This window comes from Mus musculus, chromosome 5 (assembly GCF_000001635.26).
Source record: "Mus musculus strain C57BL/6J chromosome 5, GRCm38.p6 C57BL/6J".
NCBI lineage: Eukaryota > Metazoa > Chordata > Mammalia > Rodentia > Muridae > Mus > Mus musculus.
In genome coordinates this window covers 148,598,575-148,670,663 of record NC_000071.6, presented here as the reverse complement: position 1 = coordinate 148,670,663, position 72,089 = coordinate 148,598,575, and the positions used below count along the sequence as shown (strand labels likewise).

General features: G+C 47.1%; 1 long non-coding RNA gene and 1 pseudogene across 4 annotated transcripts; one reads left to right on the top strand and one right to left on the bottom strand.

Moving 5' to 3' along the window:
- Window positions 1–29,798: 29,798 nt before the first annotated feature.
- On the bottom strand, window positions 29,799–36,756 carry Gm36140. 4 transcript variants are annotated; one of them, XR_868715.2, is made up of 5 exons: window positions 35,280–36,756; window positions 34,113–34,336; window positions 32,718–32,888; window positions 32,454–32,625; window positions 29,799–29,899 (listed from the first exon to the last, which is right to left on the bottom strand). It is a non-coding gene; the product is annotated as a predicted gene, 36140 (long non-coding RNA). The 4 variants fall into 4 exon arrangements; XR_868714.2 differs by having other exon boundaries at window positions 32,817–32,888; XR_377229.3 differs by having other exon boundaries at window positions 32,454–32,888.
- Gm29815 (predicted gene, 29815) lies at window positions 56,955–57,419 on the top strand (annotated as a pseudogene).

The following is a 72,089-nucleotide window of genomic DNA, read 5'->3' as shown; positions in this document are numbered from 1 at the left end:
CAATAGATCATTGTGTTATATTAGATTATTAATAATCACCTGCTACTTAAAGAATAAGCCTGGGCCACAGCTGCTCTGGGGAAATGGGAAAGAAAGAGAAGCAAGGAAAATGACACCCTGGACCCCAGACACATTGGACCCCAGACACCCTGGACCCTAGAAGCCCCCAGATACTCTGGACCCTAGATACCCTGGACCCCAGACACCCTGGACCTGAGACACTCTGAGCCTCAGACACCCTGAGACCCAGGCACCCTGAATTCCAGACACCCTGGACCCCACATTTCTCTCGAACCTGCACAAACCACTCTGCTCCTGGTGATAGATCCAATAGGGTGAATGTATGTGCAGGTGAGCTGTCAACTTCTTCTCTACTTCCTGTATCAGGTATGGAGGCCCTGGGGTAGGGGTGGGGGACTCGTATGTGCTCAGTGGCTGCAACTGGACTCATCTGGAGAGTTCAAAGCATCCCGACTGTAAAAATGCTAAGTGTGCTAAGGTTGTACATCACCGTGGTGGTATAGCAAAACCCTTATGTTTTGAGGGATTGCACACGGAAATACTTGGAGGTAGAAGATCATGGTGTAATTAACCTTCAAATGGTTCAGAATTTATCTTAAAATATTGTCTATGTTGGGGTATGCCCATAAAGAACAGAAATAACAAATCAAACAGATTAAAGTCATTTATTGGTTCACAGTGTTAAGGGTATGTGGGTATTCTTTGCATTTTTATTAAGTTTGAGATTATTTCCAAATACATTTTAATGTCAATCTAATTCTTGAGCAAAACTCTTTGCAGTTCTGTTTTAATGGGTCTGGGGTGTTTCAAGTGCAGATGATGCCAAAGGTTGGGACACCCCAGAGGCAAGGCTGAGAGATCTGGGCTCCCCTCTTAAGGGCACGGGCACCTTTGCTGGGAAGGTTGGTGTCTTAGTCAGGGTTTCTATTCCTGCACAAAACATCATGACCAAGAAGCAAGTTGGGAAGGAAAGGGTTTATTCAGCTTACACTTCCATGTTGCTGTTTATCACGAAAGGAAGTCAGGACTGGAACTCAAGCAGGTCAGGAAGCAGGAGCTGATGCAGAGGCCATGGAGGGATGTTACTTACTGGCTTATTACCCTGGCTTGCTCAGCTTGCTCTCTTATAGAACCCAAGACTACCAGTCCAGGGATGGCACCACTCACCATGGGTCCTCCCCCCTTGATCACTAATTGAGAAAATGCCTTACAGCTGGATCTCATGGAGGCATTTCCTCAGCTGAAGCTCCTTTCTCTGTGATAACTCCAGTTTGTGTCAAGTTGATACACAAAACCAGCCAATACAATTGACCCCTTGTCAACTTGACACACAAACACATCACTATTAAGCCTCAACCCTTACTTTCTTATTCATCTCCAAGATCCAAATAACTTTAAAAGTCCCACAGTCTTTACATATTAAAAGTTCCTTTAGTGATGAGCAGCAATGTGGAAGTGTAAGCTGAATAAACCCTTTCCTCCCCAACTTGCTTCTTGGTCATGATGCTTGTGCAGGAATAGAAACCCTGACTAAGACACCAACCTTCCCAGCAAAGGTGCCTGAGCTCTTAAGAGGGGAGTCCTTTAAAATATCCAATATCTTTTAAAATTCAAAGTCTTTTAAAAATTCAGTCTCTTAACTGTGGACTCCACTAAAATACCTTCTTACTTCAAGAGAGGAAAATATCAGGGCACAGTCACAATCAAAAGCAAAATCAAACTCCCACCATCCAGTTTATGGGATCCACTCACGATCTTCTGGATTCCTCCAAGGGCTTGGATCACTTCTCCAGCCCTGCCCCCTTGTAGAACACACCTTGTCTTCTAGGCTTCAGTTGCCTGTACTCCACTGCTGCTGCTGTTCTTGGTGGTCATCTCATGGTACTGGCATCTCCAAAACACTGCTGTCTTCCACTGCAACTAGGCTTCATCAATAGTCTCTCATAGGCTCTCTTCATGGTGACAAGCCTTAACTTCTTTGCATGACCCCTTCAGTCCTGTGCCATCAATTGCAACCGAGGCTGCACCTTCACCAATGGACTTCCATGGCCTCTCACAGTGCCGAGCCTCAGCTGCTCTGCGTGACCCCTTCATGCCTTCAAAACCAGTACCACCTGGGTGACTCTTGCACATTACCAAGCCCAGCCAGAGCACAAAGTACAACCTTGGCTCTCTCTGGAACACAACCTCTGTGCTCTCAGAAAACACTTCCCAGAAGATATCACCTCAATGATGCTGGTCTCTTCTTAATCACCGCTAATTTCTTAGCTCTAGCTAACCAGCATCAATAGTCCCAGTAATGCAAAAATTTCCCTTTCGTAGTTTTGGTATCTTGTTAATCACAGCTGATTCTTCAGCCCCAGCTAACCAAAACCACAGACTCTTCACAACCAAAATAGCAACGGCCCTGATAAGAGTCTTTAATCTTCTCTCTAAAATTTCACAAGCCAGGCCTCCATCTTCTGCACTGTTCTCAACATTATCTTCCAAGCTCTTACACAACATCCCACAGAGCTCTTAACACTGAATGGACTTCTAGCCCAAAGTTCCACAGTCATCCCTAAAACATGGTCAGGTTATCTCAGGAATACCCCACTATGCTGGTACCATCTTCTGTATTAGTCAGGGTTCTCTAGAGTCACAGAACTTATGAGTAGTCTCTATATAGTAAGGGAATTTGTTGATGATTTACAGTCTGTAGTCCAACTCCCCAACAATGGTCAGCAGCAGCTGTGAACAGAAGTCCAAGGATCTAGCAGTTGCTCAGTCCCACAAGGTAAGCAGGTGAATTAGAGAGAGAGCGAGAATCTTCCTTCTTCCAAAGTCCTTATGTAGGTCTCCAGCAGAAGGTGTGGCCCAGATTAAAGGTGTATGCCACCATGCCTGGATCTGGGACTTGGTTTGTCTCAGATGGCCTTGAACTCAGAGATCTCCCTGCCTTAATCTTCTGGGATTCATAGCCACTATGCCTCAAGATCTCCATGCCAAGATCCCTGTCAGAGACTTGTATCTCCCAGTTTGATCAGGATCACAGGTGAGCCTTCCAATCCTAGATTGTAGTTCATTCCAGATATAGGCAAGCTGACAACCAGGAGTAGCCACTACAGTTGGCATCTCTGCCTCCAGGTCTGGGGCAGTCTCCGTGCTCCTGAGGCAAGAGCTGCTGGGGAGTAACCTCCCCAGCAGAGACTGTCCTGTACAGAGAGTTCCCGGCATCTGCTGCACATCTATCACCCTTTCATGCATATAGAGGTCACCATGATGCTTACATAACCCATGAGCACCCTTTCCTGCCAGCTGGGGATGACCAGTGAGTAGGGATGGGCTTTCTGCCTTTCTCTTCCTGGAAGGCAACGATGTGGGAGCAGGAGTGGGTACGGGTGGTGACTTGAGAAAGAACCCCAGGGAGACCCCTGCTTCAATCACCAGCCTTAGCTGAGAACTGATGTGGCCGTTCACTCTGTTAACGGAAATGCAGCCTTGCCTATCCATCACTTCTCTCCTGTCTTCTGGGACCTGCGGTGAGCATTTGCGAGGTAGCAAGGTCAGGGGTCAGGGGCTTGATGGCAACATGCAGCCTTCCCCGTGGATGCTGTTGGGAACCCTTAGCTCACTCACATCTGGAGTTCACTCACACCTTTTAAAGCCTGTAAGCAGAGGTTGGGGCTTCTTGCATGTGGTCCACTGAGAGCTTTGTCTGCCTCATCATCTTAGTGCTATTTGTGTCATGTGACTCCTCTCCCTAAGCACATCCTATGGCTCCTTCCTCCCTCCCTCCTTTCCTTCCTTTCTTCTCCCTCCCCCCTTCCCTTGCCTTCCCTTCCCTTGCCTTCCCTTCCCTTGCCTTCCCTTGCCTTGCCTTGCCTTCCCTTCCCTTCCCTTCCCTTCCCTTCCCTTCCCTTCCCTTCCCTTCCCTTCCCTTCCCTTCCCTTCCCTTCCCCTTCCTTCCTTCCTTCCTTCCTTCCTTCCTTCCTTCCTTTTCCTGTAAGATGGAATTTCTCTGCTCAGTAACTTGAAACTGCTTTCTGGACCCAGGTGGTCTCAGTGTGGTCCGGTCCTATTTCCTAAAGAGCAGATACCAGGTATTAGTAATCTATTAGCCAGACAGACTTGGACACAAGAGGAAGGGTGGCAGAGGGAGAGCCAGGGGAGCAGGACAGCAATGTACCTGTATGGGGGACAGAGAAGTGGGAAGAATAGGGGAAGTCACCCCTAGGGGACAGGCTTTGGGAAGCGCAGTGGCAGGCATCGAGGAATGCTTGAAGTGCTCTGGTTAAGGGATGCTCCTGGAAGCACAGGAAATCTACTGGGCAAGGGCAGGAAGAGTGGGTGAGAGGAACTGGGAGGAGGGGCTGGACGGCTGGGTCTTTGCTGGCTCTCAGAGCTCTCAGCCCGACCTTTAGATTAGAGTGTAATCTGTGAGTGGGATTTTTTTTTTTTCAGTTCCAGGAGAAATCTCAGACTTGACCAAGGAAACAGAACCTGTTGGTGGCCCTGTTAGGGGAATATGCACCCATTTAAGGACCTTTTGTTTCTGCCTATAAAATGACTCTCACTGGGGATAGAATTAGGGGTGGGGGTGGCGTCTTTGCTAACCAAACATTTTTTAAAGATTTATTTATTTTATATATGCTACTATACTGTCACTGTCTTCAGACACACCAGAAGAGGGCATTGGATCCCATTAAAGATGGTTGTGAGCCACTATGTGGTTGCTGGAAATTGAACTCAGAACCTCTGGAAGAGCCATTACCATTAGTGCTCTTAACCACTGAGCCATCTCTCTAGCCCAACAAAAATTTTTGAAAAACATTCTCCTCCAGGGTCCATTCCCTAGAGGCAACCTGGGGACTACGGACAAGTGGGGCCCCTGACACACTGCAGGGGTACCCAGTGGGAGAGGTGGGCATAGAAGATGCTCACAACCTGGCTCTGGAAAGTGTGCTGGATCGGGCTTTCAGCCAAAGACAGCTTCTGAGCTGGATTGAAGGTGTGCATGCATCTTGGCCAGTGTCTGGGGAAGGAACTGGGCTAATCCTGAAGCCAATCTTTGAAGGCCCTACCCTCCTTTTCTTTGACCTAGTGTCTTAGTCACTGTTCTAGTGTTGTGAGGAGACACTGTGACCAAGGTGACTTTAAAAGGGAGACATTTACCTGGGGTTTACTTATAGCTTCAGATCCTCAGGTCAAGACATATGGAAGCAGGCAGATGCAGGAGCAGTAGGTGAGAGCTTACATGTTGATCTCAAGGCAGTAGACACACATACACACACACACACACACACACACACACACACAGAGAGAGAGAGAGAGAGAGAGAGAGAGACAGAGACAGAGAGAGAGAGAGATAGACAGACAGAGAGAGAGAGACAGAGAGAGAGAGAGAGAGAGAGAGAGAGAGAGAGAGAGAGAGAGAGAGAGAGAGAGACTGGGTCTACTATGAGCTTTTAAAACCTCAAAGCTCATCTCCAGTGAGACACCTCCTCCAACAAGGCCATACCTCCTAATCCTTCCCAAACAGTTCTGCCAACTGGAACCAGGATATGTAAATATATGAGCCAGTAGAGGCCATTCTCACTGGAGATGCCTCTCAATCCTCTCCTAGCTCTGGATATTGTATCCTGATGTCCTATTTAGACTTTGTATCTTGTGCTCCTTGTTTGAACTTCTCGGGGAGCTTGTAACCTGAGCTGATGTTCATACCCTGCTGTGTCACTGTATCCATTCTGTTAGGAACTTCAGGTGTCCTGGGAAGGAAATGGAAACCATGAGTCTAGCTCCTGGCCTTGGAGGAGAGGAAGCAGGAGAACCCAGGTCTGCCTCACCTGCAGAACAAGGAAGTGGGGCAGATTCTGGGTGCCTGAAAATGCTCCAGGTGCCTTCCCCTTTCTTACTATTTATTCCCTAAGCAGCTCAGCCCAGTAGCCACGTACACAGCATTCACAGTGGACTAAGCTTCCCAAGTCAACTACAGATGTCTTCGAGGACCAGAGGGCTTAAGTTGGTTCAATTCAAACATCATATTGGGTCCTGATCCTCAGAAAACTCCTGTGGACACCAAGAGATGGTTGTACTGCAAATCTCAAGCCCAAGCTGTTTGTCTCTTTACAAAGACCAGGAATTGAACCTGAGACATTAGGCACGCTAAGTAGAGCTCGGGCATGGAGCTGCCTCCCTATCCTCTCAAGGTCAGCTGCTTAGAATCAAGGGGGAGCTTTCCTGTAAGTGGGTGGGTACCAGGCTCAGTGAGCCTCCTGGGGTCATTATCTGGCATTTACATCCATAAACGTGCACCTCAGTTTCCTGATATTCCAAAGAAAGAGAAATTTATATTAAAAAGAAAAGAAAATGGACTTATTTGCAGTTTGGCCAAATTAGAGAAAGAAAGACGACCCCATCCATGCTACCCCAGTTTCTCTCCACCTTTCCTGTAGCAGTGTCAGAATCTTCTAGAAAAGGTGGAAACATGCCAAGAAACAGGTGTTCTTGTGTGAGGAGCTAGGGTATTGCTGAGCAGTAGGGCACTTGCCTACCATACAGGAGGCCCTAGATGTAACGTTAGCCTCTCAAAACTAACAATAATAACTGTGACATAAACCATCAACACACTGTGAAAGCTCTTCCTCTGAGGTGAGTTCCTCTCTAGAGCCAAGGCTTTCTCTTACCCCAGGATGGGACTCTCCCGGCTCTTTCGTTTTAGGGTGCCTGTTGCAATGGGTCTGATGGCTTCAGCATGGGCTCGGTTAAAGTGTGATGATGGGAGGTTGGGGGGAGGACTCCATGGGAGCTTCATCCATCTCGGGCTTTCCCCGAGAAGCCATTTCTGCCCTCTGCATCTCTCTGTGCATGGGATCCCAGTTCCTCAGGACAGCAGCTCCAATCTTTCCACGTAGTCTAGCAAGTCGGCAAGCTCCTTCCCAACCTGCACAAACATTTCAGCTTCCTGGGATCCTCCGGGTAAAATATGTTGCTACAAATTGTGCTGATTTAAATATGAAGCACTGAGAGGAAAGGACCAGATGGAGGGAAGCGAGCGCTCCTGCTGACCAGCATCTGCCTGAGGAGGGAGACTACACATCTTTCTTTCTCACCCTGGGGTCACTATTCAACAGTTGCCATGACAATAAGCTAAGGACCCTACACAGGGAAACTCCCCACCTTGCACCATATCTCCAAGTGCCTATCCTTCCTTTCTTCTGGTGTGAGCCTCTATCCTCTGGGCAATGTTCTAGCTTCTTCCAGTGCCCCAAACCCAACCATGCGTCTTCCACTTGTCCTCTGGTTTGAGTTGGAGGGGCTTCCCTCTTCTGTGAATCCCAGGACGCCTGTCTCCTATCCCCCACTAACAGTTAGTACAGCATCAGGCTGCCCATGACTGCCTCTGTGCTCCAAACAAGAGTGAATTATTCAAAGGAAAGGCCTCCGAGAGGAACAGGATATGTGGACAAGAAGCAGTTTTAATAAACCTTCCTTCACTTTTATTTCCCTAAGGTGTTAAGACCAAGGTATGGTTTGATTTTCTTTCTCCAGCTATTGTGATGCCCCTCGACGCCCCCAGCTCCCACCCCACCCCCACCCCCACCCCAAATCAGCACACAGGACTCCAACTCTGAGGGCTCAGACTTCCTTGCTCAGGTTCCTCTTTACTGTCCTGCTCCGACAAGTCTCACTGGGGCAGTCAGGTTGCCTTTCTGGAACTTTCTCTGCTCCTTCCTTCTCCTCCGAAGTATCTGAGCCAGTGGTGGTGAAGAAACATATTTTTCACACACAGAAACCTAAGCTGCTGGTGCCCAGCACAGAAGGAACACGAGTGTGAAATTACAGCCCTCAGGCTGTCTGTATTCCCGCCCCCCCCCCAACAGTAAGCGCACACCGTGTTATGAATAATAAAGCCGTATCCTTGTAGCTCTCTTTCTCTGCGGAATATGGAGCAGTTTGCCAACACAATTATATCAATGCTTACAATATTTATATAAGGCAGGCATGAGGCGCCACATCTCTCCGGGACTCCGCCAGCCCTCGCGTGCGGGAGGGATACAGGCGTTTCCCCAGCTCAGCAGCTCTTGCCTTGGTAAATCCTCGCCTCATCCCTGCTTTAAAAAAAAATACACCACGTGGATGGAGAGAATGGAGAATATTGAGATGTTTTGCTTTGCCAGCTGAGAAAGAGGAAACTAGTGTGTCTCCGAGATACATCTGAGAAGGGTCGAATGTGTTCCAGACACTCGGAGCACCCAAGCCATCTGCTCCTGGCTCTGTCTCCTCTGGCTATTCAAGATCCTTGTGCTGGGCAGATTCCAGCTGGTCTCAACGCCAGGGGCTCATCCCCCTGTCTCAACGCCAGAGGCTCATCCTCAGCAACTCGGAAGGGAGCTAGACAGCAGGGACTCTAGGCAGATCTGCAACAAAGTCACAGGATTTTTCAAGTGTTGGTGCCAGAGCTGCGGACCTACTGAGTGAGGTCTGTAGTCCTTTCTAGGCTCCCTCCCACCCTCTCTCCCTTCCTTTGTGAGTCTCAGAGCCTTTCTTCAGCTTCTTCAAAAGCCACACTGCTGACTAAGACCCTCTTATTCACATTTTTTTTCTCACCAGTGTGTGTGTGTGTGTGTGTGTGTGTGTGTTTTCAGTCCAAGGCATAGAAAGTCCTTTAGTAAAAGGTGGTTCAGCTTTTCAATACTGAGACTGCGCAGAGCCTCATAAACCTTCTTGGTTTGTCAACCCATAGAAAATCAAGGATGAGTGGGCAAAGGCATGGTCTCTATAGTGATGTTTACTGTGCTCATGCAGTCCATGTAAGGTATGGTCTCTATAGTGACGTTTATTGCAATAATGTTGGTCGAGCCAGGTAAAAGTGGTGCTTCGTTTCACACTTTTAAGTGTGTAGCAGAGGCAGGGGGTGAGCGTATTGGGCAGATGGGTGTGATGGTGTGCATGTGGAGGATAGAAGACATCCTTGGGCATCCTCTTCACCTTCTATATGTTGTTCAATGCTGCATACTCCAGGTTTTGCTGGCCTATGAGCTTCTGGGAACTCTCCTGTATCCAACTTCCATCTCGTCTTAGGAGCACTGGAATTATAGCATGGTCACATCTGGCTTTGCTTGGGTTCTGGGATTCCGACTTTACTCACTGAGTCCATCTCCCAGGCCTCATTTTACTGTCTTGGAAAAAGTTGCTAAAACTTGGATTAAATCCTATGTTTGCTCATTACTCTTAGATGCAGTGTTTGTGTTTTTTCTTGTTTGTTTTGTTATTTCATGGACATGAGCACTTTGCATGTATGCATGTGCACCATGTGCATGCAATTCCCAAGGAGACCAGAAGAGGGCGGCAGATTCCCCGGAACTGGATTCACAGATGCTTGTGAGCTGCCACGTGTGTGCTGGGAACTGAAGCCAGGTCTCCTGCAAGGGCAGCCAGCGTTCTTCACCACTGAATGAATCACTTCTCCAGCCCCACTGGTTTGAACCCTTGTTCAAAGGGTTTAAGAAACTGGTGGGAGGCATACAGACCTTGTTTGTTTAATTTTCAGTTAAAGTATCACTGGACCTCATCTGGGGGCTTTAAGGGTAGCTTGGCTGTTGTTCTCTTTGGCTGGAGTCCCTGACTCCACTCTCACTCACAGCTGCTGCAGGAGGAGTTCCGGGAGGCTGGGATGGGGGCTGCCCTTTGTGTTACTGTACCCCAGCTCCTACACCCTGCCTAGCGCACAATGGGGACCAGATGAGCTTTTGTTGAATGACAGGGGGTCGGGGGGATGCAGGCCACCTGAGTTGCTATGCCTTAGTTACTGTCCTGTTGCTATGAAGAGACACCATGACCAAGGCAACTTATAAAAAGAAACTTTTTATTTAGTTGGGGGTTTGCTTGCAGTTTCAGAGGGTTAGTCCATGATCAGCATGGTGTGGGGCATGGCAGCCAGCAGGCAAGCAGGCAGGCAGGCAGGGATGGTGTTGGAGCAGTTGCTGAGTGCTTACATCTGGTCTGCAGGATGTAGGCAGAAACCTATCATGGGCTTCTGGAACCTCAGAGGCCACACCCCCAATGACACACCTCCTCCAACGAGGTTAGGTTACATCTCCTAATCCTTCCTAAATAATCCGCCAACTAGGAACCAAATATCCAAATATATGAGCCTACGGGAGTCATTCTTACTTAAGTCACACACATGGAAGATGGCTAAAGACACTGTACTGGGATCAGAGCACAGGAAGGATTGGCTGGGGCAAAAGAAGATGGGAGGAGGAAGCAGACGTCTTTGTGTTCTTGCCCAGGTGCCTCAGTTCATCTGTGACCGAGCATTCAGCACACACACACACACACACACACACACACACACACACACTGTTTCCAGAGATGCTCACTGTGCATCAGACACAACTACATTCCAGGAACACCAGAAGCATGGGTTACACTGTATGTCCCCAAGAGTTCAGTGCATGGCAGCAGCAGCTTTCTGAACTAAAAATGTGTTAAAGATGGAACTGAATCACCTTTTTTTTAAAAAAATTACTTATTATTGTGTGCATGCTGTGGAGTGTGTGTGGAGGTCAGAAGACAATACTGCTGAGTCGGTTACCTCCTTCCACCGTCACACGGGCTCCAGGGTTTTAACTCAAGTCGCCAGGCTTTTGTGCAAGTGCCTTTACCACTGAACCATCTCACTGGCTCCAGTGTTTTATTTTTCAGGTAGTCAGTATGAATTACCATACTCGCTGTCTGTCTGTCTGTCTGTCTGTCTGTCTGTCTGTCTCTGTCTCTCTCTCTAAGTGTGTGTGTGTGTGTGTGTGTGTGTGTGTGTGCACTGCATATGTGTGCTCACTGCATGTGTGTGCACTGTGTGTGTGTGTGTGGTGTGTGTGTGTGTGTGTGTGTGTGTGTGTGTACTGTCTGGCAGGACCCCTCCTTCCTCTGCCTTCCTCTTTCAGCTGTTCTTTCCAGGTTACAGCAAGTCCTTCGCAGATCTACCCTAGTCTATGGTGGGCATGGCCACCAGGAACTGCAGACTTTTTCATTCACTTTGTCACAAAAGAAGCTCAACTTCTCACGAGGTTTGGTTTATGATATTATCACTTTAGGGAAAAGCTTCCTCTTAAACAGTGTCCCCGAGAGAGAGGCACCAGTCTTCGGGAATACACCAGAGGGGACTTTGGTGTAAAAGCACTCAGTCGCAGAACCCGGGAATCATGCTCCATTTCCTGCCCTGCTGCCAGGACTGTGTCTCTCAGCAGGACACAGTCTGGCCAGTGACAGGACATAGAATCTTGGTTGCAAATGAAACCTGAGATACAGATAGCCTTCCACCTAATGGTGGAAAGTTCTGGAGATCTTTACCAATGTTTGTAGAATCTGCTACAGCCAAAGTGCCTCTCCATACTGAACACTCTCTGCAAAGTGCCTCTCCATACTGAACACTCAGTATTTTATAGAAGGTTGTGTTTGCGTATATGCTCAAACCTCTCTGACAGCCACATTCATGCTTGCTCCCTCCTCTCTTCCTCCTTTTCCCTCACTACTCCTCAAACACTCTAAGACTGGGAGATGCTCCTCATCTCTTCACCACCCTCCTTCCAAGCTGAGCGCTCCCACAGCATGTTTTCCGGAGCCTTCGGCATCTGGATCCTTCCTCCCCATTCTCAGGATCGTGAGTTATGAGACATCTTGAGCAGAAAGCCTTGAAATTAGCATCCTTTTCCAGTGTCTTTGAGCATCTGGCACACCTGCTATGATTTGCACATGACAGGCGCCCTCTAAAACTCAAGCCCCAGTGGGGCTGCCTTGTGTGGTTAGGTACTGGGGGAGGGAGGTGAGAGAGAGAGAGAGAGAGAGAGAGAGAGAGAGAGAGAGAGAGAGAGAGAGAGAGAGAGACAGAGAGAGACAGAGACAGAGACAGAGAGAGAGACAGAGAGAGAGGCAGAGAGAGAGACAGAGAGACAGAGAGAGAGAGAGACAGAGACAGAGAGACAGAGAGAGAGAGAGACCCCTTTCCAGTCTGACTGAGGGCTCTCTGGAGGCTGCATTGATTACCAAAAGCGTGGACTGCTATAACCTAAGTCCTCCTCTCAGAGAGTGCCAACTCTACAGCCACTGCTTTCTCTTTGACTGTCCACCACGAGTGGAGCTGGAGGCCCTCAATGGAGGCTTCCTGAATACCAGCAATGCTGCATCACACTGCCCTGCCCAGCACCAGGGGCCCAAATACATGCCCTGCTTTTCTGAATAATCCTGTCTGTGATACTCTCTTGTGGCCACTGAATTTAGTTGCTACTATGGACACAATATTTAATGCAAACTACAATTGTTTGAGGTTTTTAAAGCAACCATATCTCTCTGTTGACTCATGTAAGCTTTGTGTAAAGAAAAAAACCAACAACAAAACAAAACTCCAGATATTTTGAAAAGAAGAGTTCCAATTAAACCAGGTCTCCCTTGTTACAGTCTCTGTGCAGTCAATTTATTGCCTCCAGTGTGTTGGCACAATATCAGCTACCTTGACTCAAGGCCGTGGTTTTCTTCAAATTAGTCCCAACTAGGTTTTGGCTTGTCCTTCCAACCCAAAGGGCTTACCCTGCCAAACAGAGTGTGAGGCCCAGCTTCAGCAGTAGCCCAGCCCGGGCTAAGACAATGCCTTTGCTTCTTGATATCCTTCCTACTCAATAACAAACAAAGATGGTGGGAAACAGCATCCCCTTAATGGTTGTTGTTGAATAACCTTGAAAATATTTTATTGTAATCAACTAAATTAGAATCTAATATGACCATGAGTTTGACTATCTGACTATTAGCTTGCATTACTTAATTCTCTTAAACAGTTTGTAATAGCAGCTATTAAAAAGACTGGGGTGGAATCTTGTATTCTTAAATGAGTTGTATAGGCACAATACCCAACAAAATTAATTTTAAATTTTATATCGGCATATAAAGATTTATACAAATGAAGACCTTAAGCAGGTATCAACAGATGTTGGGGTTTGGTCTTGTTGTCTATTGCAATGCTAGTCCCCTCAGGGCCTGGAGTCTGCATGTAGACCTGTGACCTGGCCCCAAGTTATTTCTGATTGGTAAATAAAGATGCCAACAGCTAATAGCTGGGCAAAAAGAGACATAGGTGGGGTTTAGGTTTCCTGGGCTTGGGGTTGGGGGTGAGGGCATGGAGGAAGGCAAATAGAGGAAGAAGACACCACCGTGGGTTAGGTGAGTTCAAGAGAACATGGGCCTGAGGACTGGCCAATTGGAGTTTAGAGCAGCCGGGATGAAACATAGTAAGAAGTAAGAAATAACTCAGGGTTATCAATAGGGAAATGGATTCTAACAGCATGGAAGGCAGACAGCTGCCCAGCTATTGAGCTGTTTAAGGCTTATGGTAAATATAAAGGTTTTGTGTGTGTGTGTGTGTGTGTGTGTGTGTGTGTGTGTGTGTGTGTGTGTGTCTTTCATCTGGGTACTAAATGGCTTAAGATGGGGTAGAGACCCCGGGTCAGGATTAAATGATTTCTACAGCAGCACTGTGTAGGACTTGACCAGCAACCATGTTTGCCGGAACAATCCAAAGTTGCCATTTAATGATTATCCTAATGGTCCCTTCCCTCAGATCTCTGTCAGACAAAGACCACTAATTCATTTCATCATGCTAAATCCCCATGCTTCCCAGAGAACTTGGAGCAACTGTCTCATTTGAGAAGGAGCCGAGGGCTGGAAAGATAGACTCAGTGTTTAAGAACAGCTTCTATTCTTATAGGAGACAGAATCAGGTTCCTACCTACACACTGGCAGCTCACAACAACCTGAAACTCCAGCATCAGGGGATCTTATGCCCTCTCCTATCCTCTATGGGCACTCCACTCATGTGCACGTGTACCACACACACACACACACACACACACACACACACACACTCACAAATCTTAAAGGAGACACACATACACACACATATAAATCTTAACGGAGCCACAGAGACACACCACACACACACACACACACACATACACACAGACACAAATCTTAAAGGAGCTACAGAGACACACCACACACACACAAATCTTAAAGGAGACACACACACACACATAAATCTTATAGGAGCCACAGAGACACACCACACACACACACACACACACACACACACACACACATACACACAGACACAAATCTTAAAGGAGCCACAGAGACACACCACACACACACACACACACACACACACACACATCTTAAAGGAGACACACACACATAAATCTAAAAGGAGCCACAGAGACACGCACCACATACATACACACACACACACACACACACACACACACACACACACACACACATCTTAAAGGAGACACACACACATAAATCTAAAAGGAGCCACAGAGACACGCACCACATACACACACACACACACACACACACACAAATCTTCAAGGATCTGGGTGACCTGTTTCCTACCCATTCTCACCTAATTGCCAGATCTGCTTTCTGAGGACCTTAGCATTAAAATATTATCTCCTCAGTGACTGCCATAAACAGAAGCTTTTGACAAAACAGACAACATAATCACAGCCTGGAGCAGCAGAAACTGGGGATAAGTATGCTTGCAACCACTTTTGAACATCTTATCCTTCCAACGCTCTGTGCCCAGGCAGGTCTTGGGAAAATCCTGTGTTACAGAAACTACTGAATACTTGCGGGGAGGCGGTAGATTTTAATATCTATCCCCATGTCCATGATTGCTCAAGCTCTTCTTTTTAAGGTCATGTAAATACCTTAGTGCTTGGTGGTGACCTCACACCACTGGTTCCTGGGGACACCGGTGATCCTGACTTTACCGAAACCTATGGTTTGCTAAGCCTCAGGTGACTGAATCTGGCCATGTTTCAAGAAAAGGCTGGTGGGGACCAACGGGGTGACGTCCGTGCACACAGAATCCCTTGTCCGGGTTTGACCAGGTTGCAGCATTGTGTTCACAGATGCCTGGTTCTGGCGCTGTGAGCACCGTGAGCTTTGTAACCATGGATTCTCTCAGAAGAAATCAGAGCGTTGAATCACTTCACTCTTTCTTATTGCCAAACTCTCCCAAGCAGGGAGGATGGTCAACCCTGGGCCACTGGGGCAGACAAGAGAGCCTTGTGTCCTGTTTGATGAAATTCTCCTAAACCTCGAAGCCAAGAGGTGTTTGTAAAATGGAGTGTGCGGCTTCTGCCGGGATGTGGTTCGACTCCCCTAATTGAAAAGAAAGCCATATAGTAGCAGCCATGTCTTCTCTGGCTGCTTAGACACGGTGGGGATGACTGGAGTACAGGAGGGAAGATGTTAGAGTTCAGGCTCAACCCCGCCAGTCCAAACAGCCACCGTGTACACTGCAGCCCCACCCTGAAGACGCTCAAGATCCCGGACTCTGGCGAGATGCATTTATGGTGATTAAAGTACACATTTGGGAATCAGCTAGACGGGGTTGGAACCCCAGCCATGTTACATGCCAGTCACAAGCAAAACACTTAGTTTCCTATTTCAGGAGAATCTTTTGTTTGTTGTTTGTTTGTCTTTGCAATTCCAGGGCCTTGGGAATACTAGGAAAGTGCTCAACCGCTGAGCTACATTCCGAACTCTGAGGTCTCTTATTTTAACACAGCCATAGTGGTGTGTCATAAGTCTATTTGGGGAAATAAACTAATTGATGCCTGAGTCTGGCATACACTAAAAGACCATACTCCCTACCCTTATCTTGAGGGTATACTCCAGGACTCTAGGGGATTCCTGGAACTGCAGGGGGTACCAATGCCTATATTTACTGTCATGTTTAATTTTTTGTATAATGTTAAATTTACAAGTCAGGCACATTAAAGGGTTAATGACTATAATTAATATTAAGACGGGCAATTATAATAAACTCTCAGCAGTGTATCTCTTGCACTTGGGAGCGTTATTCAATAAAATGTAAGTGACTTGAAGCGAGCAGAGTGGTGCTGTTGGAGTTGCTATGGCAACAATGATGGTGACCTGGGATTGACAGGCGGGTAGCATACACACCACAGACCCGCTGCACAATGGAACAGCTCACATCCCGAGCAAGAGTGAGCAGCAGGTTGTGGGTTCATTGTGCTACTTAGCCTTTCCCAAACCATGAATTGCTCGTTTCTAGAACTTTCCTTTTATTATATTCATGCCACAGGTAATTTGTATGGCAGAAAGAAAACCTCTGGACAGGAGGAGAAATGACCATAGTAATATTATTTTTTAAAAAGAATTAACTACTATAGCTAAAGTACATTATATGCATGTATGAAGATGTCACAGGACATCTATTCTTTAAATTAATACTTATAAATTAAAGAATTAACTCTCACTATAAAATAGCTGATTTTAATTATATTTTAAAAGATTTATTCTTATTTCTGTGTGTGTGTGTGTGTGTGTGTGGTGTATGTGCACACCCCTTGTATACACATGCTTGAGGAGAGCAGAAGAGGGTATTGGATCCCTTAGAGCTGTAGTACAGGTGGTTATGAACCAACTGATATGGGTGTTGGGAACTGAACCCAGGTCCTCTGGAAGAGGAGCAAGTGCTCTTAACCACTGAGCCATCCCCTCTGGCCATCTCTCTAGCCCCTCAAATATATATTGTGTGTGTTTGAAATATATTTATATATAAACATATTTATATACAAAAATATATAAACATATATCTTTATATATTAGATATACATATATAAACTTATTTGTGTGTGTGTATATATATATATATATTTTTTTTTTTTTTTTGAGACAGGGACTTATTTTTTTTCCTTGGCTGCCCTCAAACTCACAAAGATCCACTTGCCTCTGCTTCCTCTGTGCTGGGATTGAAGGTGTTAGCCATCGTACCTGGTCTTCAAATATATTTTGGTAAGAAGCTGTGTCCTAATTCCTGAGTATATTTAACGAGTTACTACTATGTGCTTTACCCAGCATCCTCCACTCTCCTCTGGTCTTTCTTTGTAGCGCCCCAGTCACTAGGAAGCTGTACAGAGACCCCCACTTCTGGATCATAAGGACAACTTTCAGGCTGTCAGTGAAATCTGCAGACAAGTCCACAAGGTCATCTATGTTCACTCCCGCTCTGGACATCCTCTACCATGGAAAGGGTCTCTAAGAGAAAGATCAAGAAGGCTGGGGCTCCAGGGTTCCCTTTGAGAGCCTTGGCTACTTTGGGGAGAGATGCTGAGCTGCCCAGACAAACCTTGAGCTGCAGGACCACAGGACTGAAATGGCAAGAGAGAGGCAGAAGCAAACAGTGCAGGCATTCTGCTGCAAGGAGGCCGAGGCAGGAACCCAGGGCAGGAGGCCAAGGCCAGGGCTTTCTTCAGCTACTTAGTGAGAACCTGTTTGTAGCACATAGCAGGAGGAAGAGGGGCTGAGGCTCAGTGGCAGAGCGCCCTCCCCCCCAAAAAAATTCCGCCAAACAAGCAAACAATAAAAGGAGGCCTAAATACTCCACAGTCCAAATGGTTACCTCCCAGATGGGGAGCAGAGGTCAGGAGAAACAGCAGAAGGCAGCCATAGAGTCCTGAGGGCTCTGACGGTTGCTGAGGAGTTCATGAAGTCTGGGGGCTTGCAGAAAGTCCTGGAGGTGGGGTAGGGCTGTGGTGGCTGAGTAAATCCGGAAGAGGAACTGAGGAAAGAGAGATGCTTGAGAAAGGGGTCAGGGGGAGGGTCAACCCTGCAACACAGACAGAGTCAGGAGATGGAAACATGCAGAGGGAGGGAGGGAGGGAGGGAGGGAGGGAGGGGGGAGGGATAGAGGAAAGGGTAGGAACCATGGGAGGGAAGGAGGGACAGAAAGAAGGAGGAGGAGAATGGGAGGGAAGGAAGAAGGGAGGGACAGGGGTGGGAGAGACAGACAGACTGCTTCCTTCAGAAACGGATCTGGCCTCTTTAAGACTACAGACCACAGTGGCCACTGGAAGGAAAGGGGAACCTAGGTGCCAGGTTCCTCTCTTCACAGAAGCCTCTGTCTCTCCCTGGCACAGCAATAGGTGTGTGTCTCCTTAAAAACGCTTGAACCACACAGGACGGGTGAGCTCTCTACCACTGACCCTCAGAGACCAGGCCTTCTTTATCTGGACCTGGTCAGTGGGGCAGCAGGGACGGTCTAAGAGAGACCAAGCAACAGGGCACACCGTTCATTTGTGGGCCACGGAAAACAGCACCCGTAATTTACTCCCGACTCCTGGGCCGCCCTGCTGAAAACAGTCCCCAGGTCTTCTGTGTCCTTGATGGCCTTGTCTGTTAACTCCCCTTTACCCTTCCTGACACTGAATTTCCCAAAAGCCCTTCCTAACTTGCAGGGAGCGTTGCGTCTCCTGCAAAGAATTCTGGGATTGGGAAGAGTGGCCAGGTGGCCAGGAGTACTAGACAGGGTGATGCTTGCTCCTTTCCTGGTAAGCTCCGGAGGGTGCGGGTGGAGCTTCTCCTCCTCTCTTCAAAGCTAGATGTAAGGCCACTGGGTTGCTCCTTCCTGCTGTGGAGATGGAGGCACGCTGCAAGGGGAGGTATCCTGTGGCCCCCTCCCCACTCCAGAAGCTGCCTGCCTGTCGGCAGGAATGGTGGATGGACAGGCGTACTCTGTCTATTCATTTTGCTTTCTACATGGCCAGATGCATTTGGAGTCATTGATTTAAAAGCTGGGTTGGAATTCTGTTGGGGGAAGCCCAAGCCTCTTGAATACGGGAAGGAAATGAGGAATTCCTTCCCAGCTGTTCTCTGCATGGAAATTACCTGCCCCGGGGAAGAAGGCTTAGAAGGCTGGCTTGACAGGAGTGGGTTGTCCCTGAGTACTTGTGTCCTGGACTGCAAGCAATAGGACACTAGAGCTTTGGGGAAGTGAAGAAAGCCCTCTGCCCTCTGTAGCCCTGCTCAGAGCTCCTGGGCAAGCTTACAGACCACTGAGATATCCTCACTATTGTCCCTGGTCCTCTCAAGGGGGTGACCCATCCAGGGTACACCTTGAGTTTCTGCCATTTGGGAATATTATGGCCTGGCTCCTGAGACCATCTTACCTGCTCTGGTCCCCCAGGTATGGAGGTAGATGACTCCACTCTCGGTACAGCCCTCAGGTACAGTAGCTCTCCCTACTACACCCCTGCTCAGAGTTCAGAGAGCAGTGTGTGTGTGAGAGCACAAGCACACATGCACACACATATTAATTTGCACTCAGAAGGAGACGCGCATAGGGTGTAGGCTTCTGAGAATTGACCTTCACAGTGCTCTTTAGAATCCAGAAGGTAGGTGGCTGGCTGACTGTGAGACCTCCCCAACACTTCTCATGCAGACACCTTGTAAAAGCAGATGTGACACTAGATGTGAGAGTTTGCGCAGTGTTCATGCAACACATTCACAAAGCACTGAGCTCTTGAGTCAGCCGGAGGGCTTTGCGAAATTGAGCCACCCTTCATCTTCCTCTCCCAGGGATGCTAAGAAAACGAGTGCATGCGAGGGGAAAAATACTACTGCTTCCTTATCGGTTGCTGGGTACGGCCCCATGGCCCCTTCTCCCTCCGTGGTAGCCAGATCCACTGGGCACAGAGATGGACTGGAAGGAGGAAAGTTTAGCTAGATACACAGTAGTAGTATCTAGTGTAGTGCGGAATCTCAGTCTCTGGCAATGAACACGCCCAGGAACAGCTTAAGTGAACTGGTTCATTTATCGGGAGGGAGAACATGGTATTTATGCCCCTGGGGAGGTGGCCAGGGTCTCTGGAGCAAGGTTATGTGGCTGTGTACCACTGGCCAGGGAATAGGTGTTAGAAGATGCTTCATCTACATACTCAGGAGCTCTAGGGTCTTGGGAGGGGATGGGTGGGGGATGGGAGGGAGGGGGAACCTTGTACGGCCAAACAAGAAGTGAGGCCTGATAACCGTCAGCGTAATACATTCTTACTAGGGTTGATGGTGGGGGAGCCGGCCTTATGGTGCCAGATTAGGAGTAGGGAGGTAGCCAAGTCCTGCCACCCTCATGTTTGAGATACCCAGGGTTGAAGTTCCCTCGATGTGTCCTTCATAAACCTAGGCCACTATGGTCCCGCAGCTAGATGATGACTGAGGTTCTTCTGACAAAAGGCAGATTGACACAGGAAAGCAAACAAGGTGAGCCGTAAAGGACGTGGAAACCCTTAGAAATGAGGACCCGAGGAAACAGAGAAACTTGTGTCTTGGTACTTAGATTTGATGAAGAGTAGACTGTTATATGGAGGGACTCAGCAAGAGCTGTTTACATTCTCTGTATTCCTGTGCCTTCAGGGTGGGGGTAACCCCTTCCTCTCCAGATATTGAGCATCTCTCCCGTGAAAATCTTATGACCGACTTTAGACAAAAGCCAGCGGATTCCTAGATGGTTTGTCTGATCCAGAGAAAAGAAGAAATGTCACAGGCTGCGTCCTGGGTCCTCTCACTGGCTTGCATGGTGCAGATGACCTACCTCAAAATGGCTTGGTAATGACTGCTCTACCAGCCCTTTACAGGCACAATGACCCTGACAGACAGATGTGTCCGTCTGTCTAACATGTGTGTGGCCAAGAATGTAGCCTGGAAAAGCTCAAGAGAGAAGATAGCATTTGAACGGAGCCTTGAAGAAAAAACAAACAGGATTTTTCCAGTCAGAAAAGGGAGGTAATAAAAGCACTCAAAGATGAAACTAAGAACACAGGGATAGCCGGGCGTGGTGGCGCACACCTTTAATCCCAGCACTCCGGAGGCAGAGGCAGGCGGATTTCTGAGTTCGAGGCCAGCCTGGTCTACAAAGTAAGTTCCAGGACAGCCAGGGCTATACAGAGAAACCCTGTCTTGAAAAACCAAAACCAAAACCAAAACCAAAAAAAAAAAAAAAAAAAAAAAAAAACCACAGGGATAGTTTGTCAAGCAGGGGTGGGGTGGCCTTCCTCCATCCCTCAGTGACTCTTCTTGAGTGTGCAATCATCTCTGATGGCACATAACAGGAGGGGTCTGGGAACACACTCAGTCCTGGTGTCTTTTAAAGACAAGCGAGCCAAGCCTGAGGAAGGTGGATGACAGACATTTCTAGACATAAATGGCGGACTGATAAAGGTTGCACAGAGCCCTGTTAGGAAAGCAGATTTCAGCCTCGCAGGCATCTTGCGTAATCCCCACAGGGTTGCGTTGGAAAACTTAAGACCACCATTGAAACAACTGACTGAGGACTGTGCCCTGCGGGCTGGGACATCGCTGTAACAAATGCCTGTGGATAACAAGCAGACAAAGCAGAAAGGTTTATTTGGGCCGCAGTTCTGGAACTTTGGGTTCCAGCCCATGGTTGGGTTGGCCCTGTCACGTGACCAGGCAGCTCATTGCAGCCTTGGCAACAGTGGAGCAAAGCCTCGGGCCTCACATCCAGGAGGCAAAAGAAAGAGACACACCCTCAATGATCTAAGCCCCTCCCCCACGTGCCCCTTTCTAAAGATTCCACCCCTCCGCACAGTGCCATCCTGAGATCAAGCCCTCAACACATGGGCTTTTTGTAGGGGGTGGCGTGGGGGCTTCTAGGCTATAATCAAGACTCCAAGGGCTTCGGGGAGCATGTCTTTTGGGAAAATTTACGCTGATCCAATAGGTGGCAAGGAGAAGATACTGCTGGTAGCTACAGAAATTCATCTCTTGAAGTTTTATGCTTCAGCACCTGTGATTAAAGAAATAAGTCTAAGTCGGGGGGGTGGGGAGGTAGAAAAACATCTGTGCCTACAACTAATTAAAAATACTTGTGATCAGCGAACACCCTCCTCTCCTGCATTCAGGTAACAGCTAATTAATGTTAGCAGGCAGCCTGGAAACCCGCCCCTCTGGGAAACATGTTGAGCATGGATTAGCTGTACCTGTGACGGCGCCTGATATTTGAGATCATTCCAAAGGATTTTGTTTGTTTGTTTGTTTGTTGTCTGTCTGTTTGTTTGCTGGCTTCAGCCCTAATTTTGAGAGTAGAAGCAGAGTCCACACCTCCACCCATTGATTGGGATTTCAGAGGTGTCTATTGGCACAGCTAATGCTATCACTCCGGATGCACGTTCCCTCTTGCCAATGGGACCAGGAGCTTCCTAGCAAACAGGAGCTAACACCAGAGTGCTCTGAAGTGGCTTCCCTGGATTCACATTGTTAGCATATCCCCTAGCCGGTGGCTCCTTCCATTGACGGTATTCAGGGGTGCCGGTTTCTCTGGTAGTTACAGGATTCTTCTGTTGACAATATCCAGTGGCTTTTAGGGGGGGGGGGGGGAAGTAAGTCTGCCAAGGAAATCCTCCATCTTTGATAATTTCTTGGAGGGTTTCAAGACCCAAAGGAAACAGCCAAAGTATAAAGAAAAGGCCAGTTCACCACTTCAGGGGAATTCCAGAATTTGCCACAGGGCTCACCTATGAGGCGATTGGATGAAGGTGTCGAGCAGGCGATGTCCCAGCGAGCTCCCAAACAGAGGGCCCTGTCTCAGACTCACCCTGAGATCACCAACATGAGATCACAACTCTCTTGGGAGCATCTCTACAGAGCACTTAGCAGTCCTTCTGACACCTTAGCCCTCTGCCCTGCTTGTCACTGAGGATGCCCAGTGAAGGGCTCCCCCATTGCAGGTCCCTGCAGACCTTGAGTGCAGGCTCCTCAGGAGATTCATTTTCATATACTCTTGTCCCCAGACAAGAGAGCTGCCTGGACTTTAGACAGCAGGTGATAGGCACTCCCTTCATTTTTTAATTATCCCATGTACTTTGTCAAAGAAATGCAGACCAGCCATGACGTGGTGTTTGTGGTTTTTGTGCTGTGATTCACTGACTCCTTCCACCACATTCTCAAATCCTCATTTCTGTCCCTGAGGTCTAGTTTAGACTTGCTCTTCTCTCTGTCACATGCAAGTTGATTCAGCAACATTCCTGGTCTCTGCCAGGGGTCCGTCTGGACCAGACCATACCTACCTAGCCTTTGAGTAGCATCCCCAGGGATAATCCTCCTGCAAGATGCTCCAAAACTCCCAGCTTTGTTCACCTGTCTCTGCCCTAAATGCTTCTCCGGCTCCCCGACCCCCACACCCAGCATGCTATCTTTCTGTTCCTAAGAAGTGGTTGTTGTTTTTAAAATTGTAAGGAGGAAATATAAAGAAAGAAACAAAGCACACACACACACACACACCATCTTCACATTTTTTACGGGCCATGTGGGCATTTCCATCCTGTTCTGGTTGTCTCCCTCCACAGCTTGCCAGCCCATAATCCTGCCCACCTAAGGGCTCTCCAGTGCATTTTAAGGTCTCTTCATCTTCCGGGACAACTAGCATAAGGGTTAGCATATTACAACCCAATTACTTTTCAATCAAGAACAACCGCGACCAGATCAGGGGTTATTAGTAATTTGCATAATTTGGGCAAAGGAATGAGAGGCTGTACGGAGAGACTGCAGAGTTTTGGTGTAATTTAAACATAACCAATAAATAAAGGGGTAAAACAGATAACAGGACATATATGGAGATACAGCAAAGCAAGAGAAACTTGCAGCTTCCTGTAACTCAAGAGTTCTGCTCTGCCCAGGCCTGGAAACCTGGACTAAATGATTTCCCACAATCCCTCTGGCCTCTGATGACGTAACACAGTTTGAGGACCATGGAGATGCTTATTGAGTGAGTGCTCCCACAGCAGGGAGGGTTGTCAGGACTGTCTTGGAAGGACCCAGTCTCGGTCAAATGGGAAAGGCTGGTGAACTTGGACACACCATTCTCATCTTCCTAGGGAGCTGCAGATTGCATGGCAGACTCTTGCCCTGATGTGTTCTAAACAAACTCCACACTGGTGTGCGTCCTGGGCTAACACTTGCCCGGAATATGCGGCTGAGTCCTGCAATTGCTTTCCTCCCAAGTCGAGTACACTGCTTGATCGCTGTAAGCTTTCCTGAATCTGAATTTATTTTCTACATGGAAAGAGCCAGGCTATGTAGACATGCAGCCCCTTAGCGGGACTTGCACAAAATCAATGTGAACGGAGACCAAGAGGTCTTCCGCTGGGGGATCAGGAGCTACACCGGGGTGACAGAATTTACCAGATTTTACTTCGGAGAAGATGCAGTGGGTTTCCCAGTGTTGTCCAGGTGTTGGACATCCACAGATTTTTCACCCTGTGGGGCAGGATTGAACCTGCTGTGGTTAGAATGTATTATCCTAAATTCACGTGTTAGAAGCTTAATCTCAAAATTCCTATGTTGATGGTATTTGGGGGTTAAAACTTTAAGTAATTAGAACTAGACGAAGCCACAAGGGTGGGGCCCCTTGATGGGATCAATGGCTTTAGGAAGAGGACTGGAGCGGGCATGTTTGCCATGTCTCACCAAGTTACGTCTTCCTTCATAGGGGGGTACAGCAAAATGTTGTCACTCACAAGGAGTGGCCTCTGAGTCTTGGGTTTCCCAACTTCCAGAACTCTAAGAAATGAGTGAGTCTCCATTTGTTTTAAAATTTCCAGTCTGTGGTGATTTATTACAGCAACTGAAGGTGGGCTTCAATCTACTCCTTCATAGAGTTGAAGGGCACTGGAAATGTCATTAAAGGTGACTAAGGACATTGAGAAGAATTCCTAGAGCAAAGCACACAGCTTGAGCTCCACAATTTCTAATCCTCAGCCGTTTCCCGTCTTTGTTCATGGCAAGAAATACTTCCTGCCTGAGCAGAGCAGTGTTGCATGAATCTAATCCCAGCACCGGTGGGGCGTGGGGGTTGCTGGTTTAATCAGGGAGATGAATGGCAAGTTCATGACCTGCCTGGGCTACCTGGTGTCCCACCATGTAACTCCTACCCCTAAGCATTGTGGCCAAGGGGCTTCTGTTTTATTCTCTTTAGTTTACATTTTACTGTAAATGTCCTGGATCCTTCCCCCACGAAAGTGTAATTCTAGAAAATGAAGGTCCTGGGTAATGTGGGGTGCTCACCAGAGAATAATGCTCAGACATGGCTTTAAGCCAATAGAAAGTCTCTATTAGCCGGCTGGCAACTCCCCAGGGTGTTCCGGATCCCAGTGTCGCCCTGAGCCTTTCTCAGGGTGAGAGAGAGCATTGAAGCACAGAAGCCATGTTCTGGGCTGACATACTTCAGTTAACAAGAACAGTCAGCCACAAGCGGAAATCAGGAGCCCAAAGCAAGGGTACAGGCTTTCCTGGAACTGTGGACTTTGATGGCCCCTGTTTTAGTGTCGGCAGGTGGGGCTGTCTACGAGCCAAGTTTTATAGCCTAAGTTGTAGTTCCACCAAGGAGTCAGTTGTGCTAAGGTCTGGGGCCCTGTTACAGGGTTTAAACAACACATGATCTAAAACTCTTGGAAGTGTTTGCCAGACCAGCCCCGGGGGATCAGTTACAGGGCAGCTACCTGTGCCAGCCCGCCGCCTGGTCATGACGTCACTCCCTCTTCAGCCTCCAGTCACTTCCTACCTTCAGGTCTCACTTAGCTCTTAGTCTCCACTAAAGTGTTGCTCTCAGGACTTGGAGAATTATCTGGAAGGCTACTAAAGATGTTTGGCCACTTAGCCTCTTGATTCAGAACCCTGCTCTGTCCCCCTCCCCTGCCCCAGTAGTGTGACGTTAATTTCCTTCTTTCCTGGTGTAAGTTCAGTTTATCTTACCCTTATTGGGAACCGGTGATGGTGTTAATTAAATCAAGTGCTTCCTTCACACTGGTTAGGAATGGCTTCCTGCGGGAGGGTCACCCAGAGATTGCCTGGAGACTGGGGAGCTCACTTGGAAGAAACGGAGAATCAGTGGTAACAGGAAGACAGAAACAGGAAGGCTCGCTTTGAAGATGTAAACAGCCATGAGGTTAGAGAAATTCATTTACCTATGAATTTTTAACAGCAAATTGAGTTTTCTGGGAGGTAAAGTTCAGGAGCCGAGGGACTCAGCTAATCATGCTTCCTTTCTTATTTTTAAATCCTATATTAGCAAAAAGTGACGGCGGAAATAGCATACAGGTTTGGGGGTTTATTTTCTCCCATTATTAAAAGGAGGGGAGGTCCTAGAGAGATGGCTCAGTCGCTAAGAGCCGCACTTGCAGGGAATCCATGTTCAGGTCCCACCTGTTAATTCCAGTTCCAGGGAGCCATCGCCCTCTCTTGGCCACCCTGAGCACTGCATACACATGGTGCACACACATAAATGCAGGCAAACCACTCCTACGCATTAAATAAAAACAAGCAAATGTGTTTGTTTGTTTGTTTGTTTGTTTAAGCACAGAGGAGCTGGCCTAAAAGAGACAAATGAAGCAGGAGAGAGGCTAACTGCCCCTGCGAGGATTCCACTTACCAGTCAGCACTTTAAAATAATGCATTAAACTTTGTAAAGAGAAGTTTCTGTTCTAGTTGGCATGTGGAGTGTTTTCCCCCCAAAGCCCATTGCTAACAGAAGGCCTGGTCCCCTGCACATCCCGCTGTGGGGAGCATTAGGACCGTAAGAGGTAGAGTCTAGTGGTAGTAAGCTATTTCTTTCTTTGCTTTACCCTGCCATGGGTTTGAACAGGCATCCTCTACTGTAGCCCTTTCTGTGATAGTCTGTGCTAGCACAGGCCCAGATCAACAGAGACAAGCCCCCACTCACTGACCCTCTGACAGCCTTTTCCAGGTCTACCTTTCCACCATGTCAGTGTTTTTTTTTCTAAGAGTAATGAAAACCGGTTTGATTTCCTGCAGCTTCTGCTACCAGGTTCTGTGATGAGGTGCCATTCCTGTCATATACTGGAAAGCCTGTGCCCATCTGTCTATCAGGACTCCCTTCACCTAATGCTATTACCCAACCTGGCCCCACACTCCCACCAAACAGCAGCTCATAGGATCCAAGATGGCAACCCAGAGACTCAACAGGATACGGCAATGATGTGACCTGCCACTTACTGGAGAGCTTACAGACACTCTGCAAAGCTGTCAGCTTCTGTCCTAGGCAGCTGATGACACTGAAAACTCTAACAGGCACAGCCCTGATGGGTCCCACCACAAGTGCCAGGATGAACAAGGGTCATGCTGAGAGGCAGACCCGTGCTCTAAGAGAAGAGGGAAGGGCTGTCCACGCACTAAGGAAAGAATGCTGTCAAGACAAGTACGGGTCCCTATGGGAGACGTGTAAGTGTGTGACGGACCTAATTGGAAAGCTCTGTCTCCACACTCATTCACTTATCTGTTAATTTTTCTTTCCAACAAAAGTATAATTGAATGCAAGCTGTGTTCCAGTCCCTAGAGCTAGTGGTCGTGCCGTTCACACCAGGGGCATGGTAGGAGAGTAGGTTTGGGCTGGTGGGAACCCAGCTTTCCCAGATTATCATCTCTGACCCTTTTTTGTTTGCTTTATGTCCTTCAGCATATGGAGTGAGGAGCGGGGGTCATCCTTCCCACCTACCCACCCTGCAGAGAGGGGCCAAAGCCTGAACATTCTGGCTCGTGGCCCTGAGTGACAGCGATAACAAGAACTAGAGCATCATGGGAGAACTAGAGCATCATGGGAGAACTAGAGCATCATGGGAGAGGGCCAAGTCAGAGTCTGTGGATATTAAATCAGTCTCTGCCTGTATTGGCTAGTTTTGTGTCAACTTGACACAGCTGGAGTTATCACAGAGAAAGGAGCTTCAGTTGAGGAAATGCCTCCATGAGATCCAACTGTAAGGCATTTTCTCAATTAGTGATCAAGGGGGCAAGGCCCCTTGTGGGTGGGACCATCTCTGGGCTGGTTGTCTTGGGTTCTATAAGAAAGCAGGCTAAGCAAGCCAGTAAAGAACATCCCTCCATGGCCTCTGCATCAGCTCCTGCTTTCTGACCTGCTTGAGTTCCAGTCCTGCATCCTTTGGTGATCAACAGCAGTATGGAAATGTAAGCCGAATAAACCCTTTCCTCCCCAACTTGCTTCTTGGTCATGATGTTTGTGCAGGAATAGAAACCCTGACTAAGACACTGCCTTTCTGGAGGGACATACTTTGCTCATTTAACCCCCTACCTGAGACACCTGTACTCAGGGCAGGCAATTGCTACCCACAAGAGCAACAACAGAGCACAGGGTGTGGGTTCGACACACTCACCTAAGAGAAAGGCCCAGGACTTGCTTAGGAAGAGTGGGTTAGGGGTCAGCAGAGCAGAAGGTGGGGAGAAAGTTCTCGAATGTGTTCTTGGAAGTAATGAAAAGCTCTTTCACAATGGATGCACCAGGACGCCATCACGCAGTCCAGTGTTAATGAGCTGACACCAAGGAGCCCCTCAGAGTGAAGCCACTCTGCTGGGGAGGGGCCACTGGGTCCTGGTCCATGGACCATAGCCTTCATTTTTTCCTGGGCTGCTTTAATGGGCATCAGAACTCTGGATGCTGCTGAACGCAGGCCTTCCTGCTGCATCTTCTACAGCCACTGGGCCACTTTCTCCTCCCGGGCAAATGCTGAGGAGACATTCTACTGCACTTCTATATTTAGCTGCATTGTGTAATGGTGTGACAGTAATATCTGTACTCAGAGAACACCTTTGGGTAGAGAATGGGGTACTCATTGCCAAAGTCCTCAGCACAACCGTCTTAGGGAGAAAGGATGGTTGCCGATCCCTAGGGTCAGACGTAAGCTGACAGAGAGAGTGATCTCAGGGGGTGGAGCGCCATCAAGGACTCTGAATGAACTGGGGGCTGTGGGGACTGGGGAGAGACCATGAGCTGATCTGGAAAGGTTTTCATCAGACTGGCCCCTTTCATTCACAGACCTGTGGCTTCCAGGGGTGGCATCCTCCCCTCCCTGCTCAGATACACCCCTCCCCTTGCTCACACAGAGGACCTGGGGCTTAGACGAGCTCGTGAACTTGCTTAGCCTACACATACCCATCTCTACAGTGCTCTGGACTGTAGTTTCTCCTCCCCCAGCTTGAAACCTGCTTGCTCGGGGTGGAGCTTTCTGCTCATTCGTTTTGCCACGCTCACTGCTGGAACCTGAGGAGCCACACACGTGCACCTTTTTACTGGACCCGAGATTATTTGGCGGGAATCGGGTCCCCTCTCTCTTTCTTCATAACTAGTGTCGCAACAATAAAATTTGAGCTTTGATCAGTATGAATTTGTCTTGATCACCTCAGTTAAGCGTTGCCTTATTTAACTTAATTAATAGGGGGGAGAGAGATTGGAGACGTACTATTGAAAGGGCAAGCCCTTCACTGCCTCCCACCCAAATAAAAAAGCCAATTGGCCTTGTACTACAAGAGCCGGTCACTCCTTCTCCCTGTTTCCCACCTATCATCCAAAAATGCGGAGATCAACTAAAAAGTTACCTACCAAGTACTAATTAGCATCTTAAAGTCAGAGCCTGCAGCCCCGGGCCTTTCAGTTAGTTGTTTACTAGAAAGGACAGTTTTAAGCCAGATACAGTTTACCATAAAAAAGGTTAAAAAATCCCAGTAAAGCAAGTTTTTTCTTTAGCCCTAGATTCCAGGCAGAACTATTTGAGCATAGATAATTTTTCCCCCTCAGGCCAGCCTTTTCTTTTTTTTTTTTTATTTTGTTAATAATAGGGAGGAGATGTAGTCTCCCCTCCCCCAGCTTGAAACCTGCTTGCTCGGGGTGGAGCTTCCTGCTCATTCGTTCTGCCACGCCCACTGCTGGAACCTGAGGAGCCACACACGTGCACCTTTCTACTGGACCCGAGATTATTCGGCGGGAATCGGGTCCCCTCCCCCTTCCTTCATAACTAGTGTCGCAACAATAAAATTTGAGCTTTGATCAGTATGAATTTGTCTTAGCTCCGTTTCTTCTTTTGCCCCGTCTAGATTCCTCTCTTACAGCTCGAGCGGCCTTCTCAGTCGAACCGTTCACGTTGCGAGCTGCTGGCGGCCACAACACTGGACGATTGCTTCCACGCTCTGCACACCTTGGCTGAACGCAGAAGAGCTGTGAAATGGTGTGCGAAGGATTAATCACGATCCCATCTCTGAGTGACACTGAGTAACAGCCAATCAGATGCTGTACTTCACAGCACTGGCTAGACTCTCAGTCCTGAGATGATAGAGAGAAGGTTATGGGGTGAAGGGGTTCTCAAAGATTCTCTGGGCAGAAGTAAGATGTGATCAAAGCCAATTACCTCCTTTTCAATAGAGTACTAGGGAATATTAACACTTGCTGATAGCTGAGGCAATGGGTGTGGCATCCATGTCACCTCTTAGTAACGGCACATGTAGCAGACAGGAATACTAGACAGAGTGGACTCTGGGTGTTGAGTTACCCACCAAGGGTGTGATGGTTTGTATATGCTTGGCCCAGTGAATGGCACTATTAGAAAGTATGGCCCTGTTGGAGTAGGTGTGTCACTGTGGACGTGGGTTTTAAGACCCTCATCCTAGCTGCCTGGAAGCCAGTACTCTGCTAGCAGCCTTCAGATGAAGATGTAGAACTCTCAGTTCCTCCTGCGCCATGCCTGCCTGGATGCTGCCATGCTCCCGTCTTGATAATGGACTGAACCTCTGAACCTGTAAGCCAGTCCCAACTAAATGTTGTCCTTTATAAGACTTGCCTTGGTCATGGTGTCTGTTCATAGTAGTAAAACCCTAACCAAGACAAGGGGTATTTAGTCAATTGGTCAAGGCCATGGGCTCAGTTTCCCCCTATTTACATGAAGAATATGTATTCCAGCCCATAGTCAATATCCCACACTGTTCCACAGAAACACAACTCCCATGTCCGTGCACACCCCGTGCGGGGGAGATATTTGCAATTTCCTCCACCACTGGAACGTGCTGGAAGAGAAGAACTGTGGTTTCTGAGGTGAGGATATAGAAGGCAAATCTAATTCCATCTAACCCTTGGCTTGCTCCCTCTGAGGGAAGCTGGGCTCTGGGCCCTACACTCAGCGGCCCGGCTGGAGAAAAACGAAGGCCTCCAGCACCCTGGAGGCACTGACTCCCTGGACATGTGGAAAGACTGCCTCAGGACCAGAGTGTGCAGCTCCTCAAAGCACAAGGTGGTAATTGGCTGTATTAGCCATGTTTCTAGCCCTGTGATAAAGCACCATGGCTGAGACAACTTGAGGGAGAGGGAGATGATTTTGACTTTCAGATCCAGGGGGGTAAAAATGTGTGGTGGTGGTGGTGGTGGTGGTGATGGTGGTGGTGGTGAAGAGGCCTGGCTACAAGCATCAGGAACAGGGAACTGAGAGCTCGCATCTTGAACTGTGGTCATGAAGCAGAGAGAGCAAACGGCAAACAGCATGAAGCCTTAAGCTCTCTGATGGCGTACTTCTCCCAGGAAGACTGCACACCTCCCGCCGCCCCCCTCAAAACAGCGCCTCTGACTGGGGAGTATGTGTTCAAATGCTTGTGACTATGAGGGACACCTCACACTGGCCCTCGCCGGCAGCAAGAGAGGCCTCAGAGTGAGAACTACCTGCCTGCATTCTCCATCACCACAGGTAGAAATTATCAGAGTTTTACCCACTATCAGGGTGATGGGATCACACAACAAAAATGCCATAGACAGGTTCTGTGAAGCAGAGGGCTCCTGCCACAAGACTTACCCTGAAGAATCAATCAGGCCACCACACAGAGAACGGCTTCCAGAGCATAAAGAACAAGGGCTGTGTAGTTAACTGTGGGAAAGGCCATTACGCCACTAACTATTGTCCACAGTGCAGACGCGGGCGTTCCATGAGAAGCCCAGTGTGAAGTGCCCCACTGTGCCTTCTGCAGAGCTGAGGCTCTATGGTATAGATTCTATACCCTAAGGGGAGGCAGTCAAGGCAGTGAGGATATGGGGACATGGGCAGCAAGAGCCAATGATGACGACAGCATGTCTTCGGTGGCCATATCCTTCCTGCGTTGGAGGCTATGGCTTTTAGAATGGCGTTTAGTCAAAGGGAGAGAAGACCCTGAATGCAAATGGCTTAAGGTGGCAGGCAAGGTTTCTTCATTACAGTGAAAATGTCCACAAGGATCAAGGACAGTTTGGTAGCTCTTTGATAAGAAGAACCGGGTTGGGGGCTGGAGACATGGTTCAGTGTTCAGAGCACTGGCTTCTCTTGCAGCAGTCTTGGTTCTATTCCCAGAACCCTTACTAGGTGGCTCACAACCACATGCAACTCCAGTACCAGGCGGTCCAACACTTGCTTCTGGCTCTCTCTCCCTCCCCCCCCTCTCTCTCTCTCACACACACACACACACACACACAAACATACACATGCACTCTCACACAAATGCTCTGCCACATACATACTCACACACACATACACACTCATATACTCTCACATGCACACACACATATACACACAAACACTGTCACATGTACACACACACAAACATACACATGCACTCTCACACAAACACTCATACATACACACAAACACTGTCACATGCACACACACACACACACACACATACACATGCACACAATTTCCCACAGGCAGCTCCATTCCCAAGGTCCTCTCATGGTCTGAAACGGTGGCTTAGGTACCAACCTTGTGGTGATCAGTCTTCTGTCGCTGTGGAAATGCCTGAGAGAAAGTTTGGAGGAGGAAAGATGCATTCAGCCTACGGTACCAGAAGCTGTAGCACATGGCTGACTCCATTGCTTTAGGCCTGAGGTGAAAGCGTCATGGCAGAGAGGGTGAGGACAAGGCAGAGACACTCCTGGAGGGAAGCAGCAGGCAGAGAAGAGGATCCATTCACCGCTAGAGAGCACTTGCTCCAAGCCGGCCCCGCCTTTTTACAGTTTCTCCCACCTCCCAGTAATGTATCCAACTATGACTCCATTAGTGGATTGATCCACAGAGGGGCGTCAGAGTTCTCATGATTGAATCATCTCTCCATGATGGGCTCACCAGCGGGGATCCAAGCCTTCTCCACTAGAGCCTTTTGGGGGACACCTCATACACAGCCATTGCATCTGGATCCTGGCCATTTTGAAAACAGAAGGGACAAAGGAGAGAGAACTTTTATGTCTCTGTGAGGACCACAGATGCACACACACCAGGAAGAGGAAAAAGAGGAGGGAAGGAGGAAAGGAAGGGAAAGAGGAGGAGGCATGGAAGAGGGATGAAGGAAGGGAAGGAGAAGGGATGGAGGAGGAGGAATGGAGGGGAAGGAGAAGGGATGGAGGAGAAGGGATGGAGGAGGGCAAGGAAGAGGAGACATGAATAAAGAAGAAGGGATGGAGGTGGAGGGATGGAGGGTAAGGAGAAGGGATGGAGGAGGAGACATGGAGGAGGGATGAAGGAGGGAAAGGAGAAGGGATGGGGGAGGAGGGATGGAGGGGAAGGAGAAGGGATGGAGGAGGAGGGATGGAGGAGGGCAAGGAAGAGGAGACATGAATAAAGAAGAAGGGGTGGAGGAGAAGGGATGGAGGAAGGGGAGGAAGAGGAAGCGACGGGGAGGGAGAGGGAAAGCTAGCTACCTCCCATCGACCTTTGTGAAGGAGGCTGACTTGTAGAGCCCTCCTTTACAGACTTGATTTGAGCACACAGAGAACCGTAATGATGGACACTTCATCCCGATCTCCTTACCAGGCCTGAGCAGCCAAGCACCTTGTGGTCCTGCCTTTTGCTGTTTCTCAGGTGGCCCCTGGCTGTGTCCATAATGCCTGTGAAATGGCCATCCTAAAGTGACACTTAGCTTTCTGCTGTGGGCTAACCCCCAAAGCCACTCTCGCTCACAGACAGGCAGGTAAGGCTCTCACTTCTTGTAAAAAGCCCTTAAATTTATTTTTAGAACGATTTAATGCCCAGTTTCCTCTCCCCCACCACCCCCACCAGCCAGCTTGTGATTTGAAAGCCATCGCAAGACATTTGTCTAAAAGAAAATGAGTTTCATACATAAATGGTTTCATCTAATAGGATTCGTACTAAGCGAGATTGTTTTCTAAAAAGAGTAGCCCAGGCAAAGGCAACTGAGGACCAGATACCTGTAATGTCTGTGACCCTGTGGAAGAGGCCCCAAGCTACCACAGTATCTGGAATACCCCTCAAAGGCCTGTGTTAGAGGCATGGTCCCCAGCCTGCTGCACCATTTAGAGGTAGAGGAACCTTTAGATAAACATTTGCTCTCTATGGCTTGGTTATTTGTGTGCTTTATTAGGAACAGAAAACTGACTAAGGCAACGAGAGAAAACAAATCCATACCTGTCTGGAGCTGGTTTGAGACCAGTGTGTGCTTCTAGGACTTCAAACAGCTGACCGGATGTTGCAGTGGACATTTCTCTCTTCCCAGAAGGGTCACAGTGGCATCTCATAGGAGAGTTTAAAGGGTTTAGTGTTGTTTTCAAAAGTTTTTGGAGGACAAACATGATGGATTGATGTGTAAAGATGTGCTGTAACCCTGGCAACCTGAGTTTGACCCTTGGAGCCTATATGGTGGAAGGAGAGAGCTGAGTTCTGCGAGTTGTCCTCTGGTCACACATATCTCGCATGCACACACACATTTACACACATTCCACATATATACCCACATATCACACACACACATATATACAGATGCATATCATACACACATATCACATACACACACATCATACACATAACACATACATATCACGTACACACACAAACTCACACAGAGGCACACTACACACACACATAAACAAACAACATACACATACATACACATAAACATACATGCACACATATCACATACACATATATCACACACACACCCCACATACATACACTCATCACATACACATGCATCACACATACAACACACAACACATACATATCACATACACACATAGAGGCACACCACACACACATAGACATACATGCACACATCACACACATACTCACACATACATAAACACAGACACCACACACAGAAGCACACATGCACAAAAAATATAAACAAAAAAATTTGTGTTTAATAATTTGACAAAACTGAAATAAACTGAATGGTCAATCCAAGACGTTTGCTTTTCAAAAGCACCGTTTTTTGCCTCAATCTTTTTTCACAAATCACAGTTAAGCAAATCTAATTTTTCGGTAATTCTTCATTGTTCTTCTTTTCAAGTTTGTTTCCTTGTGGCAGAATAATCAAATCTAACTCCCATCTGCTCTATGTACTGTATCATTCTGTGTGCATGGGTCACTCTCCTGTCCATTTGGCGTGCTATTCAGCATAGCGACCATATCCTTGGCTATGCTTTGGGGGATTTAAGCTGTATTAAAAGCTGAGGACATCCTGAGTTGCTGAGGGGAGGTTTCTGGTTCCCTCTTCCTTCTAGGATTCGAGGATTCCCATTCATGCCTGAATCACACCCACCACCCAAAGCCGCACTCACTCTAAGAGGGTCTGACCTGCCCTAACTTGTGACTCCTCCGTGTATGTTGAAATTAAGATTGCTCTCGGGTTGCCGATTTGTCCTGTCTACCACGGGTGTGTTCAGAACATGTTGTCAACAAAAGATTACATCACAGAGGAGGGTGTGCCCAGCAGGTTGGCACCCACCGGGTTCATCAGAGGCTCTGTGGGCTGAGAAACACAACATCGTCGGGGTTAATAGGTGAAATGCTGTTCCAATTTTGGAAGTTATTCTTCTGGGGAGTGAAGACAAAGAACCCCCGCCCACCCCAGCACGTGCCCTTGGCTTCCCTCCACCTGTGTTTTCCTGAACCTGAGATGTATTTGCACACGGCAACGCCCACCTTCCAAACAGAAGCTTGCAACTCAGCCAGATTTTCTGCTGAGCCAGCCAGTCACTGGGAACAAACACTGGGGACTATGACAACCGCAAATGTGTGTGTGTGTGTCTGTGAGCAAGAGAGAGAGAAAGACAGAGTGACAGAGACAGAAAGAGAAGATAGAAACAGAGAGAGATTGCCACTTTAAGTGTGGCATGTGTGTACATGTGCCTTTGGGTGTGCACTTATGCACAAATGTTTGTGACTACACGTGTGTGTGACTGTGTGTTTGTGTGTGTGTGTGTGCTTAAATTTGTGTGGCATGTTTGTGTATCTTCCCATCTTTCCATATGAACACAGGTGTGGTATGTAGTATGATCATTTACAGATGACAGACGTATGTGCATGCTGTGTCTGGGTCACTTTCCTTGTGGCCTTCTCCAGAGCCCTTGGCCTGGAAGACCTGAGTTTCCTGAGTCCACCTCCCACTCAGTACAAAGAAGCAAACCAAAGAACCAAGCAAGCTCCAACTGACTTCAGAGCCCAAAGGGAGGAGAGAAGTCTAGATTGAAACCCAGCCCCTGGATCTTCATTCCTCCCGTGTGGAGAAGGTAACCTTTATGAAATACCATGCTCCGGCCTTCAGCGAGACTCCTCTGTGTTATTCTCTTCATTACTGGAAGAAAATGCTCCTGCGTGTCTAATTAATGCCAGTGAGTCTGCAGTTCTAGAGAGGTGGGTCCTAATTAGTTCAGTGGGGTGTCTGCTACACTGAAGCCTTGGGGGTGGGGTGGGAGGGCTTTGGTTCTTCCTGAACCACAAGATTGAGCCTGCGCCAGACCAGCATGGGTCGGCACTGTGCTGTTTAGTCATAGAACCACAGGAGAAAAAAAAAGGTTTTGAAACCAGGGCCAGTCCCTAGACGCTGGCTTCCTTATCTGTGCAGTGAGGGTGAGGACTCAGGGTCTGGAGTATCGCCAGCTCACAGATTAGAAGACTCTATGAAGTGTGTTAATATTTGGTCAGTGTTAGGATGTCCCCCACTGGAAAGCTGGGTTAATGGACACTTTGGACTATGGGTCTTGTGATGTGGCTGAGAAAGATGACAGAGAACCCTAAAGGGGAAATCTACCTACTTCAGTAAGTTTGGGGTTTCACTTGATTTGAATGGGAGGTGAGCCAGAGAGACAAGACTGTGGTAGATATTTTTTTTCCTGACTCCTGTGTAATCCTTCATTTTCATCCATGTCAGTAAAAGATTTATCATCCGTGACTTTCAATTTGTAGGTGTTTGAGGGTACCTGGTTTTCAACAGCATGATACAGGAAATTTTTTTTAAATGGAAAACTGCAGGAGTTGCAAGTTAAGTGGGATTTAAACCAGCAGTCTAGATGTCCCCAACTCCCATGGCACCTAGAAGGCCCTTTCCAAAAGAACCCTTCCCACCGGAAGGACGCTGCCACAGGCCCTGCCAGGTTGGGAGGATGCTCGGTGTGAACCCTAGACCCAGCACTGACCGCAGCATGGCTACAGGCCCACGGCTGCCTGCCTCTGGCTGTGTTTGCATTCCATTTGATGAGAAACCTGGCAAGCTCCCCCCACATCAGCCCTCTGGCCTGGCCACCAGCCTGTGTGTGTCCAGAGGGAATGACATGGGACTCAGGAATCCTACCTGTCCAAGTGGCATCCACCCAGGACACGGGGGATGATGGCCTAATCTATGCCAGGACTCTTCCTGTGACGTCCCTTCTCTCCTCAGAGGAACAGGGAGGGGACAGGAAGGACCTGGCATCACCAGGCACAAGGCTATGTTCGCAGACAGCACCTGACAAGAAACTGGGAACAAGGAAGCCTTAAGTCTTGGTTGGGTGGTCAGTCAAAGATGGCAAACTTAGCCACTGAGGACTAGGGGAGTATTCAACAGGGGTGAAGGACTGACAGACATTGGCATAAGGGACTAAAGAGGACAATGGGAGAGTTGGATGCCTGGCCAGGGGAAAGGCTCCAGATGGGTTCTGACTCTGATGCCATTGTTCAGAGGTGTGGATTAGAGGAGGGGTTCTCGCCCAGGAGAAATCCTGACTCACTCTGGGCACTTAGCTGGCCACGTGGCCTCATAATCTTGCACTTAGCGAGATGGTTCCATGCCCTGAGCCGTTTCCTGATGCACAAAACAAATATTTGAACCTGAAATGCTGAGTGAAGCCGCAGGATGTTTGGTAGATTTTTTTTTTTTTTACTAACGTTCTCTCTGCTGCATCTAGAAGCCTTTGGGGGAGTTTGCTCTGTGGCCGTCAACACGGCAACCTTGTTCTGCAAGTAGAATGATCTGGAAGCCAATGACTTCATACATTAAGAATGTCCTCCCTGTCTGGCTCTTTGGCACTGGCTGTGTAATCGGTACCTAGACAACATTTTCAAAAGCACCCCTCCTCCCCTGCAAGCTGACATACAGCCAAGAGGGTGTGTGACCGAGGAACAGTTTCCTTCGCCAGCTCTGGGTGGTCCTGATGCCAGCTCTGTCTTCTCTAGCCCATGGATAGAAACCAGCAAGCAGAAAGCTGTTGGCAGAAATTGGAGGCAGCTCCATCTCGGCTGCAGGTGATATGTGATCGAGGTAACTCACTCAGCTTTCCGGAGGCTTCAGTTTCTCGACCTGAAAAGTTATTCTCAAGGGCAGGTCTCACTAAGCTGCGAGGCTTAACTGTGTCCTGAATAAGCGGAGGACATTTGGAGCCCTGTGGGACAACTCCCACCTGGGATTGAGTCTCTGTGGATGTGAGGAGAGTAGAGGGCTGTGTCCTTTATGTCAGCCAGGGCTCAGGGTCTGCAGTAAAGGGGGCCAGTTCTCAGCATCTCCTTGACAGTTCACGCATCCTTCCTGTAGAATTTAAAATCACATTCCAGGGTTGATTGGCAAGATGACACAAGAAGCCATTCCTGAGCTAAAAAGAATGTAAGGGAACACAAGCAGAGGGGACATCTAAGGTGAACCAAGAAAAAAAGGCGCTGTCTGAGAATATAAAACCCACAGTGGCTTTCTTACAATGGGACATTTTATGCAGTATTCACATCTCCAAAACACCCCTTTGCCCTCCACCCTCAGATACTATTTCTTTTGCCTTGGACGTTATCTGTCCTGTCTCAAATGTAAAGTACCCCCCCCCACTCCCAGCCCCCAATCCTGGCAGTAGAACTTCTGGGTTCAACTTCTGGAATTACATAAGCCCAAAGAGACAACCGAATCAGCAGAAAGGCCCTGACTCAGCACTCCGAACTGGCCACCATGGGGCCGGATTCTCCAGTCTTGACTTTGGCCAAATTCCCATTGAAATTCAATGCCTGGTAAGTATCAGCAGCTTCATACCTATGGTTCCAGAAGGATTTTAAAGGAATAGAGAGCAAAAGATGGGGACCTCAATTGCCTTGTTGGCGCTCACTACATTTACCAGGGTACCAGCCAGGTGCCACTGCCAGAGCAGACCACCCACCCAGAGCATCAAGTCCACCTTCATCAAGGGCTAGAAGGAGACACACGACAGAGAGGTGGAGGGGTGTGCGTATCCATTGATCCCTACCACACACTGTTACCTGGGATTTTTATCATTTAGCGTTTTACGTGCTGAGTTATTTCCAACCAACACTTTACTGCTATGAGGCTACAGAGGGGAAGCCAGGAAGCATTTCAGATGCTGAGTCACAAAGAGACCTTAGAAGGGGGGGGGGTGGTTGAGGAGCAAGAAGGAGGGAGTGAGGAGAATTGCCCACTTCTGGGAATGAACCCGTGAGATAACCTGGAAATTGGTCCCTTCGAAATTACAGCTCCAAAGATAAAGAGACAAAGGAGCTGCTGGCAGAACGTCAACTCACTCATGATTTAGAAGGACTCTGCAACCTGGCTTGGCTTGATAGACACGTGGGGATCAAATGATCAATGAGGGCTCTCCCACTGGAGGATGTTGGGACGGTAGGATCCGGCAGTGATCATTTTTAGGGCTCCAGATTTTTCTGATACACAAGGAGTGCTAAGAACACCAAAAGACAGGAGACTCTGTTTTCTGCCAGCCAATGAAGTTGGGAGGGAAATACTTCAAAAGCAGAGAACTGTTAAAGATTTAAATAAGAGGTGGGGTTTTGTATGATAATTGTAGGAGGGGCTAACACCGTATGTTTCGAGTTGTGCACTTGGCATTGCGTGAATTTGACTATGATGCCCGGGAAGGACTATTATCAGCCATAATTTACACATAAGGATTCAAGAAATAACAGTCTCAGTCACTCCCTCAAAGCCAAAACAAATAAGTTCTAACTTGGTGGGCACCTGACACCAGGGAGACAAGGGAGAGAGCAAGGTAAGCGGGGTGCAGGCTGACCCTCAGTGCCACATTTCGAGAGGAGTGACAAACTAAAAGTCTAAAGTGCAACGTGGCAGCTGTCACTGAGCCACACAGCGTGTCGGAACCACCGGGACAGGTTTTACATAGTGGAGTCAAATCAGCTCTCAAAGAGTGAATTCAGGATTCTGCTAAGACAGTGATGGTGTGAGATAGAGGGAGGAGAGGGAGGAGTCTCAGAAAGACAGCCAAGGGTACAGGGAACACGCTGAGAGCTGAAAAAGGAAAGGGAACAAACAAAAACCCAGATGGTGGAAACCTAGGAGAACTAGGCACTGTGGCTCAGCAGTTAATGATAATGCTGCTCTTACAGAGGACCCAGGTTCGATTCCCAGCACCCACATGGTGACTCACAACCATCTGTAATGGGATCCGATGGCCTCTTCTGATGTGTCTGAAGACAGCGACAGTGTACTCACATACATAAAATAAATAAATAATTCTTTAAATAAAAGAATAATTTTAAAATAAAAAAAATTTTTTTACAAAAGCTAATATGACCAAAAAAGGCCAGTTGCCCTAAATTGTAGGACCATTAAAGGGATCTAAGAAACAAAAAGGCACCTCTGCATGTTCCTGGGTAGTATGTGTATTAGGAGGAACCACAGCATGTCCTTGGGGAGTCCTCTACATAGGAGCAAAGCAGGCCCAGTTCTCTGCGTCCCCAGTGAAACCAGGAGAAAGCCAAGGAATTCTGAGACTTCGGGGAGGCACTTTGCATCCAGCCCTGAGGTGAAGGCTTGCACTGAGCTAGCCGTTTTGCACATAGTCACAAGATCTACCTTACAGAGCACTTCAAGATTCACACTGGGGAACTTCCATCGGAACTCGGAATTCTGGGGCAGTGGCTAATCACTGGCAACTAAAAGTCGTTACTGTGTTTTGCAGTTTTTGTCTTATCTTAAAATTTCCTGGGGCTGGAGAGATGGCTCAGAAGTTAAGAGCACTGGCTGCTCTTCCAGAGGTCTGAGTTCAATTCCAGCAACCACATGGTGGTTCATAACCACCTATAATGAGATCTTGTTCCCTCTTCTGGGCTACAGGCATATATGCAGGCAGAATGCTGTATTCATCATCATCATCATCATCATCATCATAAAATTATTTTTACATAAGTTCTATATTCCCATGAAGCATGTAGCCCTTCCCGTTAGGATGCACCCAGTTTCTCCTGTGGTTTTGGAGGTGTCTTCTGGCTCACGCCATGGATTTGATCTTGACAAGAGACCACTCTGATGGTTTCTGTATAGGGCTGGGTTGTTGGCTTGAACTCAGTGGCTTTAAACACATCTCAGTGCCACCAGTCTTGCTCTGCACTGTCTGTCTTACTGTGCCTAAAGAGAACATCGTAGAAACCTTACTTTCTCCTTCTGTTCTACACGGGGTGGTGAGACAACGATCGTCATTGAAACTCTCTTTGTCTGCAAGGTCCACTGAGGCATTAGGGTTTAGCTGTTAGAAAAGTCCAGTCACCTTCTCCATAGCAAAGAGTCTTTACCAAGAGTTATAGTTTGACTATTAAATGCTGCCCCCCCTCCACACACACACACACACACACACACACACACACACACACACACACCAACATATACACAGGGATTTGTGTTTTACACAATCAGTCCCCAGTGGTAGTTCTGGGAAGTTCAGGAGCTGGGATTTCCCTGGAGGAAGTCACTGGGAGAAGCTTCTCAGGATTATTTTGTCCTTAGCCCCTTCGTGTTGCCCCGTCTCTGCTTTCCATGTACAAAGTAAAGACTGCTTAAGTGCCCAGAGCTGTGCACCTATCAACACACAGATTAGAGACCGTTGTGAGCCACCATGTGGTTGCTGGGATTGAACTCAGGACTTCTGGAAGAGCAACCAGTGCTCTTAACCCCTGAGCCAGCTCTCCAGCCCCAGATCTTTTAAGCTATCTCTGTAAGATATTTGGTCATAGCTATATGAGGGCAACTAATTCGAGGGAAGACTGAGGAAAGAGAATTTGGGACAGGAGAAAAGGAGTCTTGGTCATTTGAACACTACAGGTTGAATGCTGGAAGTAGTCATGTATTTTTTTTTATTATTTTTTTTTCTGTATATACATTTCAAATGCTATCCCTAAAGTTCCCTTTACCCTCCCCCGCCCTGCTCCCCACCCACTCCCACTTCTTGGCCCTGGCACTCCCCCTGTACTGGGGCATATATAAAGTTTGCAATACCAAGGGGCTTCTCTTCCCAGTGATGACCAACTACGCCATCTTCTACCACATATGCAGGTAGAGATACAAGCTCTGGAGGTACTGGTTAGTTCATATTGTTGTTTCACCTATAGGGTTGCAGACCCCTTCAGCTCCTTGGGTGCTTTCTCTAGCTTTCCACTGGGGGCCCTGTGTTCTATCTTATAGATGACTATGAGCATCCACTTCTGTATTTGCCAGGCACTGGCATAGCCTCATACGAGACAGCTATAACAGGGTCCCTTCAGCAAAATCTTTCTGGCATATACAATAGTGGCTGGGTTTAGTGGCTGATTATGGGATGGATCCCTGGGTGGGGTAGTCTCTGGATAGTCCATCCTTTCATCTTAGCTCCAAACTTTGTCTCCGTAACTCCTTTCATGGGTATTTTGTTCCCTATTCTAAGGATGAATGAAGTATCCACCCATTGGTCTTCCCTCTTCTTGATTTTCTTGTGTTTTGCAAATTGTGTCTTGGGTGTTCTATGTTTCTGTGCTAATATCAACTTATCAGTGAGTGCATATCTAATGACTTCTTTTGTGATTGGGTTACCTCACTAAGGATGATATCCTCCAGATACATCCATTTGTCCAAGAATTTCATAAATTCATTGTTTTTAATAGCTGAGTAGTACTCCATTGTGTAAATGTACCACATTTTCTGTACCCATTCTTTTGTTGAGGGACATCTGGGTTCTTTCCAGCTTCTGGCTATTATAAATAAGGCTGCTATGAACATAGTGGAGCATGTGTTCTTATTACCAGTTAGAACTTCTTCTGGGTATATGCCCAGGAGAGGTATTGCTGGATCTTCCGGTAGTACTATGTCCAATTTTCTGAGGAACCTCCAGACTGACTTCCAGAGTGGTTGTACAAGCTTGCAATCTCACCAGCAGTGGAGGAGTGTTCCTCTTTCTCCACATCCTCACCAGCATCTGCTGTCACCTGAATTTTTGATCTTAGCCATTCTGACTGGAGTGAGGTGGAATCTCAAGGTTGTTTTGATTTGCATTTCCCTGATGATTAAGGATGTTGAACATTTTTTCAGGTGCTTCTCAGCCATTCAGTATTCCTCAGTTGAGAATTCTTTGTTTAGCTCTGAACCCCATTTTTAATGGGGTTATTTGAATATCTGGAGTCCAGCTTCTTGAGCTCTTTGTATATATTGGATATTAGTCCCCTATCAGATTTGGGATTGGTAAAAATCCTTTCCCAATCTGTTGGTGGCCTTTTTGTCTTATTGAGTAGTCATGTATATTATCTTCATGGAAAACAGGCACTTCCCACAGGACCCCGTCTCCTCTGAACCCCGCTGCTGCTGACGCAAACCTCTTGCTCTCAAGGCTCAAGACCTCTCAAGTCTACCTGATGTTGCTGCTTGCCTCGCAGCTGACACATTCTCTACAGCTCACCTTTCCTCCTCTCGCACATGGCTCGTTCATCTTCATCCCTTTTTCTTGCTCGTTGGATTTTCCTGATTTATGCCAGGGACTGACCTGAGGTCTCATTCATGCCAGGCAAACACTACCGCTGAACAATCCCCTATCCTGTGATCCAGTCTTGATGAAGGAGTTCTGAGAGCTCCTTCTCCTACACTGTCTCTTGCTTCTCAGACTCCTCCTCAACAGATGTTGGTCAATTGTAGCACAGGCTGAGCTCAAACACTTGACTTACATGCCTCTGCCCCACAACCACTTGGGTTACACATTGTACTAGCATGCTGCACTCAAGATGCTGCCTACTGAATAGAGTATGATGCTAGAGTCCCCCACATCTTGCCTTTCTTTTTTACTTGGGCTAAGTGAGGCCTTCCTCCTCCCTGGCTGTTAATAACAGGTTTGCCCAGCTTGTTCTTGGCAAGGCTCACTTTTCCCAGGGAATAATGAAGTTTTGCACCACCACAGTCTTCTCATCAAGGAGGGACACTGGCAGGTCCTAGACTCCTGCTGCTGTCTCACCCTAGCCTCTCGGTTCTATATCCCCTCACCAGGTATATGTCTGGTCGTGGTATAGGGATCATTCTAAATGCTTCAACTGCCAGTCCGTGCGTTGTCTTTCCCAGTCCCATTAACTCACAGCAGTTAAAATAGATTAGTCACCTGTTAGGCAGTTCCTGATTTCAATATGCTGCTCTCAGAGACCTAGAGTCATAGAAGCACTGAGACATGAACCAGGGAGGAAAATGGTGGGGCAGCTCACCAGATCTCAGAGCTTATCATCCACTTCCTGTTAACTGCTTATGACTTATCCTGTATCTATCTGCCAGTGCCTGAGGCACACCCGAGTCACCTGAATCTGTAGTAGATGACTACTGTGATATGGAGAAAGAGGAGTTGTTTCTCTCTGCCTCTGGCGACAAATTTAGGTCCATCACTTGTCAGGGGTATATCCTGTCCCAAGAAGGAAAGTCAATTGGCCTGGAAATGCACACATCCGTCATTGTCATCATCATCATCAATTACAATTTATTTATTTTATGTGTGTATTTTTGCCTGTATGTATTTATGCATACCAAATGTATGCCTGGTACTTACAAAGATCATAAGAGGGCATCAGATCCCCTGTAACCGGAGTTAGAGCCAGTTGGGGGCCATTATGTGAGTACTGGGAACCAAAATCAGGTCCTCTACAACAGTAGCCAGTGCTCCTAACCACTGAGTCAACTCTGCAGCCCACACAGGAGACCCTTACCACTGCAAAGTATAAGGAACAAACCACCACTTGCAGAGAATTGACAGCTCTGGGGACTGCATGAACCTCATGGAAAGTCCAAAAGGGTCACTTTGAGGGTGGGGCATTCTGGGTGTTTTCTGAAGCTGGGGTGGCTTTCTCTGGATTCCATGTCCACCTGCTTCCAGACTCTAACAGTTGAATACAATTAACTAATGGCGCACGGGGGAAGAGGTCATGGTATTTATACTCTTAATGTGTACTTTCAGCCTTTGCAAAAAGCAGCTTCAACATCTCTCCCTAACAATGAGAATTTGTGAATGGCCGTTCCTTTCCAGAAATAAACTGTAATTTCAGAAGGAGCAAGCCCAGGAAAGCTTTGTTCCTGGGTTGCCTGCCTTTTCCAGGACCGTCAATGCACCGCATAGGAAGAGCTGTTGAGAATTGTCAACGATGTCAACGCTCCTCATGAAAAGGGACCTGGGGTTGCATTGTACAAAGGTCTGAATAACTCACTGTTCTCCGCAACGAGAATGAGATTTCTCGTTGTCATGGTTACCGTTAACAGTAATTCAATTCAACATGACATATATACATACATCAATGACGACGTCAGACTTGACCTCATTGTGTCTGAAAAGAAGCTCTGATGCTTGCCTTTGGAGGTCCTGTTAGAGCCCCAGAAAGCCCCGTGCAGCTCTGGGCTCCTTCCGTACACTGGTTCCATTGAGTTGCTGGATCTCCCCCACGGCAGGCACTACGCTGGACTTAGAAATGCCACAGTAAATATCTCAGGTCTTCCTGTGAAGAGTTTGGACTCTAAAAGGTAAAACAAGATCAGTCAGTCTATCACAGAGCATAAGGGCCGGGTGAGCAGGAAGGTTCTGTGAAACCAACTCTAGAGGCATACACTTATGCAAATGAGCAGGCCTGGTGTCTGAGGCACAGGAAGTGACGTTCCAAGTGACTCCGTTTCCTAAACGACGGCTTCAACGACTTAATACAGCAAAGCGGTAGGCTAGCATCTAGTTAAGGATCTCTGTGGGCTAAAATCAAGGGGTTGGCAAGTCTGTGTCCCCTTTTGGAAGATCCAGAGAAAAATCCACCCACTTCCTTGTTCTTTGCAGCCTCTCAAGACCTCCTTCCTCCGTCCTCACGCCTAGCTATATTGTGTGTGTGTGTCTCTCTCTCTATGTAGATGAATATGGCCTTGAACTCATAGAGATCCACCTGCCTCTGCCTCCCCAAGTACTGACGTCTACTCATGGGTTTTAGGATTTTGGATGTGGGTATCGTTGAGTATCATTATCTTGTCTATGAGACTGAGGAAAGACTTGTCACCTGTCTCTCCTGTATGTTTAGTTTTGTTGTTGTTGGAGGTGGCTTTTTGTTTTGTTTGGTTTGGTTTGGTTTGGTTTGGTTTTTCGAGACAGGGTTTCTCTGTGTAGCCCTGGCTGTTCTAGAACTCACTCTGTAGACCAGGCTGGCCCTGAACTCAGAAATCCACCTGCCTCTGCCTCTCAAGTGCTGGGATTAAAGGCATGCGCCACCACCGCCCGGCTCTCCTGTATCTTTAAGTTATTGATATTGTTTTATTTGTATATTATTTGTTTGGCTTATATTTTCCAACCCCTTCCTGCTTGGTGATACTGTTTGATATCTGTGCTGGGCCAAGCTGAGGGGTGGGGTCACCTCTGAATGGCTCTGCTTGATGTTGGAGTATGGGAGAGTTGGCTCATTTTATAGTCATGTCTCATGGGCAATTGTTTTAAGAATCTGTTCCCTTGAAACCAGGTTCAGTAGGTGAGGCTCACCCTGTCTGGTGCAGCTTCGAAGACGGCGTATGGGGATTATGCTGTCTATGACTAGACACGGGGTTAGGTGGAGTCAAGTAAAGAGGACAGTTCACTGGGCTTCACGTTAGTTAGCAGATAGAGGTTGGTCTGGTGGTGGTACACAGGCACTTCCTATTCAGAATGACGGCTCGAGAGATGGCTTTGCATTAGCAACACATACCACTCTTGCTAAGGACCTGAGTTCAATTACCAGGACCCACAATGAGCGGCTCACAACCACCCATAACTCCAGTTCTAGGAAGACCCAACTTTGGCCTCAATCAGTACCTGCATTCAGTGCACACACTGACTGACACAAATACATAGAAGTAAAAACTATAAAGCAAATCTTGTTTTGTTGTTGTTGTTGTTGTTGTTGTTGTTGTTGTTTTAAGAAAGACTGAAAACCATTGAGGGAGGCCAGGATGAGAGGTTTCTCACTAGGGGCCCCTGCCCTCCACCTCCCCAGTCTAACATGGCTTCTGGTTTTTTCTATAGTGGACTCCTTTGCTATCGCCCACACTGAAGCTACTGTTGGTATTTCGAGGCAGACCATCCCCAGTGTGGGTGGTGTGGGGCGGATCCCCAGTAAATGTTTGCTGAATTAATCAGATAGGTCAAAATAGGGCTTTTCACATCACTCTTGTTCAGAAACCTGCCGTTGCTCACTCCCTCCACTTTAAAACATCCATTTGTGTTAAATGTACTCTGTTTCCATCGGCCCGTAGTTTAGGTGGGGCAACGTTGCCGAGAGGACCACTATAACTACATGGCTTAAATGATAGACTTTCATTTTCCAAAGATCCAGATGCTGGCTGAGGGAGTTGGGGTAGGGTTCTTCTGAGACCATGTCTGTCTGCTCACTGAGCCCCTACAGTTTGGATCTGAATATTTGGATAAAGTCTGCCCAACTAGAACATTCTGTACAAATACACCAAAAATCAGAAACACTTCTGGTCCTTCACATTTCAAATACAGTGTGACTCAACCAGTCTCACCTCATGATGCAAAACATAATAATAACATATTGTTGCATGTGTTTGAGTGATAGACGCTTGCTAGACAGACTCCATCTCCAATTCCTCTTTCTGGCTATGAATGCTCACCCAGTATCTAATGAGTGAATGAAGACAGTGCAGAGAGCATTGCCACACCACTGGAGTGTAAAAGATAAGGTACCAGGCGGGTGCAGAGATGGCTCAGCAGATAAGAGCACTTGCTACTCCTGCAGAGGACCAGGGTTCCATTCCCGGTATCCACATGGAGGTTCACAACTGTCTCTGACTCCAGTTCCAAGGTCAACAGGCACACACACATGCATGTATGCAAATGCTCTTAAATGAAAAATAAAATAAATAAATCTTTAAAAAAAAACAGAATTAGATGCAAATTTGAGGTTAATAAGTGCTTCCTGACAGGGCGGTAATGTGTACAGGAAAATAAAAGTCTGTCGTTGTACAGAGGCAGTGTGTGTGTGTGTGTGTGTGTGTGTGTGTGTGTGTGTGTCTGAGAAGACAGTGGTACAAACCACATGGCAGGCATTCCTGCTTGTGTTGTCACACATATGTGACCCTGTTTCAGTAAATCTCCAACCACAATAAGCCCATGCAAAGGACACACAACTCAGTTATAATATTTCTAGACGGCACGCCTAGATTGGGCAGATCTACCACTACACTACTCTACTCCCCAGCTATGAGATCCCTTGCTACCTGCGGTTCCTCCAGGCCTTGTGCTTCTGCTCCATCTTCCTTCTACCTCTTCTTCCTCCATCCTCCTTTCTCTCCTCTGTCTCCCCTTCCTCCTTCCTCTCTCTACCTCCCTAAAACCCCCAGCCCCACCTTTTCCTTCCACTGCCCGATCACAGGCTCTCGCCTTTACCTGACCAGTTAAAATGGGGAGAAGGTTCACCTGAAATCCCGAGTACAAGGAAGCAGAATTAGCATCAAATTACAAAGCGCACCAGAGCAGTCTACAACACCTTCTTGTGCCTCAGTTTTCTTCTCCATTGATTGAGGACAAGAACTACGGCTACCTCATAGGCTCCTGTGTGCCTTGAACTCTAGTGCCAGGCAGACAGTAAGCGCATGGTGAATACCAACCAACTATTACCCTGCAGGGACTTCAGATATTTTTAATGTGTCACCCATTAATGAGGTCATTATATTTTACTGATCTATATGAAAAGCTCTTTAAAAACATAACATTTCATCCAAGGATCTGCACTTAGCACCAGGTATAGCTCCTCATGTGTTTCCAGACTTTATGCACTGGGAAAAACAAGGGGAACCATTCACACAGTAGTTGTCAGGCCTTTGTGAAATGTGACAACCAGGTTCTTAATTATTCTTAGAAATGTCAGAACTCACCGAATGCAATTAGTCCTGACAGTTCAAGGGCTAATTAACACCAACCCCTGCTTCTTGGGTTACCTCGTTAGCATTTCTTGGTCACATGCAAACACAAAAACCTATTTCAGAAACTTTTTTTTCTGATTTTGAAGCAGGTAGGAACCTCATGTGGAACAAACCTGTTGAGGGAATGAAGGGGCTCAGCCAGCCTTTGGATCCTGATGGGGGTGCAGGTGAGATGTGGCTGCAGAGTGTGTGGGATGCCTGGAGATCAGTCTTGCCAGCCCATAATGATGCTTCTCTTCGCAGGCTGCCTTTCCCTCCCCCCACCTGTCTCCCATGACAAAATCCTCTCCTCTCCCGGGCTCACCAACCTCATTAAATACAAAACACAAATATACTAAATGAAGAAAAGCCAGATGCAGAAAGACATGTATTGAATGATTCCATTTACACGAAACAGCTAGAGACAGCGACTAGATTAGAGAGCACCAGTGGTTGCTGGAGAGTGGGCGGGGGAGGCAGCATCCTTGCTTAGTGGGTGCAGGGCTGGCTTCTGCTTAGCGTAGCAGCTCAGTGCAGTCAATTCCACGGAATTCGTGGGGTTTTTGCTATAATAGAGATTGAACCTAGGGCTCTGAACATGCCAGGCAAGCATGTTACCATAAAAGCTCTTCCAACCCAGGGTTTCCTTTCTCTTCTTTTTCCTTTCCTTTCCTTTCCTTTCCTTTCCTTTCCTTTCCTTTCCTTTCCTTTCCTTTCCTTTCCTTTCCTTTCCTTTTCTTTTCTTTTGCCATAGGGTCTCACTAAGTTGCTTAGCTGGCCCTGGGCTCAACATCTCCTGCCTTAATCTACACCACAAAGGTCCAGCTGAATTATATGCCGAACTGGCCAGAGTGACTCATTTTATGCTACCTAATTCTTTTAATGTTGAAAAGTGTCATGGCTAAAAGGTGGGGGTCTTTAAGAAGGCATTGGACCGCAAAGGCTCCCCCCTCATGAATAGAACTCAGGTCCCAATCAAAGAGGCTTCATCTAGATACCAACCTGCTTGCCCTTTAGCCCTCTGCTTCCTCCACCCCGGAGGACAGGAGGACAAGGCTTCAAACCTCCATCTTAGAAGGGGAGGGCATCCCTCACCAGTTTCGAAACCTTCCAGCACCTTGGCTATGGATCCCCCAGCCAATGCGAATGCATTTCTGTTCTTTCCAGTGTTGCGTCATGTCAGCTCACACACAAGGGTGGGTGGAGGTGGGGGCAGTGGTTGGCCCCTTTCTACGGGACTGTCCATGCCAGGATGCCTGCAGATGCTTTGGTACCCAGTGCCAAGCAGCTCATAGAACACACAAAGGCGCTGTGTAAGTTCTGTGTCTTATGTTGGTCCTGTCACTGGGATGTCCCCTCCCTTCTATCTCCCTGGCACACCCAGCCAAGCTGGAGATCCACAAGTCTTATTATGCTTGTGCTTGTGCTTGTACTTATTCTACTTCCTGGAGTCTCCCCAACCCACTTCCTGTACTCTTCCAGGAAGGACTGGCTTCTGCCTCCTCTGTCTCATTAAACGGTGTAGCATTGTAACTCTGCATTTTGCTGTGATTTATTTTTCTCTTTATAAAAACTACATGGGTACAGTAGCATCTGCTCTACTGGGGATACAATTCTGTGCTTTTGGGGAAATATTAATAGAACAAAGCACCAGCAACATATCTTCATTGTCCTCCCAAGTCCCTCAGGCCCCAGTGAAGTTGGTCCCACCCTCAACCCCCTGATAGCCACTGACCTTTTGTTGTTGTTAGTGGTGGTCTTTAGTTATTTTCCAGAATATGTCATGTGAGTGAAATTATGTGACATGCAGTGCAGTTTATTGTGACTGGTTTTTATTTTTACACCCACCTCCTGCTCAACTTGATCCCCAAACATCAGAGATCTTCTTTATCTAACCAGTAGCAAGCATCATGGGGTGTGGTCCCTAGAAGCTACACAATGTGACCAGACATGGCAGAGACAAGATTCTTCTCCAGTCTTTCCTCCCTGATTAGCAGAAAGTAGTGGACACAGGGCAGCCTGGAGTCAGATGGCAGTGGGGACATGCCCGACCAATGTTAGAACCGTTCCATCACCTGCCTGAAATGGTCATCCCTGAACCAGCCCCACGAGGTCATACTCTTGACAGTACCTCGTACTGGGCACTCTGATTCCAACCTGAGGTACTTCCTGTAGCCTTTGGGACTTCAGATAAACCATCCAGGAGCTGCCCTGAGGGTTCCAGACTTCATTTACCATGGACTTTAGCCTGAAGAGCAAGAGAGACAGCTACTAGAGTGAACGATACCAATTATCTCTCCCCCACCCACACCCTCCCCTCTCTCCACTTCAGCCCACCCCACCATCACATTTACAGCCCGACACATCAGAGGACCCCTTTGCCACAGTTCCAACCAATGGGGCATGCCCTGTTCCAGCTGAGCTGTTATTTTGTTTTGTGGTTTTCTAGCTTACCCCTTCTAAAGGATCCTGGGGACATCTTCATCTGCACCCAACAATCCTGTAGTTACTGTGACAGTGACAGCAAAAGTCTACTCTGCTCAAGGGTATTTCCTCAAGGGAGCTTTTTGAAGACCACATGACCCATTAATGTCAGAATCTTTCCGTCACCTGCTTGAAATGGTCATCCCTGAGTCAGCCCCAGGAAGCCATGCCCCATGGCAATATCCCCACACTGGGCAGTCTGACTATACTGAGGGCCTCAGTGGTATGTGAACATCGGCAGTTATTTAAGAGAAACACTTGCAGAGTATGAGGCATGTGGCAAACGCCATCTCTTAATACACAGATTTGGTAATTTAGAGTCTATAGCTTAGTTTGGGTTTCTAGTGCTGTGATGAAGACCATGATCAAAAGCAACCTGAGGAGGAATGGGCTTATCTCATCTCACAGTTCCAGGTCACAGTCCGTCACTGAGGGAAGTCAGAGCAGGAACTCACGGCAGGAACCCGGAGGCAGGAACTGAAGCAGGAGCGTGGAGGAATGCTGCTTACTAGCTTGTTCCCCATGGCTTGGTCATCCTACTTTCTCATGCAACCCAGGACCACCTATGCTGGGGTAAGAGACTGCCCACAGCAGGCTAGACCCTCTCACATCAATTATTCCTCAAAAAACTGCCAGATGGGCTTGTCTGTTTGCCAATCTGATGGAGGCATTTCTCAATTGATAGTCCCTCTTCCCAAATGCCTTTAACTTGTGTCAAGTTTAAAAAAACAAAAAAAAACAAACAAACAAAAAAAAAAAACAAAAAACACCCAGCGTGGTTTCCAAGAGAGCTTCCTGTAGTTCTCTTTAGCTCACCATGGAGCGACCAACCGTTGTGTCTCAATCATGTCCTGATTCAGAGACCAGAGCAAGTGTCCCTCCCCGTGGGGGCAGTAACTTTGATTTAATGGCTAATAATAAGGTGAAGTGTTGGAAACCTATAGGCAGAACTTCATGTGGAGAACATTAGTGTCTCTGGTAACTATATTTCTTCTTATTGCAACAAGAAGAGTTAGATTCAGGTTGTGGAGAGATGGCTCAGCAGTTGAGAGCACTGGATGCTTTTGCAGAGGACCCAGGTTCTGTTCCCATCACCCACATGGCAGCCCTCAATCATGTATAAGTCTAGTTCAAGAGGATCCAATGCCCTCTCCTGGCATTCAGGGGCACTACACACACACACACACACACACACACACTCACACACACATACACACACACACACACACACACTCACACACACATACACACACACACACACACACTCACACACACATACACACACACACACACTCACACACACATACACACACACACACACACACACTCACACATACACGCAGTGTACGTACATACAGGCAAAACACCCAGATTCATAAAACAAAAGTAAATAATTTTTTTTAATTAGAAAATTTAAAAACACTGTTGATCTGTTTTTCAGCAAATAGAAAAGACAACATAACAGGGCAGAAGACCAAGAACGCACTCCGGACTCTTGACATGTGGAGGGGTATTTATTTTAAAAGTCTTTGTGTCATGAATCCAGTTGGTGTGTCCCCTTTCCTTTCTCTTTTACCTCCCAGTGCTACTTAATGTACAGACGTAGAAGACCAAGCTGCCTTCAGAACCTGTGGGTACTAACCTTCCTGCCCTGCTTGGAGATGTTTCAATCACTGGCGCCTAGGACTCAGCCCTCGCCTAGTGATGAGCTGTTGGCTCTGAGCCCCTTCCTCAAACCAATAGCAAGTAAGTACACTCACTAGACTTAATTATTGGTTCCATGTGGGTATTCTGGGCAACAATGCTGGATAGCCATGGGCACAACAGTGAAGATGTCATGGAGGAAGCCAAGAAGATGTCTACCATAGTAACCTAAAATGCAAGAAACAGGAAGTGTCACCAGTCCTCCCCCACATGGGGACTTGGTACTTTTTGGATTCTTCATAGGCTGAGACGAATCCCACAGTTCATCAGGCACTCCGTGGTATGACACAGTTTGCCACTAAGTTCCCTCCAGAGGGACTAGGAGGAAAGCCCAGGTTTCACATAGCAATAGAATGACTTGTGACATCAATGAATCCTTTGGCTTCTTTGAGCCTCTTTTGTCTGGGATATGGGGGTTCAGATGAAACCAATGGGTGAAATATCATACATAAAGACCTCTCAGAGTACACGGAAGGCAACTCTCCCTTGCCAGTACAAAGAATGGAGAACCTGGTCCAAGCATGCTGACATTACTGAAGAGGGCAGCACAGGAGATCATGGTCAGACAACAGAGCAGACACATCTCACAGGAGGCCAGAGAAGGTCTGGAGTGTGGAACACTGCAGAGATATATACTGTGGTTTGGAAGTAACCAGAAGTGGCTGAGACTGGTTCACAGGCTCAGTGAGACAGAGAGCAGCTTGATGTGGGGGAAGGAGGTGCCATGGGCCAGGGCGAGCGGGGAGGGGCACAGGGGTTTGACATAACCTGTTTTCCTGTCAGCTAGCCCTCTGTGCATCATCCCTCAGCCCTGCCAGAAGCAGATACGGAGTTGAGGGTCCTTTAGAGTACAGACTTCTTAGTCCCCCCCACCCTTGACCCCCACTTAGTCCAGCAGCATCTAGACATGGGGCTTTGACACTTCTTGCTGCCCTTTGAGACCTTGACCCTAAATGCTCCTAGCCAGACACCCCAAAGTTCACAGAGGCCCAGAAAAAGGTAGACAGCAAAAGAAGAGCTCACTCCTCAGGCCTCAGAACTGAATTCAAAAGCCGTGTTAAGTCCATCTGCCCTCAGATGCTGCAGTGCAGAGGGGAATCTGGCCTTCCCAGACTCCTCCTCCACACCGGATGAGAGAAGCTGGCCATCTGGTGTGGAACCAAGCCAGATGGGGCAGGTTGCTGAGGGGAGGCTCTGAGAGGCACCACAGAGACGGGGGTGACTTTGAGTTCCTGATCACAGCAGCCCCCACCGCTCATGGGACCGCATTGTTCACTGCAGCGCAAGGGGAACACGTTGGTTCTGCTCCTGATTGGATTCTGTGTTGTGCTTTTAACTGCTTCGCCTCTGAATGCCAGGCCAGCTGTTTAAATACATGCTTGTGGCCAGCTTTCCTCTGCGGGAGCCCCTCATTGTTCTGAATGTAAAAATAGGAGACCCCGCTTCACAGTGAGGCTCAGAAACCCCTGGTCATGGGTCCCTACACAGTATTATGTTACTTTGGTTAGACCTAAATAAAAGACTTGATTTTTAAAAAAATAGAGTATTTTTCTGCATGTTAAAAGTGCATGGATAAAGCCCATCAGTCCTGAAGAATATACTTGATCATGATAAACCAAATAAGTGCATGATTGATTATCTCTCAACCTAATGCAATCACATGTATCCGGGTGCAGGAAAGCCTTTGGATCAGGTCAGCAATCTTTTAGCAGTTCTGACTGGCTCAGAGGTAGCACCAATAGATATTAATTTCCCTGGGGAAATTTTCTTTTGATCACGCTTATTGACTATGGAGCCTTTGGGCATATGCAAATTCTGAGAATTTATGTTTTACACCTGAAGCCATTTCTTCATTACTATTATTTCACTCTGACATTCCACAGTGTTTATTACACTCGCTTGAGAAAATTGTCCTCTGTGCTCTATACTTTCTGTCCTCAGTCATTTTGTCAAAAGGTGGGCTGTTCCAGTTGCTTCGGACCTCCTGGAAGCCAAACATGGCAGCTCACGGGGCGCCTGTGCCCTTCGACCCGGAAGTGACGACATGAGAAGATTACTTCACGGACAGGGAAGTTGGAAGTTTTGATCGCTTGGTTTTAGCTAGCACGCCCCACCCAGAGAGTTGTCATTTTGCTGGCACCCATAAATGGTAACAACTATTATCCAGGGATTTACCACAGTCGACGCTCATCACCAGGCATCCACCATCACACCCGAGGCTTGTTGATGGCGGACTGATAGCAAGAGAGAAGAGGGGCAAAGGGAGGGCCAGTCTCTACTCTACTCGTCAAGTATAAGGGCCTAGAACATCTTTATATTTACAAAAAGGTTTAAGAACTCCTGGTACAGGGCTGGAGAGATAGCTCAGTGGTTAAGAGCACTGACTGCTCTTCCGGAGGTCCTGAGTTCAAATCCCAGCACCCACATGGTGGCTCACACCCATCTATAATGGGATCTGATGCCCTCTTCTGGTGTGTCTGAAGACAGCAACAGTGTGCTCATATACATAAAATAAATAAATCTTAAAAGAAGAAAAGGAAAAAAAAAAACTCCTAGTGTAAAAGTAGACTAGGTCAGCAGGAGACTCTAAAGTCTGCCAGCTCTCAGTCTACTGTGAGGTCATGCTATCACACTAACAAAAACCTGTTTCATTTGTACTGCCAGAGGAACTCACCTTGCATGTGTGGCGATTGTGCCACTGTCCAGGGGAGCCGGGGTATATGTGAGATTTGCGGGGTGCAGCAAGTGGGCTGGTGGGAGATGAAGTTTAGGTTTAAGGAACCACTGATTCAAAGCCAAGAATAATCCAAACAGGACCGGGCTCTGTGAGGCATATCCCAGCACTCTCGGAAAACAGAGAAAGGCAGATCTCTGAGTTTGATACTAGCCTGGTCCACACAGAGAGACCCCATCAAGAGAACAAAGTAAATAAGAACAGTTTAAGCAGTGAAGGAATCTAGTAAAATGCATTTACTTACATTTAATTTTATTTCTTGTCTTTCATCTATTTATTTGTTTGTTTATTTATTTATGGTTTTTCAAGGCAGGGTCTCTCCATCTAGCCCTGGCTATCCTGAAACTCAGTTTATAGACCAGGATCCTCCTGCCTCTGCCTCCCCAGTGCTTGCTATCTTCAGACACTCCAGAAGAGGGCGTCAGATCTCATTACGAATGGTTGTGAGCTCCCATGTGCTTGCTGGGAATTGAACTCAGGACCTCCGGAAGAGCAGTCAGTGCTCTTACCCACTGAGCCATCTCTCTAGCCCCCAGCTAGTCTTCGACAGGCACTATTTTGTTTCTGCATCCTCATGCCGTGAAAGCCTGGCTTCAGTGTTGCTTTAAAGACCAGACGGGGCTGGAGAGGTAGTTTAGTGGTTAGGGCTGCTCTTGCCTTAGACTCAGTTCCGATTCCCAGCTCCCACATGGCAGCTCACAACTGTCTGTAACTCCAGTTCCAGGGACTCTAAATGCCCTTTTCTGGGTATCAGAAACATCAGGTGTGTGTGTGTGCAAGTGAGCATATGTATATGCAGGCAAAATACTCCCATACACTGAAAATAAGATAAATAAACCTTAAGGAGAAAAAACAAAAAAAAAAGACCAAGAGAATCACCAGGAAGCTATGGGGAAAGCTCCAGTCAAAAAGGCCAAGGGCGCTGGAAGATGCTTTTGCGTGCTCAGAGAAAGGACGCTTCTTCTGGCTGTGGAGGCACTAACAATGGACACCCAGAAAGATGTTCAACCACCAAAGCAGCAGCCAATGATAGATATTTGTGGAGAGTGTCACACCAAAAGTGAAATAAAATCCAGGGATCCAATCAGAGGCAGAGAATGTGGATACAGAATAATGTACAAGAAAAGGATGAAAAAATTGGTGGGGTTGATGCCCGGATGAAATGAGGGAGTTCGGGAGTGTTTTCACTCACCCATTTGCCTCATTGATTTCTCCTTAATGCATAGCGTTTAGCTCAGTTTACTTAAGGACTTCAACTGTAAACCTATGGTTTCATTTTAGACATGCAATTGTATTTTAATGCTTTGTATAAAGGAAATTTTGCTCAACATATGGCTTCATTTATTGTTCTTGTAATTCCTCACACGGTGAAGATTAAAAGTGTGGCCCCCCCCCCAAAAAAAACCGGTCAAGGGTGAGCGAGCACATGTCTCCCACCCATGCACCGCATGAAGCTGAAGCTGGGTGGCGTCAGGGAGATCAGCAGTTTCTTGGTCCTTCTGCAAGGGTCTGTGGTTTATGATTCTAAGTCATCACTGTGTGTTTAGCCACCAGCTTGGTAGATGAGCTGTTTCAGCGAGTCACTGGAAGATTTTAGTAAATAGCATTGTGAGTGTAACTGTACCTCCCACAAAGATTCGTTCACATCCTTACCCTGCACATCTCCAAACGGGACCTTGTACGGAGAGAACCATTGCCAACGTCATCAAGCTAATGTTTGATGTAAATGGTGGGTAAGGCATCCAGCACCTTGATGGGCACCTTGGTTAGGTTGGGAAGTCTCTAGATTGAGAGGCACACCCCTGGGTGTCTGTAAGGGTGTTTTCAGGCAGGACTACCTTATACAAAAGGACATGCCCTGAATGTAGGTACCACTCATCCATAGGATGGGAAGAATTGAGTGGGATACAGGAGGGAAAGCAGAAACCCCTCGAGCACAGCCTTTCTACTGCCTCCTGCCTGTCAGGAGGTGAGCAGCCTCTGCCATAGTCCCGAAGCCATGATGCTCTGCCTCATCACGGGCCCAGAAGCAGTGCAGCCTAGGACAGACAGTAAGCAAAGACAGGACCTTATTTTTCTCAGATAGTTGTTTCAGTGACACTTGTCCGGATGCCCTGGATTGAGGTAGACCCTGAGCCAGTGACTGATGTCCTCATAAGATGGGGCACACCTGTACACAGACACAGGAGAATGCTGCCTGGCATGGCAGCAGAGAGGGCAGGGAGCGATAGATCCCCACACCAAGGAGCAAAGACAGCTGAACAGCTACCGGAAGGTAAGAGAGGAACATAGGGTGGACTCCCCCTCATAACCTGCAGACAAAACCAACCTGCCTTAGTGGTAAAGGGGGCTATTGTGTCAGAAAGGATTCTACATTGACTTTGAACTTCTAAACTTCAGAGCTGTAGAGCAGTGAGTCTCTTCAGTGAAACCTCTGTGTGTGCAGTTCACAGGTTGGCCAGCGTCCCTGGAACGAGACGCATTAGCCCCTGTACGTGTTAAACCGTCTTCAAGTCCCGGTGATGACAGGTTCTGAAAGTTTGATCCTGCAGCTCTTTCCGTAGGGGATGCGTGTTCATGTCATGCCTTGAGTGAGTCAGGATACGTACACAGACACCCACCCCTGAGCTGGATTCCTTTTCCTTTTTCCTCCTTTTTTTTTTTTTTCAAGTTCTCTAGAGTCTGGAGCGGTGGCTTGGTGGTTAAGAGCACTGGCTGCCCTTCCAGAGGACATGAATTTGGTTCCCAGCACCCATATGGAGGCTCACAACCATCTGTAACTCCAGTTCCAGGAGATCCGACGTCCCCTTCTGGCTTCTGAGAATACTGCAGGCAGATAGCACATATACATAGAACCAGGCACACACACAGACACACACACTAAAAAAAAAATAGTTTTCAAAATGCATTTGTGGTGTTTTTAAATTATTCAGAGATAAATTCTTCCTGTCTTTCCCCCCCCCCCCCCCACACACACACACACACAAAAATAGTGGTCATTGTTTGCAGTTTTAGCCTCTGGCTTAATGGTGGCTACTTCAGCCTGGATGACGCCGGTGCTCCCATCCAGTGCTAATGAATGGCAGAAACACTTCCAGCCAGCTCTCACTGGGAAAGTCAATTACCATCTGCCTGGCTGATGAGGCCCACTCTAATTTAAAGGTAATTTGAAGAAGAGTGATCATTCATCTGTGTGGAGAAGGCCAAGTTCAGACACATTCGGGTGCCCTGGAAACCCCACATCGCTGCAGAAGTAGGAGACACTCCTGCCTTGGTGCCGGCTACCCTTAAAGAATCACCATTCCCTTCATTCACACCCTGGTGACAGTGTAGTGAGCACTCACCAGACACAGGCTGCAGAGGTGATTTTATCTCAGACTGTTAGTTCACACAAGTTTGGTTTTTAACTGACTGGTCTGTTGTTGTTTTATGTGTACAAATGTTTGGTCAGCGTGAGTGTGTGTTTGCACCACGTGAATGCCCGGTGCCTGTGCAGGCCAGAACATTTCAGATCCTGGAACTGCAGTTACAGGTAGGTGTAAACTGTGGCCTTGTGGGTGCTGGGATTCGAACCTAGGTCTTGCACAAGAACAGCTAGCGCTCTAAGCACTGAGACTTCTTACCAGCCTTATAGTTTGAATTTTTTTCCTACACCTGATTGAAGCAAGTTTGGAGCCTCGTCCTGAACACAATTCAGTGCCACCCATCGAAACTCTCAGCCTGTCATCATTTCATGCTCGTTTTTTTGTATTCCAGGTTGTCACAAACCTAAGAAGAATCGAAAGAAGCTCTTTTTGTTTTGTTTTGGTTTGGTTTTTTTTTTCCTTCTATAAATTGGGCACTTAAAAGAGTTTATGTTCTCACTTGAACATAGAGATAATCATCCTTTAAATGGAAATAGCAGGTTCTAAAATCAGCTTAGGAGCGAGTCTACATAATCACATTTTCTTTTAAAGCTGCTTTTAAAACATCTCAATTCTATTTTATAACAATCTCTCTCTTTTTTTTTCAAACCAGAAAAAGAAGGTTTCTGGCACTTTTGTAGCTGAGAATTTTCTGTACCCCAGAAATGAACAGGACAAATTATTCATTGCAGGTCAATTATCCAGGCAACGTGGGGGGCGGGATGGGGAGAAGTCCCTACATTCTCTTCTGCAGACGGGTTTTGCTGAAGACATGGATGTGCGCATGCACACATATGCAGAGAACACATACACTCACACACATACACATATATACACATACACACACATACACTCACACATATACACACACATGCACATATACATGCACACATATACACATACATATAACACACATACACACATATATACATACACACATACATACACACACACACACACACATAACACATACACACACACATGATATCACATATATATCACATAAACAAGGAACTCTGAGCATGGGATCTGAACAGAAATGCCAACAGAGCAAAGTGGTAAAGTCAACAATTGCTGTTATTGCAAGCATTTGCCCCGTCCCTGTTAGGCAAGGACTTGACCACTGAGCTGCACTTCAGCCACAACCACACTACTTTTAGGGGAATAAAGTGAAGGGTTTCCCTCTCTTTTCTGCCCCATCTATGCTAATATATAGTTCTATTATGATAGCACAGTCTAAATAATTGTGACGGTGATCTGTGATCAAACCTGACACCATCAAACGTGTCTCTCTAGACAGCTGGGAACAACCACGGTTGACGGGACCTGCTGTCACACAGCTATCCAGCGTGAGGAATGGCCCAATTTGGGTGAGAAAGAGGCTCACACCAGGGTCAAAAGACAGGCAGACAGCAGCAGGCTCCCCAGGTGAAGCGCCAGCTTGCCAATGGCCCAGGACCAGCCTTCTCAAGACTGAAGAGTCCTAGCCTCCAACCTGGCAAGCTCATTTTGTTTTTAATCCCAGCCTGCTTTTGATGTGCAGACGAAAGCTGGAGCTTTTCAGAACAGGAAAGGCAACGAGGAGCCTGGCTCCCCGATCCGTCCATCTGGATAGACACACTTTGAATCCAGAGAGCTTCTGGCACCTCCACGGTTGAGGACATGGTGTGCCCTGGAATCAGCGAGGGAGACTGGGATACTTATCATTGGAAATTCGGCCCAGTGGGATGAGAAAGATTGACTTCGAATGGGGGAAAACGGGCATCTTTTCTTACAGGAAGTGTATGTTGCTATGGATGGACTTAGAGAATGAAAACATTAGCAGTGGTGTTAAAGGGGCCTGGGATCTGTCATCCATGCACATATTTGCCATTCATTGCTACATGCCGTAACTTGCCAGTGTTTGTACGGGATTAAAGCGATGCTCATCAAAGTCTGGGCCCAGGACCAGCAAAGGACGCATCTCTTGAGAACTCGCTAGAAACACGGCCTTTTAGGATCTTCAGATTCAGCCTCAGACCTAAGGATTTGGAAGGGTGGAGAGGTGGGGCCCAGCTGTCTTGAGTTTTAACACGCCTCGGATGCTTGGGAGCCTGTGCTGCAAGGCCCCAGGGTGTTATACAGAGTGTGTGTTGTGTGTAGGGGGTGCATCCTGACCAGCCCTTCCCCAGAGACAACACTGTGTGGGAGAGGCTCGTTGCTCTAGGGAAGCAGTCCGTGGAGAGCCTCCTGTGCAGAGTTGGGGCTCCCTAGATGCTCTCCAGGGTGACCCTGTGAGATCCAGGAGCATTCCTACTCAGACGCCAGCAACTAGTGGTCTCCTCTAGCCAGAATTGTGCTCATTTGGGCTATTCTTTCCAATTAGATTCTAGAACAAAGAAAAAAAAACTCAAATGGGGGGGGGCGTCACTCATCTTTTTCTTGCTAATGGTCTCTAATCAGCATGTTTTTATCAGTGCTCTTACAAAATGGCAAAGGTCCAGAATTTGGGGGCCTGGAATAAGATGACCAAAGGTATTTTGGGAACCCCGAATGGTTATCAACGATGTCCTCTGATAGGTCACTGGAGCCATGTGACAAGCTTAGAGCAAACTCTTCCTGCTCCCCAGAGCATCCTTCTATCGGCTCTCTCTTCCTCCCTTCTTCCTCACAGCATCATCTTTACCGGAGAAAGCAGTCATTCTGCAAGCCAGCCCTCCTATCAGATTAGCAGGCCTGGACACAGCTGTGTGGGAAGTCAGGCTGCCTAGGATGCAAGCGGTCCCCAGAATGGCAGGGTCAGAGCGCTTACGCCGCAGCCAAATATGACACGTCTCGTGTTTTTCTCCTTCCCTGCAGAGGAATGTCCAAAGGGGTGTGGCTGAGAGATTAACCACAGCTATGCAGACAACAGCTGGCTGCTTAGTTCACTGCCTCCCGAGGGCTCAGTTCTGGATCCTGTCCAAAGAGCTGTGTTTTGGGATAAAGTTATGAAAACAGGCTCAATCGAGATTGCTTCTCTGGTCCATATGGTGACCCAGCCTCAGGTTTCACCTGGAGGGTTAAAGTGATGTTTGCAGTTACTGAGCATGTCTTAAAGAATTTGCATATGTGCAAACGCTTGTTTCCGTGTATACACAGAGATTGACATCAGTTTGCTTCCTTACTCTCTATCTATCTTGTTTCTGAGACAAAGTCTCTCACTTGGCCTGAAACTTGCTGGTTCAGCTAGACTAGCCAGCCAGAAAGTCCCAGGAACCCTCCTTCCCTACCTTTTGATGCTATGCATACTATAGTGACCGGCTCCTTTTTAAAATGAGTGCTGGAACCCAAACTGAGGTTCTCATGCTTGCGTGGCAAACACTTCACTGATGGAACCAAGTCCCTCTTGATTTAAATTCTTTCACCAAAAATGAACGCCAACAGCTAGTCAGAGCCACTGAAAGTAATGCAATTATCTATGAGCACTTGGGATATGTTAATCATATAATATGTGTGTGTGTGTGTGTGTGTGTGTGTGTGTGTATACATGCATATATATATATATATATATATATATATATATACATTGATTAACTATATGCATACACACAGAGAGAGATATATAGTTAATCAATAAATACATTAGGTCCTCTGCTATGGATTTCATTGCCCTATTTTGCAGCTACAGAAATAGAAACTCAGTAAAGTAAAGTTAGGGCTGTACAGCATATGATTCCCAACCTTAGAATTTGAACTTGGACCCACCTGTCTCCAGTATATCTATATAGTTGTATATACACTCTGGACAATGGCTTTTTGGGGTAGGAGCCTATCTACATAACTATAAAGCTGAGCTATGAACAATTGCTAACATGCACATACTACCCAAATCAGTTGACAGGTTCAATGTGTACCTTATGAAAATTGCTGTTTCATTTACAGAGATGGAAAGGGCAATCCTAAAATCCACAGGGAGCCACAGAAGCCGAAATAGACAAAGCAACCTTGAGCAAAAGGTGCAAAGTGGAAAATGTTGCTCTACCTAAAAACTCAAAATGTACTTTAAATCAATAGCTACCAAAGTGTCAGAGTGTGAGGGTAAAAGAGAGGTAGATGAGAAGAGAAGAGGTGGCAGAAGGGTAGGGAAGAAAGGGGCATGGAAGAGAGGGAAGGAGAAGAGAGGGAGGGTGTGGTGGTTGGAATATGCTTGGCCCACAGGAAGTGGCACTATTAGGAGGTGTGGCCTTATTATAGGAAGTGTGTTACTGTGTAGGCGGGCTTTGAGGTCTCCTAGTGCTCAAACTCCGCCCAGTGTAAAAGAGAGCCTCCTCCTGGCTGCCTTTGGATGGAGAACTCTCAGCTTCTTCTCAGCACCGTGTCTGCCTGCACACTGACATGCTTCCTGCCATAATGATAATAAACTAAACCACTGAACCTGTAAGTCAGCCCCAATTAAGTGTTGCCCTTTATAAGAGTTGCCTTGGTCGTGGTGTCTGTTCACAGCATGAAACCCTAACTAAGACAGAAGGGGAAGGGAGGGCAAGGCCCAAGAAAAAAGATGCACTTATTTATGGTCAACTGATTGTTGACAAAGGTGCCAAGAACATACGATGAAGAAGGGACATTCTGTTCATTAAATGACACTGAGATGACTGGTATTTGACTGAAATTTGACCTTCATCTCACCCCATACACAAACGACGACAACTCAAAGTGAATGGGTGGCGTAGATGGACCTGAAGCTGTGATGTTCGTGGGAGAGGATGCTGGGAAGTGTAACGACATTGGTCTGGACAATGGCTTTTTTGGATAGGAGCCCGAAACCATCCAGAACAGAAGAGGACGTAGGCAAATGAGATAACATCAGAATGAAACTTGTCAGCACAACAAGAGAACTCCGTCTCATAAAAGACGATTGCCCAAAGTATATAAGGAGTGAGCTACAATATTTAATAGGAAGAAAACGAGCAACTTGATTGAAGAGTTGAACATCAGGGGCAGACGTTTTCAAAAGACATACACATACCCAACATACATTATAACAACAACAAGCTAGGACATTAAACTTGATAGAAACAATTCAATTCATAGCAGTGAAGACACTGGACAGAAATATTCACCTCATAATAGACTGCAGAGAGCCGAGCAAGCCCTGCGTGTGAAAACAGTGGATGAAGTCACGTGCAAGTGTGTTTAGTTGACAGGAGCTAATGCTTCAGACCCATGGGAAGTGACAAAGGCTTTTCCAGTCAGGCTTGGACTCAGCACACCCTTCCTCTGGCTCCTGTGTGTGTGTGAAGAAACTAGCCATCCATTTACTCCTTAATGACTCAGGCAGAAACTGCTCGCCCACAGACACCTCCTACCAAGACTAGCTAGCTCCTACCCCTGTGCTGTACAGAATAAACATAGCGAGGTTCCAGGCTGTGGTATAGTTGGTGGAGCTCCAACAGAGAAATCATAGCTTACCTGATCCCAGCTTTTCTGTCCACGCGTCTGTGCATCTATCCCGCACCATCCCAGTTAGGTTTCTGGGACCAAGTCGTACAAGACATTGTATGGCAAAGGACCAAGAAACAGAGTAAGCAGTGTCCAAATGAGTCTAGTCTAGAACCTTAAACTTAAAGTCCTACCTTTAATGACCTACTTCTGCCTGTTAGTCCCCACTTCCCAAAACTGCCTACACACACACACACACACACACACACACACACACACATAGTGCCATAGTGCCCACCATCTGGGAAATAGACATCAAAATAAAAGCCTATGGCATGGGTAGAGAACATGTCAAATTTAAAGAATAAGTAAGTGTTCCTAATAGTGCCTACTTTCTTTCATCTTTTCTTCAAATCATTTTTATTATGTTTATTTGTGAGGTGGGCACAGGCAAGCCACAGCACTCAAGTGGGAGTCAGAGGACAATTTGTGGGAGTCAGATCTCTCTTCTGAGACATTCCACTGGCCCCGCCCCTTTCTACAACAGCCACGCTAACTAAAGATGAATTCAAAAGCAGTAATTTGGTGAGGAAGATTTTTAAGCCATGTGACTAGGACTTGGGCTTTGGAGCAGCTATTGCTGGCTGCGTTTAGCTGGGCTTATGGAGCAAATGGCAGGGCAGAAGAATTCTGGGAAAATGAGTTATTTCTCAATGAAGAAGCAAGCTTAAAACTGCAAAGAAGATGTGGGTGGTGGGGTGAGTGAGAAATGTCCCCACGGGGTCACACATTTGATCACTTGGTCCCCACTTGCTGATGCTGTGGGGAGACGGTGCAGGCTTGGAATTACATCACTGTGGGTGAGCTTAAACAGCTTGTATCCTCACCCCACTTCCAGCTCAGGATCTCTGCTTCATGTTTGTAGTTAAGATGTGATCTCTCCCCATCCTCCTCCTGCCACTGTGCCCAGCACCATGATGGATAATTTGTTATTCCTCTGAACCCAAAGCCAAAATAAACCTTCTTCTCCAACTGGCCTTTAATCATGGTGTTTCATCACACAGGCAGAAAAATAATGTGACTGTTAAATAGACCAGCACCATTAACCATGACAACATGGTTGTGCTAGGCTAGAGAAGTGACTCTGTGACAAGGAACACATACTGCTCTTGCAGAAGACCTGAGTTTGAGTCCCAGCACACACTCAGGCAACTTACAACCGACCATAACTCCAGATTCAGGGGATCTGACCCCTGAGTCCCCCACAGACACCTGCACTCGCATGAACAAACCCACAAGGAGATGCAAACAAATCGACATGAACTTAAATAAAAACAAATCCTGCTTTCAGAAGTTATGCATTGCAATTTGAGGCAATGATCAAGGTATTGGTGAGATTCCACCCGCTAAAGGTCCCAGGTTATAGAGAATCCTACTTGAATAGCACTCCCCTAAAAGCAGAGAGCCCCTCAGGTAAACTGTTGTAAAAGGAGTATAAGGAGAAGCATCTTTCCAGGGTCAGCTGAGCAGTCATGTAGAGGCATCTACATCTACAGCTGCAGTTCAATGGGCTAGCCTACGGCTTCTCAAAATGGTAGTTGAACTTTGCCTTGTTAACACTGTGCAGGTATTGAGGACATCTAGAATTCAAGACCTATAGGGTCTTGGAAGCTTACACCAAGAGAGCCAAGAAACACCCATAAGGCCGAACAATGAGCGATAGTGTCAGTTTCTGCAGGACTCCCCTGACAGGGCAATATGAGAAACTATGAGAGTAAACCCCAAGTTGCCTTGGAGACCCTAAGTCGTTGGAGATTCTGGGAACGTAGGCTATCACCAAGTGGTGCCAGCCTGAGAGGTCCATAGAGGAGGCTTGGCCCTTGGAGCTCATATGATAGATCCCTTGTGCCCTGGATATTGGATGAAAAGCTGCAGGATTTAACACTTGCCGTGGCGTTGGTCCGGTCTTCCTTTGCTATCTCCCAGGTCTTCCTTTTAGAATGGAAATACCTTACTTTGATATTGTGTATTGGGTTGTGTACATTTCTTTTTATTGTACAGGGACTGACAACGTCTTGAAGAGGTGTTGAACTTCGAACTTGTGAATTCTGACTTTTGAGCTGTTAAGATTTAGGGGGGTTCTTACAGTTGAACTAAATGTCTTCTGCCTTTGTGGGGTGGGGGGCAGGCACGGAATGCTATGCTTTGTTTGGAAACTGTACCCCACTGCCACATACTTTAACACTTGGTTCCAGCTGGTGGCACTGTGTGGAGAGGATGTAGAACCTTTGCAGGTAGAACCTAGCCAGCAGAAGTAAGTCATTAGGGATGCTCTGAAAGTTTATTCCCTGCTCCTAGTACTATTTTCCCTGCATTCTGGTCTGCTGTGATGTGAACAACCTCTATTGCATGCCACAGCCAGCCCTGCACTGAAGCATCATCAGGCCTTCCCTTCGGGGATATGCTGACTTCCTTTGAAATTGTGAGCCAAAAATAAACTCCTTCTGTTGGTATCATTGGTAGAGCAACGCAAATGTAACTAAAAGAGGTGTTAAGAGAAGCCTTGTGCAGAACAGTCTGGGTGGAAATGAGTACAACCGTTCCAGAAAACAGCATGGAAGCTCCTCAATGAGTCAAAAACTGAGCCACCCCCTCTATGAGCTAGCAACCTTGCTTGCAGTGTGTAGCCCAAGGATATAAAGACAGTCTGAGGCAGAATATCTGCATTCCCAAGTGTACTGCAGGACCACTCATACTAGTCAATGGTGGGATCTGCCTGAGTGTCTCCTCACAGATAAATGGGTGGAGAAAATGGAGCGTGTGCACAATAGAATAGTAGTCAGCCATTAAAAAGAAGTAAGTCCTGGCACTCGGGAGGCAGAGGCAAGTGGATTTCTGAGTTCGAGGCCAGCCTGGTCTCCAAAGTGAGTTCCAGGACAGCCAGGGCTATAAAGAGAAACCCTGTCTCGAAACAAACAAAAAACAAACAAACAAACAAAAGTAAGTCTTGTCCTTTGCACAGATGGACCTTAAAGGAAGAGAAATAAGCAAAGGCCTCTGGGAAAGCTACTGAGGACACATGTGGCATCTTCCCAGGCCAGGGGCATGATCTGAAAAATCTGCCCACAGAACAGACTGTGAAAGTTTGATACAAAGTTCTCTCCAAGTATGAACAACCGGCCCTTTCTCAGAAATTGTCTGCCTTGTCTGATAATCCAGTCTCAGTTTGACAACTCCTTGGTTGTTCTTCAATAAAGTTAAGCAAGCTTTTATTATTTATTTATTTATTTATTTATTTATTTATTTATTTAAAGAGTGTGTGTGTGTGTGTGTATGTGTGTGTGTGTGTGTGTGTACCTCTGCTTGTCTCTATATTCACCACATGTGTGCAGTGCTTGAGGAAGCCAGAAGAGGGCGCAAGAACCCCTGGGACTGGTGTGACAAGCAGCTATCAGCTGCCAGTGGTGCTAGGAATGCCCTTAACCACGGAGTCATCTCCCCAGACACTATTTGTTTTAAATTGACAACAGCTGCATATGGAATCTTTAAACTCTGTTATAAAGTCCTGGGTGAGGTGGGAGTCAAAAGACAAAACTTAAGGAGGAAAAGTTCCAGGATCTACTGAGTGACATGATAACTGTTGCCATGACATGTATTCCTGAAAGTTGGTCAAAGAGTATATTCTGCATTTTTACTCTTAAATAAAAAGTAGTACATGAGACAACTGTCTTTCTTTTGGCCATTCTATAATGTCTATATATGTCAGAACAATATATTATATGTGATAAGTATGTGCAATTGTTCTCAATTTAAAATAATTGTCTTTGTCTAGAGCTGGCTCACAGAACCACACTGGAATTTGATTCCATCTGTGCAAGCATGCTGAAATTAGCGAGAGTTTTGTGCAACTCTGTTCAAGATACCATGGAAAATTGCTCAATTTTTGTTTCTAGTTATTAGATTTTTTTCCCCCAGCTATTAAAACTATCCAAGAATCGCTGTTTACTGATTAAAGCCATAATTTCATATTGAGAACATCTTGTATATTCACATTAATGTGAAGCCTTGTTTCTGTTCATTGAGCTTCCCAAGTGCACCTGCCATGTGCTTTACCAGCAGAAGGAGAGAGTGAGGCACACACTACATGCTTTTCAAAACAACACAGTTCATTGGGCATTTCTTTACCATTGACCCTGACCTGAGGTCATCGAGGGGCATCATGACATCCAAGCTGTACACTGAAGTATTTGAAACAAGTGTCACATGTTGTCAGCCAAGTATCAGGGAAGGATGAGATGCAATGTATGGAGAGCTGTGGAGTAGGATCAATAGCTCTATGGCACTGTTCTCCTCTGGATAAACAACATTCTGTACACTGACAGAAACTAACTGCTACACTGTTATAAATCTCACAGCTAACATTAAGGCATATTAGAAGCTGGACATGGTCACACACACACACACACACACACACACACACACACACACACACTGTAATCGCAGCACTTCGGGAGCTGAGGTAGAAGGATCTTGAATTGGAGGCCAGCCTTAGCTACATGAGATCCTCCATTCTGCCCCACCCCACCCCCTGGGGACGGGAAAACTAAACTCAAGAAGAGGAAGAGAAGGAAGAGGAGGAGGAGGAGGAGGGAGAGGAGGAAGGAGAAGGGGAGGGGAGCAACTCTCCAAACCTCACTCTTGCAGTGTTCTTCGGAGCTTTAATTATGTGACTATGATGGATTGTGTCACTACCATGTGATCAACTTGACCTCTAGCCCTCTCTCGGGCCAGAAATCAGATGTTAAGGAAGGAAGCTAAAAGTACTAGCCTTCTTTTAAAAAGAAAAGAAAAGAAAAGAAAAGAAAAGAAGGAAGGAAAGAGAGAGAGCGAGAAAGGAAGGAAGGATTGATTGATTGAATGATTTTATGTATATGAGCAGAAGAGGATATCGGATCCAAATACAGACTGTTGTGAGGGGAATTGAACTCATGAGCTCTAGAAGAACCACCAGTGCTCTTAACTGTTGAGCCATCTCTCTAGTCCCAAGTTACAGTCTTCATCTCAGCAGGGTTGGTTTCCCTGGCAACCAGCTGTTCAGGAGTTCTGGTACCCAGTCATGACCAAGTGTACAAATGGCACTTACCCCTTTGTAATTTCCAGGACTTTGGGGATTTTTATACCATGAAACAGGACAAAGCATAAACATATGTGTGTGTGTGTGTGTGTGTGTGTGTGTGTGTGTGTGTGTGTGTGTGTGTGTCTATATATGAAGCAGAGCAGAGGCTCTCATGTAGTTCAATCTGGCCTCCAACTTTTTCTTCCAGCCCAGTGGAGGAAGCAGTGATTTACTGGCATCTAGTAAAATCTATAATATTTGGAAGGGAAGGAGCTGCCCCGCCATGTGGCTCACATGGCCTGATGCAACTGTTCCAGCAAATCCAGGTCAAAGTGTCTTTGACCCTGGAAGTTCATGATACTCGCAGGGGACTGTGATCACTATAAAGAGACCTGAAGTCTAAAAAGGTCTCTGTGACAGACACTTCCAGTCCACTCACTAGGGGATCTGACAGCCAAGTCCGTTTCTTTACAAGGATTCCTCCAAGGCTTCTCATCGAAATCACATCTCCTAAACGGTACATGGAGACCTTGCACCTGGAATGTCCCAAGGAAACAGGGATCAAGGCCCAAGGAGTTCCAGAACAATTAAAGGTGGCCCTGATCCCTGTTTCCACTCCTTTGGTCCAGATTCAGCAGCAGTAACACTGGGTCAGGGTTTTGTGACTTGTGGTACACATTCAATCAACCCTTACTGAGGACTAATAGACACCAGGTCAGCTCATATGTCCTCTCTTACTTTATCCCAGCAATATCTCAAAGAATGTTATCCACTTTTAAGGATGGAAATTAAGAAGGGTCAAAATGCCTGTCTAGTCTCAAACTACTTGCAGGCAGCTGAACTGACATGCCATTGTTCTGAGACTGCACCCTTGATCACTTATCTGTGACACGCTAAGGGATCTTCGATGTGTTATCAATAATCTAACTCTGATGCTAAAGGGCTCAGGACAGCCTGACAGAGGAAGGAGACAGTGCAACCACTTCACAGAAAGCTCAATCAGAAATGCAGCTGATAATCTCCTCCAGCGTAGCCAGCCAGCACACACTGTCCTCCTTATGGTCCACAGCCCATAGGACATCTCTGATACACTTTAGCTTCAGGATAAGCATACAGTGGTTATGCGACCAGCTTGGCAGAAATGAAAATAATAAATGAGGCATTTGTGTCTCTCCATCTGACTGTCAGACCGTTTGAAACAGTGGACCTCAGAGAAATAAGAATTTTCCCAGGAATTTCTTTCTTTCTTCCCCACCTTTCTTTGGTGTTTTGTTTTGTTAGGTTTTTGTTTGGTTTTGGTTTTTTGGCACAGGGTTTTTCTGTGTAGCCCCAGCTGTCCTGGAGCTTACTTCGTAGACCAGGCTGGCCTTGAACTCAGAGATGTGCCTGCCTCTGCATCCCAGATGGTGATCCCTCACCACCAACTGGCTTTACCCAGGAGCTTGATGCTGAGACAAACAAAAGACAGCCAGAAGGGGAACTTAGCTCCTGGAAAAAAATTGCACAGGGTCCTAACAATTTCTCAGATCACCTTACAGGGTGAGCCAAGAATGGCCGGAACCACAGCTTGAAGATGGCTGCTTAGATGTGTGTATTCAGAACCCTGAAGACAGTCATGGGGCTGATCACTGGGTCTCTTTTGCTTTCTTCCCGATGTGGCCACATTGAGTACATGTCCCTCATTTCCTTTCTACTATTAATTTGCCTCTTTAATAGGCTTATTGAGGATGGATGGCCAGACCTGGCTTGGGGTGCAGGTTTTGATCTCCCCAAGTTTGATAACAGCTATATTCACAAAGTTTCCCCGGAGTTACTCCGAAATTTTCTTGTATGTGTAAACGCCTTTGAACATCACGGTGAAGTTGTAATGTTGAAGGGTTAGAATCAAATCATTCGAAACAGTTCTCATAGAGAGGTGTAGTATTACAGTATTATAGTATTAAGTTGAAAGATATTATTCTCTAATAGATTCCTGAACAAATAGAAAAATACATGCACACATTCATATACATACATGCCTGATCTCTCCCTGTCCGAGGCAGCTTTGCATGATAACCAAAGCCAGCTTGCTAGCGTATGGCCTGAACTCCCCCAAGCTCCAGTGTTTCCTTCTCAGTTCTGTCACATCTGGCAA